The sequence below is a fragment of the Helianthus annuus genome, chromosome 6, assembly GCF_002127325.2.
Source record: "Helianthus annuus cultivar XRQ/B chromosome 6, HanXRQr2.0-SUNRISE, whole genome shotgun sequence".
NCBI classification, from domain to species: domain Eukaryota; kingdom Viridiplantae; phylum Streptophyta; class Magnoliopsida; order Asterales; family Asteraceae; genus Helianthus; species Helianthus annuus.
Window position 1 is genome coordinate 39745195 of NC_035438.2, and position 72089 is coordinate 39817283.

A 72089-nucleotide genomic window follows, 5' to 3' on the forward strand; every position below is an offset into this window, starting at 1 on the left:
GGATTTTCTGGTTTGTGCTTGAATCGGCAGTATCTTCTAATTCCTCTTCTTTGTCATTGTTCTCATAATCGTCTAAATTAATAACCTCACTCTATTTCTATTCAGAGAGTCCCTTGGATCTCTTCCTTTGAGTCTCAAACTTTCGATCCTTAAAAAGGACAAAAATTGAATACAAAAGTTAAAAAAAGATTAAATAAACCTTAAAATTATCTTTTCACTAAATTCACGTTAAAGATTAGCCTTGTATGGACTAAACATTGCACCATAAGAAATAATATCAACACTTTTATCACCATCATTTTGTAATAAAACACACATATAATAGCATAACGAACATGTTAATATGAAAGATATACGCAAAAATAATACTTAAAAACCAGCAAAATCAATACCTTAGAAGCTTGCTCGACAAATGAGTTGTTTAAATTGGCATTTTCATCATGAAACTGAATCTGAAAAAATCAAATAAGTTAACATTCACATAAAAGTAAATAAAAGAAAACAATTATTCACTGCTATGATACAACAGAACTGACCTTAGAGTTTTGAATCTCGCATGCTTGGTTTTTCGCAATAATAGAATTCAGAACTGGACCTATTTTTTAACTTTGTTTAGCAATAGATATAGGGGTGTCCTGCTATGTATTTATAGTAGTAACTATAGAAGTACATTATGGTTTAATTTTAGATTTGACAACCCTTTATTAAGGAAGTTTGTTGTAGTTAGTTTTAAGTTTTTATAAGATATATCTAAGTACAGATATTAGACAGTTTTAATAAAATAAAATGTGACACATAATATCTTCATTTTATGTTACGGTACTTTTAATTCTTTTTATTTTTGTTTGCATAGATAGAGCCCATCTTTGTAGATTAGGCGCATTAGATCACAAGTATTAATTACTTGTACATTAAAGCATTATCGACTTGTACCTTTTAATCCGTACGTCGATATTGAACAAGACAACTACCGAAACGTTGACAAAAATGTGTAGGTCGTCATGCTATCTTTGGAATTTTTTTAAACAATATAGTTTATAAGATATGTCAAAAATACGTAAAAAAAATTTAAGTTTGTTGTGGATGGGTGAATTGTAACTAATTATCTATATTTTTGTTAAAACCTTAGGGATTTAAATGTAATAAGTTTAGTGGCTAAAAATAAATAGTGTTTAAAAGACTAAACTACCCTCATTTTAGGGGTCTTTCTATAAATAAAGTGGGGAAAAATTTCTTATTTTTTGGGTATTTTAAAATACCCCTCCCTCATGCATTATAATATAGTATAGATATAAAAAAATTATATTTTTGTAAAATTTTAAAAACAGTTATTTTATAAAAAATAGAATGTTAAAAGTTTATATCTTTATTAACTTTATATCATAGTAAGTTCAGTATTTTAGTTTAACTTTAAAGTTTATTACTTTATTATTTTTTAATTAAGAAATACAAATTATTAGATTAATTTCCAAGAATAACTGCAATATTTTATAATTTCAGCTTAACTATATCTAACTGCAATATCTATTTATTTCAACTTTAGGGTATTAACTTATATAAGTTCAGTTGACTTGTAAATTTAGGATACTAACTTTATTTTGAACTTTATTAATATGGTCAATAATTGCATTATATTAACACCAAAAATAAAGTTCAAATATAGAATAAACTTTATTCATACGTCTAGATCAAACATAACAGCTGAAAATGAAAAAAAAAACATAAAAATACTTGATAGATTTCATATTAGACTACATGAAATCTGTTCCGCTTCTGAATTAACATCGAGGTATTTTTAATCGGGTTTTCTGGTTTATGCTTGAATCGACAGTATCTTCTAATTCCTCTTCTTTGTCATTGTCATTGTCCTCACAATCGTCTAAATTAATAATCTCACTCTTTTTTCCAATCAGAGAGTCTCTTGGATCGATCTCTTCCTTTGAGTCTCAAACTTCCAATCCCTTAAAAAGGAGAAAAATTGAATACAACAGTTAAAAAAAAGATTAAATAAACCTTAAAATTACCTCTTCACTAATTCACGTTGAAGATTAGACTTGTATGGTCTAAACATTGCACCATAATAAATAATATCAACACTTTTATCACCATCATCCTACAATAAAACACACATATAATAACATAACGAAAATGTTAGTATAAAAGATATACGCAAAATTAATACTTAAAAACCAGCAAAATGAATACCTTAGAAACTTGTTTGACAACTGGGTTGTTTAAATTGGCATGTTCATCATGCAACTGAATCTGAAAAAATCAATTAAGTTAACATTCACATAAAAAGTAAATAAAAGAAAACAATTATTCACTGCTGCGATATAACAGAACTGACCTTAGAATTTTCAATCTCGTATTGCTTGGTTTTTCGCAACAATTGAATTCAGAACTGGATCCATTTTTAACTTTCTTTAGCAATAGATATAGGGGTGTCCTTCTATGTATTTATAGTAGTAACTATAGAAGTGCATTAGGGCTTAATTTTAGATTTACCACCCCTTTATTTAGGAAGTTTGTTGTGGTTAGTTTTAAGTTTTTATAAGATATATCTAAGTATAGATATTAGACAGTTTTAATAAAATAAAATATGACACATAATCAATTCTCAATTAGACAAAAATAATTAGCTATGCAAAGAAACAATGAACAGGTAGAAAAAACTTAAATAGAAAAACAAATTTAGGGCAGTAGTATTATCTATATTTTGTACGAAAAAGTTTAAACTTTATTATTTTGAAAATATTAGTTGGTATTTTCTTCTTTGATCACTTGTACATTAAAGCATTATCGACATGTACCTTTTAATTCGTGCGTCGATATTAAACAAGACAACTACCGAAACGTCGACAAAAATGTGTAGGTCGTCATGCTATCTTTGGATTTTTTTTAAACAGTATAATTTATAAGATATGTCAAGAATACGTAAAAAATTATAAGTTTGTTGTGGAGTGGTGAATTGTAACTAATTATCTATAATTTTGTTAAAACCTCAGGGATTTAAGTGTAATAAGTTTAGGGGGCAAAAAATAAATAGTGTTTAAAAGACCAAACTACCCTCATTTTAGGGGTATTTCTATAAATAAATGGGGTGAAAAGTTCTTATTTTTTGGGTATCTTAAAATACCCCTCACTCATGCATTATAATATAGTATAGATTAAAACACATGGACTCAAAAAGTAATTTACTCTAAACTTTATATTTAATCCTCTTCTTAATTTTAATTATTAATGGTCAATTCCAAGTCATAAAATATTTTATAAAAACCAGGTTAGCACTTTAACTTTTAAAACAGGTAAAATATATAGGATTGACATTTTACCTATGTTGAGTGACTAAAGTGGAAAAAAATAAACTTTAAGTGGTTTAATTGAAACAATTTTAACAATTTTGTTACAATTCTATCCAATTTTCCGGAAAATAAATGAGGCATATTTTTATTTTCATGGCAGTTACATGCAACCATACTCATTATTTTCTGCTTTGGATAAGATAAGTCTACAACAAAAGTCAGTTATGATTTATGAATAATCTTTGAAAGAAAAATCAAATATTTACGGCTTAATTGTTTCAAATTTTTGAATATATAGTCAAACATCTAACAAAATATAGGGATTTGTTAGGATTCTTTTAAAAGTATTGTTTATTACATTTTATTTATTTTTAAAAATTGTTTATTACATTTTTTTTTATTTTTAAAAGATGAAAATCTAGAGTTGACAAAAGTAATCTCTAACCGGCTGCAAAATAAAAAAAATTGGAATTGTTATTCGATCCACATGTTATTAAACCATACACAACCTTGCCCTATAAGGCTATAAATACAAAACCCTTCTGAAACTACCATTCACGGATCCCTCATCAGTTTCTCTTGTAGCAAAACACACGCTTTGGTGTGTGTTTTCATCGTCTTCTTCGTGTTATATAATGATGAGGGTTTTCACTAAAATGTTCTGGGTGATTGCATTGGTGTGTTTGTTTCCATTGTTGGATAATATCAATGGCGGAGGAGGAGGAGTTATGGCTTTTCACAAGGAATATATCCACTATCAACTGACCACTACAAACAACGTCGATCAACTTTACAGAACTGGTTACCACTTTCAACCTAAACAGAATTGGATTAATGGTAAGTTTTCATCTTTTTTGTTCATAACATTATGCCAAAAAAATAACCCTCATTCTTCCTTCTAACAATGATATTTTGATTCATCGTAAAACCATATGTTTTTCTTAATTCGAACACTTTATTTATACTACAAACCAATCAATATAAACTAATACAAACCAATCAGATTATTTTATACTTTTTCTATTGTATTTCTTTTAAGTATAATTCTAAATTTGTAAAAAAAAAATTAAAAAATACATTTAAAGTATATTTAGTTCATGATGAAGCTTCCATGGATCATCTTCCCCTATATTTAATAGGGTCTACCTATTTGCACACCAACATGGCTATTTGTACACCAAACCCTACCAGCGTATAGGTTGTATAGAATTCAGAGCTTGCCCAGCAATCATTGGCACAGACAACCAAGGTTTATATACGCTGTGTATAGAGATATACGCTGTATACACAGCATATATAACGCATCAGAATTTTGTTTTGGTTATTTTGATGTATTTGTGGTATAACTCTATACGCAACGCATGGTGTAACCCTACACGTTGCGTATAGCTCTATATGCAGCATATATAAACCCTAAGTGTAAATAGGCAGCCTTGGTGTGTGAATAGTTTCATCATTTAATATTTGTGTATGTGGATCATCTTCCTCCTAGTGTTTTCAATTTTTTAAATTTGATATGAGAGAGAGAGAGAGGGATTTGAAAAAAGAAAAAAAAAAAGTCAAGCCAACCTTTTAATAGTTTCATCAATGTGTGTTGATGAAAGAATTAGTCTACTGTATTTGAATAATAATATGAAGTTATTAATCAAGTTTCAGGGGCCAGTCCATGCATGTAAGTCGTTTACTGTGGATGATTAGTCAGTTGTTTGTATACAACTTAAGTGAGTTTTATATATATATATTCTGTGTACTTATTTTAAAGTTTAGGATAATTACAATCAAGATCTACATATTATATTGCTAATATAATCTATATATTAGTGTTAATGACCTAATTCTAATTAGTCCCGTGTCTAATTGGATCTGTCACCTTTTAAAGAAAAAAAAGTCAAAGTCAACATTCTTGAAATCACTGCACACCTACACGCAACATATACAATGCAGGAACACGTACCCACGTGCTTATACACGCATACAAACTTTTTTTTTAAATTTAACTTTATTAAAAAACACCTCCGACCCAAATGGGCAAAATGTTATACAAGCACAGACACCCCCAACCCAAACAGGTAACAAATTACAACATGTACAAAGGGTATTTATACCAGTCCTCCCAAATAATATACTTACAGAAGTTCTATTTTTAACTCACGCATAACCCCTAAATTTTAACTCTCCAATGATGTCACCCAGGCTACATTTTTCTTTGATTAAAAATCGTATCGTTTCTGCCTTTAAGAAGGCGAAGAATATCATCTACGGGTTAGGTATTATGGCTTGTTGGTGTACACACATACAAACTAATATTCAAAATTGTTTATTTATTATAGTTATTTAAGAAATTTGTTTAATTTATATTTGATATTACAATTAAATATAGACCGACCTATACCTATAATTTCTTACCCCACGCAGATTTTTTTTAATCTAGTTTATTAGGCTACAGTTTTATCTAAACCATATAACGCACTCAAACTTATCATTATGTAGAGTCATTCAAGTTATTTGACATTTACAGGAATATATTTTTATAAATCAATTTAATTTAGTGCTGATAATGTATCCATCAGTCGTTAGAGCATCAAGATCATATAGGCTGGGTACAGGTTGAAAGGACAACCAGCCGATCCCGTTGACAATTTCATATTCCTTTGAATTTAGTTATAATGTTTTTATCTATTGGTTTATACATGATATTCATTTTCATTTAATCTACTTTGTGATTACTTTTTATCATATTTATTTATATTGTGTTACTGATGGCTTTTCTTTCTTTTTGCATGATGTGGGTAACCTACGTAGACCCGAATGGTGAGTTAATTCTTCTAACTTTCATTAACCATATAGTTTATAAATATTAATTTATCATAGAAAAGTATTTTTTTTTTTTTTTGGTAAAATGGATTTTAATTAGTGATGTTATTTTTTGGCAGCTCCTATGTACTATAAGGGATACTATCACTTATTCTACCAATATAACCCAAAGGGTGCAGTTTGGGGTAATATTGTATGGGCACACTCGGTTTCAAAGGACATGATCAACTGGATTCCCTTAGAACCAGCAATCGTACCATCAAAACCTTTTGATAAATACGGTTGTTGGTCTGGCTCGACCACTATCCTTCCAGGAAACAAACCTGTTATTTTGTACACTGGAATTATTGACCTAAAGCCCGCACCAGGCCACCAAGTTCAAAACTATGCAATACCAGCAAACTATTCAGACCCACTTCTAAGAGAGTGGATCAAGCCTGATGATAATCCAATAGTAAAACCAACTTCAGAGAACGTGTCGTCTTTTCGTGACCCAACAACTGCTTGGTTCAATAATGGTCACTGGAAAATGACCGTAGGCAGTAAGCATAACAAACGAGGTATCGTTTACTTGTACAGGAGCCGAGATTTTGTCAAGTGGACTAAGGCCAAGCATACACTTCATGACAAAAAGGATACGGGTATGTGGGAATGTCCCGACTTTTTCCCTGTATCAACCCAAGGAACGAACGGAGTGGAAACCTCCGCGCTAATGGGAGGAATTAAACATGTGCTTAAGGTTAGCCTTGATGTGACTAGGTTCGAGTATTACACGATTGGGACATATAACACAATGAAGGATAAATATTACCCTGATAGCACTTCTGTTGATGGTTGGGCTGGTTTAAGATATGATTATGGAAATTTTTATGCATCAAAGACTTTCTTTGATCCTGTTCAAAAACGAAGGATTCTATGGGGTTGGGCTAATGAATCTAGCACCACCGCGGAAGATGTCGCAAAGGGTTGGGCTGGAATTCAGGTAAAAAAATTTATATGTTGGATATATAAAATAGATTTGTAATTATCGAAATATAATTTATATTTTATAACCTTGTATATTGGAAATTATATTCTGTAGTTGATTCCACGTATGGTGTGGTTGGACCCTAGTGGAAAGCAATTAGTACAATGGCCAATTCATGAATTGAAAACGTTAAGAGGTGAGAAGGTGCACCGGCGTAATGTGAAGCTCAACAAGGGTGACATTGTTGAGGTCAAAGGAATTACCGCTGCGCAGGTTTGTAAGATATGCATTACTTGTACTACATTTGATTTGGTCATGTTAACTAATGTGATTCCATTTGTAACATTACTGATTTAATGCAGGCGGATGTGGAAGCAAGCTTTAAATTTTCGAGCTTGGATGAAGCTGAGACATTTGATCCTAAATGGTCTAAGTTACCCGCGGAAAATCTTGCGTTGGAGATATGTGGTATCACGGGTACTAAACAAGGGGGCTTGGGTCCATTCGGGTTTTTAACTTTGGCCTCGAACAAATTGGAAGAGCACACTCCTGTATTTTTCAGGATTTTCAAGACCACTGACAACAAGCATAAGATTCTTATGTGTTCCGACGCTAAACCGTAATATATCTTCTTTTAATTTAATTTATATGTAACAATGGTTATTAACTTATTATTGTTTCTAATCTATCATGTCATCATTTGTTTTGTTTTGATACAGTTCCTCATTGAACAAGGGTACGTATAGGCCATCATTTGCGGGCTTCGTGGATGTTGATCTATCCAAAAAGAAGCTATCCCTCAAGAGTTTGATTGATCACTCGGTTGTAGAGAGCTTTGGAGAGGGTGGAAAGACGGTTATAACTTCCAGAGTTTATCCGACGCTAGCAGTGGGCAAACATGCACATTTGTATCTATTTAACAACGGTACTGAGACTGTTACTGTTGATAGATTGGATGCTTGGTCAATGAAGAATCCTCTTCTGATGAATTAAACCAAGTCTAATTAGTGAAAACTTTATTTCCAACCATTTCATGTTGTGTTATTTTATTGGGGATTAGTTACATTCTTATGAATTTATCAACTTATATTCTGATTGTATTTAACTTTTCTCCTTTTCCAAGTTCTTTTTTTTAATTTGTTGGTTGCTTGTTAGATATGATCATCAATAAACAATGGTTAACTTGTGTGGTAATATGTAGGTTGGTTGCTTGTCAGATATCATCAATAAACAATGGTTAACTTGTGTGGTAATTAATAAGTATTTATTGGATTGACTAAACTTGTTGCTGATATATTCAAATAAAAAATTATCACTGTTTCGAGTCTCGACAACCCAATACAATTTTTACTATTTCATTTAAATTGATTATTAATAAGATATTACTTGAAAATCGATTTTTCCGTAACTGAACTCCACTCTCGTAGGGTTTTGACATAGCCCTTCGTTCTGTTATGGTTTAGAGTGGTATTTATGATATTGTTAACCTGCACTTTGACATAGCCCTTCGTTCTAGTATGGTTTAGAGTGGTATGGTATTGTTAACCTGCACGTACTAACTGCATGTTAGGTTTAATTTAATCGTTTTAAGATGATATGCTTAAATTATTATACTTTATTATAGGCTGGATCTATCCAGACACCTTCTCCGCCTATTATCACACTTTTTGTGCCCTAGACGCCTCGTATAGCTCTATACGAGGCGTATATGCACTGAATTCAAGGTGGTCTCAGAGGGTGTCGGGCACGACGTTTAAGGAACCCTATACGAAGGGTACAGCCCTATACGAGGCGTCTAAAATTGGTTTTTTTTTTGCTGAAATGAGGGGTGTTTTGGTGGGTTTTGGTATGGTTTTTTGGATAGTTTTGAAGATGTGTTTATTTGTTGAAAATTTTTATGGTTTTAAAAAAAGTTTTTTTTTTGTTTTTTACACTATAAAAAGTTTTTGTTTTTTAAAAATCAACTATTTTAAAAATCGGCTCTTTAAATATATTATATCGATTAAATATTATATTGTTTTTAACATTTTGCTTTTTTAAATATTATTCTTTCGATTAACATTTTATCTCTTTCAAATATTGTTTCCGTATTATATTCAAGGGATATATTGTTTCCGTATTATATTCAAAACATATTTTGTTTCCGTATTACATAAATTTAAGACAACAATCATTAAGTAACCGAATAACTGAAAACAAACATAAATATGACATATATAAGATAACTTTTTACATCCAAAACAAAAATATATAAGATAAGTTTGTACATCCATAATAAAAATAAAAACAACAACAGGTCTATGCATCCAAATCCGAATCCGAATCCTGATGCTGCTGCTGCAGCTGGTGCTGCTGATGTGGTGCTCGAACCGGTGGAAGCGGTATCGGGGGTAATCCCTCTCTCTCTCGTCTATCCTGCTCCGCCCGTACCAGCCAACCTACCAAATCGTTGAGCCTGTCAAGCTCGGCTCGTACATCCGGATGTAGCGCAGCTCCGGGGGCATGACCTGGAATAATGTGTCGTGGAAACTGAGGTGCCCCGGCAGGTGGCGGTGGCTGTGGCACCGCTGCACCGTCTACATCCTCCGGAGGGTCCTCCACGGGCACTGCATCAGCAGGATCTGCAGGAGGATGAACGGGCTCGAAATGCTCTGGTAGGGCCTCCTCTGTCCATACGCCCCCCTCGCGGTTTTTAAACCGCGGGCCAACGGCGAACCTCTTGATTACCTTCATCCCCCACAGCGTCTGAAAACCCATCCGCGTCGGCATGACTGGCGGCGTCCGTAGATGTGGGTCCTGGTGTGGTACGAGGCCCAATGAACGGGCAATGACGGTCACGTACGCCCCGCCATACAAAAATCCGCGCTCCTGTCGGTGATGGGCGGAGGCGTAGTACTGGGCTAGACCGTGTGCTAGCGCGCACGGCCTCCTATACAACAAACAATAAAGGAAAAAAAAGATCTGTGGTCGTACACCACTCACGGCTGTAGCCGCGCGCTGAAATAGAAGTAGCGAACAAATGGTGCAGATACCTGCAGATAGTGTTAGCGAAATACAAAAAACAGAGATTAATAAACAGTGCATATAATCACAATAATTGCAATAATAAACGTACATACCTGTATAGTGGGTCCCTAACAAACAACACCCTCCCCTTCGACTTCTCGTGCTCCCAATGATCCGCCCCCGCAATCACCTGCCAAAACCCTACAAGAGTGGGTTTTTCAACCACCACTAGCCCCGCTGTGTAAATCTCAGTCTCGATCTCCTCCTGCATGTATAAACCACAATGCACCGCAAACTCTGCTAGCGTCATCGAATGCATAACGCCAGCAAGCCTGAAAGAAACCTCAGGCGGAGGAGGAGCACCTGGGTGCGGGAGCGGCACTGGGACCCCAGGAGGGTAAAATGTGAATGACGAAAGGAACTCGACCAGCAGCTCCCTGTAGGTCGGCGTGTGCGCCAAATCAAAAAGACGATGCCACGGCGAATCGACAGGTATAAACCGATGCACTCTCGGCGTCTCAGCTATCCCGTCCATCGCATCCCAGTCGATCGCTGCATGCGATCCAATGTACATCCTCCTAAGCTTCTGGCAATGACGGGCGGCCTTGGTGCCGTCGGGAAACTCTAGATATGGATGCCCCTGCAGCGTATCCACAGGCGGTCGCCGTCTCCGTCGTGGACCCTGCTGAACCGGCTCTACGTGAATGTCATCGCCCGGAATCAGATCGTCCTCCATAATCAATCTGCAAATAAATACCGTATACGTATAAAAACAATAATAAATAAATAAATAAGTAAATAAGTAATTAATAAATAATAATAATAACATTAATAATAATAATAATATTTAATAACAATAATAATAATAATAATGTTTATAATAATAATAATTAATAAATAATAATAATATTAACAATAATTAATAATAATAACAATAATAATAATAATAATATAATAATAATTAATAAATAATAATAATAACAATAATAATAATAATAATATTAATATGTATAATATAATAATTAATAAACAATAATAACAATAATAATAATAATAATAATAATATAATTAATAAATAATAATAATAATAATAATATTTATAATATAATAATTAATAAACAATAATAATAATAATAACAATAATAATAACAATAATAATAATAATAACAATAATAATAATAATAATAATAATAATAAAAAGAATAATAATAACAATAATAATAACATTACAAAAAAAAATCAGAGCCTCGTTGGACCGAGTTAATTGATAGGTAGCATTTCGTAAGGTTTTGGAGTTCGAGTAATAAGACGTTTTAAGATATGATTAAGAATCTCGTGTATATGAGTTGAGTGAAAATAGATTGCAGAATAAGAAGTACGTTTGATAAAACAATGTATTTTGAAATCGGTATGAGTGGGTATTTTGAATAATGATAAACAATTTGGGTATAAAATATGTTCGAGTTTGCATAATAAGATATTTTGAAGAGGCGTTTTGGTAGCGATCACCTAGGTAAGGGAATCACCCCTAACTCGTTGGTGATGTCGTTTTTTTTTTTTTAAGAAAAAAAAGGGGAGTGGAGTTAGTCGTCAAGGTAAGGAAATCACTCCAATCTTAATGATATGTCTCCACTCGTCGTTACAAGGAATATGAAATTATATTATATGAAATCATGCATATATATAAATGTATGGAAAAGGTTCAATATGTTGTGTGCATGAAAAGAGAATATCGAAAGTATACTCAAGTTTGAAAGATTGCATCGTATAAAATAAATATTAGAAACACATGTTGATCAAAATTTGGATGGTTCCAAAACGGAACTTTGACTAACCAAAGTGGTCGAAAAGTCTTTCGAATTTGAGGAGCATGCTTTGGCCTAATAGGTAAAATACTCTCGCCGACAAGTCGGTTAACGGTATTTACCCTTCCGGTTACTACATGTCCTAAATCAATTGAAATTTCGAGACTTGGCGGGATTAATGAAAATCAAGGAGTGGAACTAGTCGACAAGGTGCGGGTTTCACCCCTAACTTGGCGATTTAGTATCCTAAGTGTGGTTGGTACTCGTCGAGTCAAAAGTTAATTTTGACGCTTTGACGAGGGTCCACTAGAATTTGAAATTTGAACTTCTCCATCAAGGTGAGGATTTCACTCCTAACTTGATGGTGAATTTCGTGTAAAAAGAAAAGGAAAGTGGATGGATTGAGAGTTGTTCACCAAATTATGGGTTTCACGCCTATTTTGGTGAACTCGTCTCGTTTGTGTAATATGTGTGTTGTCGGATTTAGAACAATCGAGTAAAACGCGCGAGGAAAAGTGTATATTAAAGATTAAACAAACAAGTATAACATGTCAAGAATATCACAATAAAAGTGAAATGATGAAGCGAATATTAACGCATAAAAAGTATGTCAAGAACGCACATAAAGGATAAAATGATGAAACAAGTATTAACACATAATAAAAACAAGTATAGCATGTTAAGTGTTAACACATAAGTGACACATATGCTTACAAGATCAAAAGAGAATAAATAAAAGCAAATAAGATAGCATGCTAGTAATTTCAAGTAAAACATACGAATAAAACTCTAGAACTATAGACTAGGTTAAAGCATTCCTACTTTTCCTAATTCCCTATAGTTATGGCTCTGATACCAATCTGTCACACCCCAACCAATGGCGGAAACATCGGGATGAGACGAAGTGTGAAGATTGCTAGAGTCATCATAACGCTATTTGTGACAATATTTAATAAACCGATTTCATTTCATAATTCTTTTGTCAACATTACAAAGAAATCAAATAACATCAATTTCAAAGGAAATACAATACAACATAATCAACATTGATACAACGATTAAACCTAAACGTCTATATGTGTATCTAGGCATCAACGCTACTTCATTTCATAGCATCATCGTCCTCAACCTGTAACATGTTTAAAATAAAGTTCAATGCAAAAGCAAAGGCGAGTATACAAGTTTGATACGTACATAGCAAAAGATAAGTTTGAACAATTCCTCATAGCAAGCATGTGATTCAAGATAAACATTTAAACATGGCATGTGTCTAACATATCAAACCAAGAAAATGCAATATGCTCATGACATAACTGATGATAAAGGGCGGGTCGTTAATCCTATAGCGCTACATATGTCACGGTTTGGCTCGTACGAAGTTAATGATAAGTTCAACACATAAGAATCACCCAAGTTTAAAGTATCAAGCCATCACGTATACAAGCATGTTATAGGAATGTTCATGTGTTTAAGCAAAATGTTCATGTGTAAGTTTGTTGATAGATAAAACATGTTACACCCCAAAAGTGATAAAAGTAAAAGGGGAATACGAGTATACTCACAAAGTTTGCATATGTTTTCCGATTATCCAATGTGACAAAGTTGCCGAGGTTGGAAGGTTGAATGCGTAAGGGTTTAAGTTCAAGCATGTTTAGAGTCGAGATTTGGAATGAAAGTGACATGAAAATATTATATCAAAATATTCATCTTCACACATAACACTTGTATGACACTTGGTAACCTCATGGGTTATAATGATTTTATGAGTTGAACACCCATAAGAATCATAACAAGGTTTAGGTCCTTAGATGATAACCTACTACTTTGACAAATGAATATGATTTCAACATCAAAGATTCGAGTGTACATAGATAGTATGTAGGTCGTATATTATACACATATTATTAAGTCCAAATGTTCAAGTATTCAAGTAAGAGGTAGAAGATTACATCTTCATTTAGGTACCTCAAGTTGAGTCATGGGTGTCATGGATGGGGTAGGAAGACAAGGCTTCCATTTAGGTACCCCTTTGATGTTCACCACTACACTTGATGTAAAAACAACCAAGGAGGGTCATGAACTAAGGTCTTTACATGTATGTAAAGTAAACTAACTAATAGAAATCATCAAATCATGTGAGGATTGTATGTTTGGACAACCCAAGTTGTTCCATAATCACTCATGTATCAAAGACTATGTTTGACATGATTTGTGGGTTGAAACCCTAGACAAAACACCAAGTTTATGAGGTTTAATCCTCTGATTTCAAATGTCTCAACCTTGTTTTTAAGCTTAACCAACCATGGGATAAGTTGTAAGCATTAGGACATAGGCATGAGATGTGTTAGACACAAGTTGCATAGGTTTAAACAAGTTTTGAAGAACATAAAAATCAAACAAAAAGTTTATGGACTATTTCAGGGCATTTCCAGGTCTGATTTCTCCAAGGAGAAGTCTAGGAATCGAACCCCATGATTATCCAAGCAAGTAGGAAAAAGAATCAAGTGAATCGGATAAGAATTGAGTGAGTTATGCTCATTTTCGTGAAGGGGTGTCAATCTGCTCGAACCTTTGCTTTCAGCTACGGTTTGGAGGATGTTTTGAGAGTTTTTAGTGTTGCAAAAGTGGTAGGGAGGCTGGTTATAAGTGGTATTTATAGGGGGAAGGATTAGGGTTTCAATGGGTTGGGCTTTGGAAGTGTTTAGAAGGGGTTACACCTTGAAACTAGCCCACAAAACCCAACTATATGGGGCTGAATTTTGCTGAATTGGGGCTGCCATATTTCTTTATTTTTTTATTTTTTTAAAACATTATAATGAGTAATTTTGTTAATTAAGTTGTGTAATAATATGCAACAATGTTTCCCCTAACTTGTAACAAGGTGAAATATGAAATAAAACATGATTTAACTAGGTAAAAAGTGTAATGTACAAGTATGTAACATGTTTGTAAGTGACAAGTATATGTCACATATTAGATGATTAACCGTTGTATAAATAAGCATATTATTAGGGGTTTTTAGGTATCAACAATTTGAGGACAAGCATGGACATGCATCGTGAATAAGTATCGTATAAGTATGAATTACAAATAAGGATTCGATGTACAATGAATTCGAACGTATGAACATGTATGAATATGTAGATGGTGAATTTAAAGAAATACGAATTTTATTTATGATCCAAGTCTCGGATTTTACAACGAAAAGACGACTACAATAATACAAGATTTCCAAAAATAGCATTACAATGCGAGCTTTCTAATTATGGAAAGTATGAAAAAGCAGGGCGTTACAAAAATGGTCATTTAATAAAACTTTTTTAATAATTAAAAAAGAAAAAGGTGATAAAGTTGCCGCCTCAGTTGTACTACTCGTACAGAACTGTACGTGTCGTCTAGGCTTCTAAATTACCTTTGAGCCCCTGTTAAAGGGCTATACTGGGGACTTTCAGGGGTAAAATAGTAATTAACATAAAACATTTTCAAAATTCAAATTTAAAGTAAAAGAATTGTTACCGCTCAAATAGACGACCCGTACTGGTCTATACGAAGCGTCCATTTTCAAAAAATTCAAAATTGAAATTCAGATATTCAAAATTTAAATTTTCATAAACCCGCTCAAATAGACGACCCGTACAGGTCTATACGAGGCGTCTGGATTAAGTAAAATTACTTTTTAGCCCCTGAAATAAGCCTAGATTGGGGGCATATCAGGGGCTAAATGGTCTTTTGGTCAACCTTATACGACCCGTCTAGCTCTATACGAGGCGTCTACTTGTATTTTTTTTATTAAAATTTTATTAACCTGTTTTAATGAATTCTAATTATAGAATAATGATAGAAATTATAATAAAAATTATAGAATTTGTAGAAAATTATAGAAAAATACTATTAATTACAAAAAAGATACTATTAATTACAAAAAAAAAATAGTATTAATTACAAAAAAAATACTATTAATTACAAAAAAATACTATTAATTACAAAAAAATACTATTAATTACAAAAAAAATACTATTAATTACAAAAATCATTCTTCCGTATAACTATCTATGTAATTAAGACTGGGGTTTGATCTTGGCCGAGGATTCATTATCGATGTATACCATTCTAGACGTGGCAAGTACATATCTTCCCATTGTTCTGTATGGGGTCTTCGGTGGGTCAACCTAGCCCGTGTGCTGGTGGCATAGGATAATCCCCTTCCAGTTTAACATGTATGAAGTGGTTCTCGTTAACATGTGTAAGCGTTATGAATAATGGTTGTTGATTAGCCGGAGGACTTAGTATTGGGAAGTAAGTGGAACTCGCACCCATGGTTGTCGTTAACAGGTGCACCCCGATACCGTACGTTTGTGCAATAAGAAGTCCTGCAAAGGGGAAGTCCATCCAGTGATTCTCCCCACAACCGGCCACTGAATCCCAAATTAGGCCCTGAGATGCGTGTAAAAATAACCTTCAGCCCATGCTTCAAATATTGGGAACCAGATCGATTCGTTCTGATCCATTTCTTGGACAAGGTCCCTTCGAATAAGCCCCCATGAACTCTTATCCATCCCTAAGCCCACAGCCACAGACCGAAACCCACAATGACCGTCCGGCATCACATCTCGTATGCACGAGACGTACGGATGGAACACTGGCGGAATGGCAGACTTAAACCGTTCGATGATTCCCACGTACTCGTCCCCAATGATTAAAGGAAAACCGTGATCATCTCGTGTCTCTTTCTTCTTAGAACTCTTTGAACGGCTTAGGCTCGCTTTGGGTTTTTGGGACCTTATAACCGACTGTTGTGAGGCCTGAGACGGAGCGTACGAGCTGTGGCGAGGTTTATCGTACTTACTTTGTCGTGAACCTTCAAAGCACGTGTTTGCATCACCGAAGGAGCTTCTCCTCAATTCTTCATCTATACGAGAGGCCTCGTCCAACCTTTCTTGTACCTGCTTTGTTGTTGGTCGGCCACGAGTATTTTGTTGGACAACCGGTGGTTTCTTGGTATAATAATAATAATAATAATAATAATAATAATAATAATAATAATAATAATAATATAATAATAATAATAATAATAACAATAAAATATTAATAATAAAATAGTAATTTATACCGTCTTTTTTAAGTACGGACTGTCCAGAATGGGAGGTGCTTCACCACTATATCTACCATACCCACCATAACCACCATATCCTCCAATGTCCGAATTGTTTTGATATCCACCATCACCGTCTCCTCCGTATCCACCGTGTCCCCCGTATCCACCGTATCCACCGTATCCACCGTCTCCTCCGTATCCACCGTCTCCTCCGTATCCACGGTCTCCTCCATATCCACCGTCTCCACCGTATCCACCATCTCCTCGGTATCCACCGTCTCCTCCGTATCCACCGTCTCCTCGGTATCCACCGTCTCCTCCGTATCCACCGTCTCCTCCGTATCCACCGTCTCCTCCGTATCCACCGTCTCCTCCGTATCCACCGTCTCCTCCGTATCCACTAGCATGGTATGAGTCATCTACGGGGGCTGTTTCATCAACAGGAGGATGTTTGTTCAAATCTAGAAACGGGCTATTTTGTTTTCCTTGTATACTAGACACAACCTCCTCTTGCTCATTAGAATCGGGAACGCCAGACTCCTCCAAAATAGACAACCGTATCATCATTAGTAAATAATAAACTAAAACAACAAGTAATTAAAACATTTAAGCTAATAACTGTTACCGGAACGCTTTCGTGCCCCCACTTTTCGCTAGAATACTGCCCGAAGATATAGTTGTCGTCCCAATATGATGACATTTCAACACTCCGGGATGATAAGAACGCAAATACAAACAACAAGAGTATTTCGAATAAATACAATAAGAAACAGAATGTGTGAATGTGAGTGTTTGTTGAATGCTCGGGTGTGGACCAAGAATGCACTGTAGGTTGCATTTTATGTGAGCTAAAGACGCCTCGTATAGCTCTTTACTCCCCGTATGCCTTTAAGTCATGTCAGACATAGTCTCATCATAGTCAAATCGGTCAGCCCAAGACGCCTCGTATAGGTCTATACGAGGCGTCTAAGTACCCTCGTATTGACCCCTCGTACAGGGCTAGACTCCCCGTCTGATGTGGCTGATGTGACGTTGTACGAGGTGCAGAAGCTGGTCAGGAAAAGCAACCCTATACGCCTCGTATAAGGCTATACGAGGCGTCTAGAAGGGTGTGGAAATAGGGAATAAGGTGTGTGAATATGTAGACCCTTATTATATTAAGAGTTGTTTGGCAACATTGTGCTGAGCGATTAAGACCAAACATAGACTGTTTTAGATTTCTTTTATTTGTAACTAATTATTTTTTTATCTTTTGACATTTTCGTTTGAGTCAATTTATATTTCCTTTGAATCCAAATGGAAACTTTTATTTGAATGCCAATTATTGATACCAAAATTCAGGATGAAATTATTTAACTAGCTAATAACTAATTTAGAATGTTGTTCCAGTTAGCTATAAATTTTTGTAACCATGCAATCAATCAAGATATTATTTCTACTATTGTAAAAAGTTTCATAAGGTGAATGACTTAATGAAATAATTGTGAAACTTAATTGGTTGTTATTTAGTGACTTTTATCTTCACAGTTTCCTCCTTTAAACCTGAGAAAGAAATCACTACATAGTAACCAAATTTTATGCCAATGATCTCTAGATTAAATGGTGGAGGGCTTGCATTTTTCTTGAGAGATGCAGGTTCGACTCCCATTTGGTGCAGGGTGAGGCATTGGTGGGCAATGATAGGAGACCCAGGGAAACCTAGGTTGGATCCTTGAGCCAAACGGGTTTTACCGGTAATTTCACCGTCGTGCCTACGGGTGGGTGGGTTACCGGGTTTTCCCCGGAATTGGTGGTGGACTCGGGTTACTCTCGGAGTACTGCGTTTGTCCAGTGGGTGCCCCGAGAGTGCTCGGGATTGAGTTTGTTGGCCGTTCAAAAAAAGTAACCAAATTTTATATGTGTTCCATTTAAGTCATTAAGTTTGAAATAAGTAACATGTGTAAATACTTACACTAATAATTGAACAACATTAAAACTTTAGTGGTTTTGGTGATTAGAGAAAAGAGTGATTTTTATGAAACGTTATATGAAGTTATTTATTATTTGGTTAAATATTTCTGTAAATATCTCTTAATACAATGAACTAGCTAGAACGGGTACAAGACAACATTTTAAGGCTTTGTAGACGTCTATTTAACCCGAAAAAAAGTGTTCACTTAGGATTTGGCGATATCGATGATTCAATTGTGCAACGCAATATGGGAAGGACCGACTTCATATCCTACACTAGTACTAGCAGTGACCAAAGACATGGTACCTGGAGTATCTTTACAGTTTACAGATTTTATAGCTGGTCCATTCAGAATCCTAATATAATGAAGTAAACTAAGTTTAGAGAAGAAAATAACTTAACTAGATCATGTTTCTTTTATTGGGCTTTATTCTTTATAAACTTGTTTTCAGATAGTCTTTACTTAACTTCCTTTTCTGACATGTTTATTTAGATCTCCTTGATTGATCATTGCATATCAGAGTATATCATCATATACAACTGCACTAGAAGAACTAACATCAGTTAACCTCGGACACAACGATTAACCTTCATTAAAAAAAACAAAACCGTGTTAACTCCACATTCATACATCCCCTAATAAAGAATTACAAAAACACATTGCAAAAATTGAGTGCAAAACTGTTTATGCCCAAATCGCCATCACTGACATGCCTCCAGCACCTAGAATTACTGCAAAATATGAAATTGTTTGAAGTTTCATATCATTTTGAAGCTTTTCCCCCATGAAATCTGATGCCAGCAAATCCACCAGTGCCATGTAATTCAGCAGCCCTGCAGACACCGCATTTAGAATTCCAACCACCACCAATGCTGTTGGACTATTTTCCTGGTACACATTAGACAGGCCTATCCCAAGTGCTATTCCAAATGGAGTTGTCACCGAGAAGAAAAATACCATGATCGCCTTCATTTTCCTCTCGTAGTCCGCCTATAATCATCAATTTATATCAAATGTTGCACAAAAGATTTTGTTTCAATTCAAATATTAATGCAATGCAATAGGAGAAATGAATATTTTTTTGGAGGCTTAGGTGTATTAGAGATTTTAGAAGCGTTTCTAGGTTGCACCAGCGGGCTTTAACCTAATTTGACAAAGGCGTGAGACTAGTAATCTCTTAAAAGTATACCAGCGGACTTTAATGAATTGTCGAATCAACTTTACTTTCGCATGACACGCCTTTGTTAGATTAAGTTAAAGTTCGCTGGTACAATAATAACCAGACTACCTAGAAACACTTTGTTAAATCCCTAGACCACCAAAAAGAAGTCAGAAATGAAAACTCTACCTGAAGAATGCAACCACCAAGGCCTATTCCTTCAAAGAATTGATGAAAGCATAGAGCCGCCACAAGAGGTCTTATTGTGCATACATTGTCCGATGCACCCATCGATAGTCCGATCACAACCGAATGTACAACTATGCCTAGCTCCAATACCTGCATTTGAATCTAACATAAGTCATTTTGACCAGAACCCTATAATAGTATAATTGGTTGGTTTAACTTTAAATACCTGAGCAACCACCCGGTACCGCCTCAACTGTGAAGCCGGATTATCATTCCCAGATGAACCATGACCATGGCAATGACCCAATGTTTTCAATTCCGGATCCTGATTTTTGTCTACCAGATTGGGTGTTTTACACTTCTTGTACCAGCTCATGGCATACGAATCAACCATTAATGTAAAAACCGCCGAAAACATCGCGATAAACGTGGTGAATGGGAACTTACTCCATGGTTTTTCAGGCAAACATTTGGATGTCAAACAATCAAACGAGTCAGGTAACACATGCATGTACCCGGTTGCAAGTATCACACCCGAAGCAAACGCTTTAATCAACACAAAGAGTTTTGTATCGGGTTGTAAAGCGGGTACCGACCGCGATAGTATCGGTAACAAGACGCCCATCATACTTGTGACAAGAATTGCAACAATGGCAATGAGTTTAAGATTTAAAGATCTAGTTTTATTGTGGCATGGACCGTGGGTGGACTTCTGGCATTCTTGTGGGAGGTTGTTGGGTGGTTGTCCGGCGCCGTGAGACAGTGGTGCGACGGTGGAGAGCAGGAGGAGAGAGAGGATGAGGAAGTAGAGTTTGGCCATTGTTGGTACGGAACCCTACGATGGATGGGTTAAGGTTTAGTGTAGGGTTTTGTTGAATGTTTGATATATTTAAGGAGGAATAAAAGATTTGGGGTTGTGTAAATGACTATATTGTCCTTGTGTTTGATTGTTTTACTGGTAGTTGGAAAGGGTAGATTGGGAAAGTGTCAAGATTTGGCAAGGCGTGAGCATGGCTTTGGTGAGACTGTTTGTGGCTGCTGATATGTCATTTACGGGAACTGATTTGGCGTTTAATAGTCCGACGTGGAAATGAAAATTGGTTTGTTGTCAAATAATTATGCTACTCGGTGGTATGGTTGATGGAGGATGGGCCTCCACGTCAGCGCCACATAGGATGGGGCAAAAAGGATGGACTTAAGAAAATGGGAGTTGGGCCTAAAATATATATGTATATGTTGTATGTATATGTGTGTGTGAGTAGAAGAGGCACAAAATTTTGTCCTTATGCACCCGTCCTCAATGTCCCACCCCTGACGTCCACGACGCCAACGAGCCACCCGGAATGGTGTTTGGGGGTGACGACGGGCCAGTAGAGAAGCCCACTTTACCCGCTTTGGACTATTTTTCTGAAAGCCCAATTACGTATAAGCCCACAAGATAGAGCTGTCTTGTCCATTAAGGTTTCTCTTCTTTTGTAACGGGCGGGAAACAGCTAGCAAAAGGAACAGAACTCATTTAATGCTCGATAAGAAAAGGATCTCGTCTGAATTACTGTACTTCTCCGGCTGGGCATTAATTAAGGGGGGCATCTCACCGTTGGGGGGCCAGACACGTGTCTGCACCCCCCGAGAACTACCAGAAACCGTTAGATCACGTGTGGGAGATCTCTGATGAGATGAGAACTGGCTATTATATAAGAGAAGGCATAAAGGAGCCAAGGAAGGTATCATCTCCGGCACCCTCTCATTTACTACACTCTCATTTACTCACCTCTCATTAACTTCCGACCAACATTCCCCCATAATTAATACACACACACATATTAATTAGATTCACACCAAAGAGGAAACCTTCCGGTGATTATACTCATCAGAGGAAACTCCTCTCATTTTCCGGCAAGTTTACTTACTCTCACGCCGGAGCTTGGTCACGGATCCCCCTCCCGGGGTCCTCCGTGGCGAGGCTAACGGTTTGCTCTTTTGTAGTAACGAAGATAACGTCTCTTGACGTCAACGAAGATCCATCTAACGTCATCCGGGAGTTGGGTATTCGACATTGGCGCCATCCGTGGGACATCAGCCTGCTCGGTGTTCCCACATCAAAACTCGACGTCTAAAGAGCAGCTTATCCCATCAAGAACAACATGGCAACCCCACATAACTCACGAGTCACTCAGACGGCACAAAACGATTTGGACAAAGTCACTGTAGAAGATGTTACCCATGAAGAGGGTAACGAGAACCAGGTAGAGAACCCGGAAAATGCAGAGCATATCACTCCTGAATTTGTGGCCATGCACAGGGAGAAGTTAACAAAGTGCCTTGAAGATTTAAAGAGACAGGAAAAGCTCGACAGCCTCAGGGCTAGACTTTCTTTTGACACACCCTCCAGCCAAGAAGGAACGAATCTTCAAAACAAGAACAGCAATGGCAGCTGGAAACATTTATGACTGCCCTGAGGCAGATGTCCTCAGAAGAAAGGGAGGATCTTATCACAGGCCAGAAGTCCAAAGAGAAAGGGAGGGAGAAAGACAACTTTGGTGATAGTGGCTTGGATCAGCCATATCTACCACGAGATTTATCCGAGGTCTCAAAGTTCACACGAAGAGTCGCAGAAGCACCCATGCCCCCCAAGACGAAGTTACCCCCGGACTTTGACCGTTATGATGGAACAAGAGACCCCGAGGACCACCTGCATACCTTCTGGGGAACGGGACAACTAGGAAGATGGCCCATGCCAGTATGGTGCCACATGTTTGTGCAAACTCTGACGGAGGGAGCTCGGCTTTGGTTTGACAGCCTTCCCCGGGGAGAATAGATAGTTATGAAGAGCTAAGCGAGAAGTTCCTCAGAAACTTTGGCCAACAGAGAAAAGTGGTTAAAAATCCGAATGAGATCCTTCACATCAGACAAAGGGATAACGAGCGAATAGACCAATACATGGAGAGGTTTGTCAAGGAAAGCATGAACATTAAAGACGTCCCGGAGATCATGAAGATCAGCAGTTTCATAAACGGGTTGAAGCATGCACAGCTGTGTGAAAAGTTGGGGGAGGAGTTCCCCCACTCATTTGACAATCTTATGGACAGGGTTAGGGCCTTTGTCAGGGGAAAAGACACAGTCAGCAAAGCGAAGGAGACGGATGTCACCCCTCAGAGGGCCACCCCAGCTGCAAGGCCCCCTGATAAAGGTACACCTTATTCCCGAAAACCTGCCTTTGATAGAATGTTACACGACAGAACAAGGCCCTCATACTCCCCATATGGACCCCGAGGGAGGGGTCCCCCTCCTTACTCCGACAGCTTCACCCCTCTCACCAAGACCCCAAGCGAGATACTGGCCACGGAAAGGATAAAGAACTCCTTCCCGAGGCCACCACCCATAAAACCGGGACCGAAAGCACAACCAAACGAGTATTGTGATTTTCACAAAGGTTTTGGGCATAAAACCGATGATTGCATGTACCTAAAAAGGGAAATAGAAACCGCGGTGAAAACAGGGAGGTTAGCCCACTTGGTCAAGGAAATCAAGGAGGGGGGAGGGGATCGCAAGGGAAGAGATGCAAGGGAGCCAGGGAGGGCAGATGTTGATATGATTAGAAGGAGGAACGAATTCGATACCACCCGAAGTGTAAAGGCCAGGATCCTAGGCTCCCCGAACTGCATGAAAGCTCCCATCCTTATGCCGTACCTAGAAGAAAATGAGGTGCAACGACTCCCCCTGAACATCTCAGCCATAATAGCTGGGCACAAGGTGTCTCGAATACATGTGGACGAAGGGTCAGGTGTCGAGGTAATATATGAGCATTATTTCCTCAGATTCGACAGGGATGTAAGAGACAGGTTGGAAGAAGATTCCATCCCCTTAGTAGGATTCAACAACAGTGTGTCACACCCCTTGGGAAAGATCAGGCTCCCATTCACAGTCGGGGTAGGGGATCGAGTCCGAACGATAAATCTGACCTTCACAGTAGTCAGGGCACCCTCAAAGTACAATGCGATCTTAGGAAGACCCGGAATTGGAGACTTGCAGGCACAGGCATCCACCCCCCACGGGGCTTTAGTATTTCAAACACCAAAGGGTCTTGCGTGGGTTAAATCCGCTTATGAAGTAGTCTCTTCCGTATCCAAAGAAGAAGCACCAGAAAAATCCCAGGGGAAGGGAGTAGAGGAATGGGTCCTCTGTGACAGGTTCCCAGAACAAACAGTCAAAGTGGGGAGCCACTTAAGTGACAAATGCAAGAGTGCCCTGAAGGAGTTGCTCCTCCATAACATAGATGTGTTTGCGTTTCAACATGGGGACATGACGGGAGTCCCCCGGAGCCTAACCGAACACCGGCTCAACACTTACACATGGGCGAAGCCGGTAAAGCAGAAAAAGCGGAGCATGGGACCTAATAAAAGAAGGGCTGCTTGTGAAGAGACCCGAAAGCTGCTCAGGGCAGGGATAGTCAGGGAGGTGAAGTACCCGTCCTGGATCGCCAATCCTGTTATGGTGCAGAAGAAGGACGGGGGGTGGAGGATGTGCATCGATTTTCAAGACCTAAACAAAGCATGCCCTAGGGACTGTTATCCCCTCCCGGAGATAGACACCCAAGTGGACTCTTTGTCCCAATACCCCCTGAAGTGCTTCCTGGACGCCTATAAGGGGTACCACCAAATCCATATGTCAATAGAAGACGAGGAAAAAACCGCCTTCATCACAGATGAAGGAACATTCTGCTATACCAAGATGCCCTTCGGCCTCAAGAATGCTGGGGCCACATATCAGAGGTTCATGAACACCTTGTTTAAGGAGCAACGAGGAAGGAACTTAGAAGTGTACGTCGACGATATTGTTATCAAAAGCTTGACGGAGATGGCCATGGTAGATGACATAGCCGAAACTCTCAACACTATGCAAGATGTGAACATGAAGCTAAACCCCGGAAAGTGCTGTTTCGGGGTAGAGGAAGGGAGTTTCCTGGGAGTAGTGGTCACCAAAGGAGGAATCAAAGCTAACCCGGAAAAAACCCAGGCTGTAGCCGAAATGCGATCTTCCAGGTCCCTGAAGGATATCCAGCAGCTAAACGGGAGACTCATAGCGTTAAACTGTTTTTTGTCTAAAGTAGCTGACAAGACCCTTCCCTTCATGAAAGTGTTGAAAGACCGCCTCCAGACAAACAAGTTCAACTGGACCACAGAGGCTGAGACTGCCTTCCAAGAAATGAAAGCTTACATCTGCAAGCTCCCGACGTTGGCCACCCCGGTACCCGGGGACCCGTTGCTCCTGTATCTATCCGCCTCGAAAACGACCATAAGTGCGGTTATGATGGTAGAACGGGAGGGGAGACAGATCCCCATATATTTCATCAGCAGAACGCTTAAGGGGCCCGAGGAACGATACATGCCCCTGGAGAAACTCGCATTAGCTCTTGTCTTCGCGTCCCGAAGACTCCGGAGGTATTTCCAAGGGCACAAGGTTACCTTGATGACCGATCAACCCCTTCAGAAGGTACTCAGGAGCCGGAGCTGTCAGGACGGTTGGCTAAATGGGCTGTGGAGTTAGGGGAACACTCTCTGGAGTTTAAGCCTAGGACGGCCATGAAGGGACAGATACTGGCCGACTTCTTGGCAGAGGTCCCTGAGGACGAAGAGAAGGAACTGTTAAAATGGGAATCCTTAGAGAAAGAAGAAAGAGAGAAGGAAGACGAGGCGGTGTGGAAGTTACTCACCGACGGAGCATCCAGTGAAGAAGGGAGTGGGGCAGGAATCACACTGGTAAGCCCCGAGGGGGTCGAGCTGACGTATGCCATAAGGTTGGATTTCGAGAACACCAACAATACTGCAGAGTATGAGGCCCTCCTAGCGGGGATGAGGCTGTCACAAAAAATGAAAGCAAGACACGTAGAGGCTAGCACTGATTCACAACTGGTAGTGAAACAATACCAAGGAGAATATGAAGCCAAAGATGGCACCATGGCCCAATACGTGGCGAAAGTAAGAGAGATGGCTAAGGCATTCAAAACTTTCAAACTGGAGTATATCCCCCGTGGAAGAAACAGGAAATATGATGCCCTCAGTAAGCTGGCCTCGGTAGCATTCGGCCATCTCGCGAAAGAAATCAAGGTGGAGGTCCTGACATCTCCTTCCCTTAACGCAAAGGAGGTTGCTGCGATTGAGGGTACTCATGAAACATGGATGACACCAATCATTAAGTTCCTCCGGGACAGAATTCTACCCGAGGGGGAATGGGCAGCCAGAAAGATAAGGGTCAGAGCCCTGCAATATGAACTAATCGAGGGGGAGCTATATCGAAGATCATATCTGGGCTCGTCCCTGAAGTGTGTTGACATGGAAGAGGCTGAATATGTGGTTAGAGAAATGCACGAGGGGATTTGCGGAATGCACTCGGGGCCAAGGACGATAGTGAGAAAGGCAATGAATGCAGGATTTTACTGGCCACGAATGTATGAAACAGCATCTGAGGAAATCAATAAATGTGATAACTGCCAAGTACATGCACCAATGACCCACCGGCACAAACACCCCATGGTACCGGTATCAACATCCTGGCAATTCCAAAAATGGGCCATCGACATAATTGGGCCTTTCCCGGAGGGCCCGGGTGGGTCAAATACGTGGTGGTAGCCATCGACTATTTCACCAAATGGATCGAAGCGAAGCCCCTGGCAAAGATTACTGGAGAACAGATGAGGAGGTTCGTATTGGATAACATCATATGCAGGTATGGGGTCCCAAAGGAGCTGGTGAGCGATAACGGGGTCCAATTTGCCGGAAGGCCTTTCAAACCATGGTGCGAGCAGATGCGGATTCAACAAGTGTTTACCCCCATCACCCATGCACAGAGTAACGGATTGGTGGAGAGAGCTAACCAAAGCGTCATCAAGGGAATGAAAGGAAGGCTTGGAAGAAAACAAAAAGGTTGGCTGGAAGAACTTCCATTTGTGCTATGGGCATACAGAACCACTCCCAAAAGCTGCAATGGGGAGACCCCGTTCAGCCTTACCTACGGGACGGAAGCTGTCATCCCCGCCGAGATAGGATCCCCGACTGCCCGGATGAAGCTTCGAGATGAAGAAAACGAACAGGACCTTAGAATGAACTTGAACTTGTTGGAAGAAAGAAGGGAGATAGCAGCAGTCAGGGAAGCCAAATACAAAAAGCTACTAGAAAGTTATTACAACACCAGGATGAAGAAGCTCAACCTCGTCCCGGGGGATCTAGTCCTTAGAGCCAATGAAGCCAGCTTACAAGAAAACACTGGAAAGTTAGGCCCTAACTGGGAGGGGCCCTACCGAGTCACGTGGGCAAATGGCAAGGGAACTTGCAAATTGGAAACGCTTGAAGGCAAGGAGGTCCCCAGGACCTGGAATCTCATGCAGCTTAGGAAGTATTACGTGTAAGGGGTTCACCCCCAAAGAAAACGGCCAAGAGCCACTTTTGTAACAACTAATTGTTAGTCTGGGGATCCCCCAAAGACAGACCTTTTGTAACAATCTACGACGGGAAGTGTAAACCCCCTAAAGGTTAAATGAAGAACGGACGGAACACGTCCCCTTTTGAAAAAACAATGGACATTGTACCTAGGCAGACGTGCCCAGGAACACCATTAAATCTAAACTAGAACAAACGAACACACGTGTACAAGGCATCCAAAACATGCCAAAAGATCGGCCGTGGGGCTGATAAGGGTCTAGCTAACCCAAAACGGACATAACAAGTTAAAAACATAATGCCACATTATAAACTTGTCCACCGATTGGCCTCGAACAGACAATCATAGTTTAACAAACAAACAAAAAATACAAATACACTCTTACATACAAGACCACGAAAGGGAATCCGCTTTATTAATACAAAGTACATATACAAGAAAGGCCTCAATAACTTTGGCAAGAATAAGCAACACGCAAAATTACAAATACAACAAGATAAAATAAAGACACGACTCCTCGCCAAACGGTCTAAAAATCTCTGGGGAAGCACCAAACTGATCTTCGGCAAGAACCCCTGCAAGACAAACAACCACGGCAAGAAACAGGCAGCAAAGCAAAGAAGCAATATACAATCATAACCCATACGATTAAAAGTTGAGGTGGTCCCCGACACAAAGGACCCCTCCCAAGCAGTCAAGCAAAACGCAAAAGTATCCTAGGGCAAGTAAAAGTTATTACAACCATATCGAAGTGTATTAAGTGTTTGGAATTCATTGGGGATCACCCCCGGAAAGAGATGGTGGAGACGAAGGACCGGCAGAGGAGAACAGGGCTTTCAATTCATCAATAGAGATCAAGGGATGCTCCAGGATTTTCCCAAGGATGGCCGGGGTTTTACGCCCAAACTCCTCATTCAGCTTGGACAACCTCTTCTTTGCTTTAGAATTGTAAAGAGGAGTCTCCTTTCTGCCCAGGCCTTGAGCAGAATAGGCATAGCCATCCTTTAATCCCGACTGGTAGCCAACATCCCTGTATGCCATGTACACCTCCTCCAAGCCACTCTTGAAGTCCTCCGACTGAGCAACAGCAGCAAGAAAAGCCCCAAAGCCCTCGGTAATCAGCCAATTCTTCTCCCCCGCCAATCGTTGGTTGTCATCGGAAGTTATCCATAATCTGCATACATGGTATTAAGTTGCTCCTGGGAAACAGAGCCAACTTCCTTCAAATGCTTCAGCTCAGCAGCAAGCTCCTCCTTCTTTTCAACCAACGCCGCCATCTCCCGCTCCCAAGCCCGTTCTTTCCTCTCAAGCATAGCTCCAGCCCCCTAGATAAAAGATCAGTAAGTATAAAAAAAGGGGGGGAAGACTATGTACCTTCTCCTCCTGCAGCTTCCTTTCGGCATCAACCACTTGGCACCTAAGCCCAGCAGCAACTGACTGGGAAGACTTAAGCTCAGCCTTAAGCCCTTCATTTGCCCTCCTCAGATCGTCGATTCTCTGCATCATCCCAGCACCCCTAAAGAAGCTTTCACACAGGGACATGCTGTATTGATCCTCGAAGAGATCGTCCCTCAGAGCAGAGTTTACAAATTTATATGAAGGAGGGACGGCATGGTTCAGAAAATCCCTGGCAGCTTCAGGAGTCCCTATCACGGAGGAGCTAGTCACCTTCCATTTTGGAACATAAACAGCAGGGATGGCATCGGCAAACAAAGGGGCAAGAGGAGATCGATGAGCAAGACCTTCGAGGAGGGTGGTTTTACTGGTCCCAGTAGCACGGGACGGCGAAAGCTCGAAAGCCGAGGAAAAAAGAGCTACGCCCACCTCAGAGGTCTTATCCCAAACACGGGGAGAAGAGGGACCAGTAGGAATCTCAATGGGCTCCCGGGAACTCCCCTGAGAAGTAAGAAAAAGAACATCAGAGGCAAGGCAAAGAACAGAAAAAATAAAATAAAAGATAAAGCCTACCGGCAAAGGAGCACTTACTAGGCTCGAAGACCTCAAGTGCTTGGACAGGGAACCTTTGACCCCAGCAGGGGGGAGATCAGAAGCAGCTTTCGATGAAGGAGGAGGTTTTTGACCACTGGCACTCTGAAGTCTTTGACGGATGTTACGGGGAGTAGGGGCTGGCTGAGGACTGGCAGATCTTCTCTTACGAACTAGCTGGATTTCCACATCTTCATCATCGCTTTGGCCAGAAGGATGAACAGGAGGAAAGTCAGGAGAACTTTCCTCCTCATCAGAGGGATTCTCTTCATCACCACCCACTGCAGTAGAGCCCCCGGCCTGAGTGGATCCCCCAGTAACCTGCACCTCCGCATTCAACCTAGGATCAATCTCGTTGTCAACCACATACTTAACATCTTTGGAATCACCCTGATGTAGCCTCCACAAAGTTATCTCTACACAAAATAAAGGGACACTAAAGATGACTGCATGACCTCTAAAAACATAAAAAAGGGAGTAACCATAAGTGACAAATCAGGAACAAAGAAGTACCCTTTTTGCCGAAGAAAGCCCTCGGACGAACCGGATAGGAGGGGCTCAACCCTCCCATGGCAAGCATCCCTTCAGAAAAAGTAAATGCCCTCGTCGGATTCTCGCACATCCATTTCCACTGAACGGTTTCGGCTGCAGACAGAGTAGGAACAACGTCTTCAATTGCGGCATCAAGATCCTTCGGCAGAGGGGACTCCGGCAACATAGCAGCAGAAACAAAGATGAATCTGCTCTTCCAGTCGTTTGGATAAGTGGAGCTGGGCATGAAACTATAACAGGGCTTCGAGACATTGTTCTGTCATTTCGCAAAGGTAAACCAATCTCCGTCTGAAATAAGCCTGTAGAACATGCAAAACAGAGGAATAGAGGGCTCCCCCGAGATAGCTGCACAGGATAATTCAAAATGAACCACCCTCATGAACCCTAAAGGATGAATCTGAGAAAAATGGACACCAAAGTGACGGAGCAGAGAGACTTTGAAAGTGGAAAGAGGGTACCGAACCCCACAGGAGGAGAAGGCCAGTGTATAGATGGGTATCTTGTCCGGTGTGCATTCCGCTGGCTCATTAGGGCCAGGCAAAGAAGGAGAAAATTGTTCAGGGATGTTGTACGCTTCAACGAAGGATTTCAGATCCTTTGCTGACAATATGGATCTTATCGATGAAAGGCCGCTACGACTCATGATCGGAGAAGAAGCTATGATTCAGAGAAAGGGCTACGAGGAAGAAGAGGAATTGAAGTGTTTGAATGAGAAACCGGAAAGGGGGACAGGGTATTTAAAAAGATACAACTGACATGCAGGTAACCGTCATGTCAAGGGTCTCTTCAAAATTCAAAAAAGGGGCACGTGTTACTAGGGGATTAACTCCCGCTATAGGTGCTCGGCGACGTGATGATTAATGGGGACGATAGACTATAACTGACTTGGAGAGGGCCCACAGAAAGAAAACCATCCTTTTAAGCGGTTGTGACTCAGCCTCGGATCATGAGCCTCGGGTCTCAGAACCAGGGACTAAAGATGACTTGACGACGGGCCAGTGGGGAAGCCCACTTTACCCGCTTTGGACTATTTTTCTGAAAGCCCAATTACGTGTAAGCCCACAAGATAGAGCTGTCTTGTCCATTAAGGTTTCTCTTCTTTTGTAACGGGCGGGAAACAGCTAGCAAAAGGAACAGAACTCATTTAATGCTCGATAAGAAAAGGATCTCGTCTGAATTACTGTACTTCTCCGGCTGGGCATTAATTAAGGGGGGCATCTCACCGTTGGGGGCCAGACACGTGTCTGCACCCCCCTAGAACTACCAGAAACCGTTAGATCACGTGTGGGAGATCTCTGATGAGATAAGAACTGGCTATTATATAAGAGAAGTCATAAAGGAGCCAAGGAAGGTATCATCTCCGGCACCCTCTCATTTACTACACTCTCATTTACTCACCTCTCATTAACTTCCGACCAACATTCCCCCATAATTAATACACACACATATTAATGAGATTCACACCAAAGAGGAAACCTTCCGGTGATTATACTCATCGGAGGAAACTTCTCTCATTTTCCGGCAAGTTTACTTACTCTCATGCCGGAGCTTGGTCACGGATCCCCCTCCCGGGGTCCTCCGTGGCGAGGCTAACGGTTTGCTCTTTTGTAGTAATGAAGATAAAGGCTCTTGACGTCAACGAAGATCCATCTAACGTCATCCGGGAGTTGGGTATTCGACAGGGGGCGTCGCCGGACCTGGACGACCCCACATAGAGTGGCCTTATAGATTCAAGCACATTCATTTCCCAGCAATATTTATTTCCTCACATGAATAATTACATACAATTTATATACATTTATCTACACCTGAATGGGACATCGGATTATAAATATTGACGACGGGGGTAGCCCAAGGATAAACAAAATGATTAATATGCAAAGAGCTTAAAAGGTTGAAAGGTTCATCGGATGAAAAGCTGTAAAATGAGGAAATCGAGAAACAGTAATCAGTCATGTCTAGAGACTCGTCCCACCAACTCATGCTCACCAACTCACAAAGTCAGAGCAGGTCTGCACAGGCACACTCTATTAACCAGGGGTCCAAAGCCTTCAACCCCAAAAGGGGAAACCCTCCATTGCAAACAGGTTTCACTAGTCTTGTTTATGCCATTTCAGGAGATGTCTTCTCCTATAAGAAGACAGCTCATGTTCACTTCCAAGACATTCCGAAAAGGAAGAGATTCCTTAATCTCTAGTCATTCAAAGAGTTCTTTGTCACATCCAAACAACTCCTCATCACTTTCATTCTATTTGCTTTCTTTTCTGGATTCGAGCTGGCCTCGGAGAAAGAACCTCAAAGCAAATAACGAGAACATACTAGTGAACCTCCTTCCACGTTTTGCAAACGTGGAGGGACCCCGCGACCTGCGTTAGGCAAAACTGAACCCTTCAGCCTTTTTGCCTAACCAGCTTAGCTACCATCCTTGGTCCCGTGTTTGTTGCATCAACAAGTTGGCGCCCACCGTGGGGCTACGCCGCTGTTTCTCCTTGAAAGAGACCTGGTAAGTGTAGCTCCTTTCATTCAAAACCACCATGTCAGAAAGTGGATCTCCGGGAGAGGTAAACCAGATCCCTAACACCTCTACCCCGGGAAGCGGTCAAGCTCACACAACAATAACAACGCCTTTTTCAACTCCGGGGAGTACACCCGAGTTCCTTACCTTCAACACACCAACCCCATCCAGATCTGGAGCTCCGTCTCCCAACGTCGGTGTGTCAGACACTCCGGCACATGTTGAACTTACCCCCGAGGGGGTCGCTAATAACTTCCTTGAGCTAAGATCACTTCTTAACCAACATGTGAACAGAGAAAGGGAAAAAGGGGTAAGGATTCGTCTAGATTACGACGAACCTGAGCCAACGTTGTCTCCTGGGCCACCTCTACCACCCTTTGCTACAAGAGGTGAGGCTGGTCCCAGCAACCCTTCAAACCCTCACCCTTATCTATCCACTGTGACAAACCCCACTGTTCATCCTATTCTCTCTTCCCAACCAACTGCTAGTGGTACTCCTCTGGGACACGAGTTAACACTCGACCAACTCCTACAGTCCCCGGTGACCAGTTGTCCCACTTCTCTAACTACCACATGGGAGCAAGCCCTGTCCGTGCTCCCTTTAGCACGAAGTGCTGTTGCTAGCACCCCTCTCGGGGTAAGTTGCTCAGTTGGTCCGGGAAGCCTTCAAGGTTTCAATTTCATACCCAACATGATGTCTCAGATGATGGCCAACTTCCCCTGGCAACACTTTATCAATCAAGTGCTTGCCACTCAGGGAAACCATGGCAATAACAACAACTTAGGTACGAGACCTGAAGAAGACTTGGCTAAACCCTACAAGCCAAGTAACCTTTCATGCTTTTCAAGACAGATAGCTGATTATGATTTTCAGTCTAAAATCAAAATGCCAGCTCACATCAGAACGTATGATGGGACGGAAGATCCCGAAGATCATCTTCAGATCTTCACTGGTGCTGCTCGAATAGAAAAATGGACAAATGATGAATGCTTCCTAATGTTCATGCAGACTCTTATTGGGTCCGCCAGAATCTGGTTCAACGACCTACCTGCTCAAAGCATTCGAAGCTTCGATGATCTCAGCAGAGGTTTTCTGGCAAACTTCTCCCAACAAAGGAGGTACGTTAAAGACGCAACAGTAATCTTCCAGATAAAACAACGCGATGATGAAAGCCTACGGGCATTCATTGAACGATACAAGAAAGAAGGGCTAACCTATGTGGGGGCTGATGAGAAAATGAGAGTGGCCGGTTTTATGAACGCCATAACCTCCAAGTATCTCACACGAGATTTCAACAAATCTCTGCCCAAAACCTTGGAAGAAGCCCTTGAAAGAGCCGAGGCTCACATTCGGGGAGAGGAAGCTGTGGATATCAAAGAACAAAGAAAAAGGGGTCCTGGCTGGCGAAGCAGTAGCCCAGCCAGAAAGAGAGGAAACTTTAAATCTTACGACAGACGCTCAAAGGGTTCGGACCCTCGAAGGGTTTAAGGGCGAAACCCTTCAAGCAGAGATAAAGGCATGAGTTTCACTCCCCTCACCAAAACCCCTCAAGAAATCCTGGCAACGGAAGAAGTCAAACAAAACTTTAGACCTCCCAGACCTCTTCCCAAGAGTCGAAAAAATGAGAACTCCACTCAGTTCTGTGAATTCCATGAAGAAAAGGGACATCACACTAATGACTGCTTCCAACTAAAAAAGAGAATTGAAGAGGCTGTTAAGTCAGGAGAACTCGCCCATTTGGTAAAAGGGGTTCGAGACAAGATGGCTGAAGGCAAAGGAAAGGAAGTAAACATGGTGTATTCTGATGAAAAGGTCCCTCACAAGAAGCGACGGTTGGAAGATTGGGAGCTTCAGTGTGTCTGCTTCCCCCCAACAAGGAAGGACCCCCTTCCTGGTCCCCTCGTGGTTGAAGCCACCGTGGGCACCTTACAAACGTGTAAAGCATACATAGACACGGGAGCAGCCACTGAAATTATGTTTGAGAAATTTTTCAACCAATTAAGCGATGAGGAACGTTCAAGGCTTCAACCCTCCGGGACCTCCATAAAAGGTATCGCCGATGTAACCCTGAAGCCTTTGGGGCAAATAACCCTTGATGTCTGTCTAAAGGAGGGATCAAAGGAAAGAACCCGATCACTAACCTTCGTGATCATCAACATCCCTTCCAACTATGACGTAATCATAGGGAGGCCCGGACAATGTGCATTCTACATGGCAGTGTCCGTTGGCCATGGCACTGTCAAATTTCCCACTGAAAGAGGAATTGCAACCCTTCAACCCTCTCAGGAAGCTTATCTAATCGAAGGGGAAAGTTCGAATGGTGAGAAGGACAAGCAAGGGTTAGTCATCAACCCTAAATACCCTGAGCAACGAATAAGGGTCAACCCCAACCTTTCTCAAGAGACCCTTTCATACCTTGAAAAGCTGCTGAAACATCACAGCGATGTATTCGCCTGGTCTCCCGAAGATATGACTGGGATCCCTCGAAACATTGCTGAACACGAGTTAAGGATACCACCCAATGTAAAGCCGGTGGTTCAAAAGAAAATAAGTTTGGCACCCGAGAGAAGCCTGGCAGCTTGCCAAGAGGTTGAAAAGCTTGTATCAGCTGGCATTCTCCGAGAGGTTAAGTACCAATCATGGATTGCAAATCCTGTTATGGTCAGAAAACCCGACAACTCTTGGAGAATGCGTATAGATTTTAAAGATCTTAACAAGGCTTGTCCCAAGGATTGCTACCCGCTCCCAGAAATTGATCTCAAGGTTGATTCTCTCACAGGGTATCCGTTTAAATGTTTCCTCGATGCATACAAAGGTTACCACCAAATCCTCATGAAGAAGGAGGATGAAGAAAAGACAGCTTTCCACACAGACAAGGGCATTTTTTGTTACCAAAAGATGCCTTTTGGCCTCAAGAATGCGGGTGCCACCTACCAACGACTCGTCGATAAGGCCTTTGAAAACCAAATTGGTAGAAACATGGAGGCATATGTCGATGACCTGGTGATCAAAAGCAAAACGGAATACCAAATGCTTGACGATATCCAAGAAACCTTCAAAAACCTTAGAAAGATCAACATGAAGCTTAACCCGGAAAAATGCTCGTTTGGATTTGATGAAGGAAAATTCCTGGGCCACATCGTTGGAAAGCAAAGTATCAAAGCCAACCCTAACAAGGTAAAAGCTGTCCTTGAAGCTAAACCACCAAGAACCAAGAAGGAGGTTGAAAGCTTGAACGGGAAGCTTGCAGCCTTGAAGCGTTTTACCTCAAAACTGGCCGAAAGATCTTTACCATTCTACAAAACGCTCAAGAACTGCTCAGATAAAAAAGATTTCAGATGGACCGATGAAGCTGAAGAAGCTTTCAATCAAATGAAACAGCATTTAGCTTCCCTACCTGATATCGCAGCACCAGAAACCGGGGAGCTCATATCGGTGTACCTTTCAGTTGCCGACGAAGCCATCAGTGCAGTTCTCACTATTGAAAGAGACAAGGCTCAGGTACCCGTTTATTTTTTCAGCAAGACTCTAAAACTAGCTGAAACCAAATATCCTCCCCTTGAAAAACTCGCTCTAGCCCTGGTCCAAACAGCCAGAAGGCTTAGAAGATACTTCCAAGCACATCCTATACAAGTGGTCACTGACCAACCTGTCAAGAATGTGCTTGAAAAACCTGAGAACTCAGGAAGGTTGGCAAAATGGGTAGTGGAACTAGGTGAACATAACATCACCTACGTCCCACGAAAAGCCATCAAAGCTCAGGTCCTGGCTGATTTCCTAGTCGAAGTCCCAAGCCAAACAATTGAAGAAGTAAATACCACAACCGCTGAACCCTCCAACCCTGAAGCCTGGAAATTATTCACCGACGGGGCTTCAAGCGTTGAAGGGTCAGGAGCTGGTTTAGTCCTAATCAACCCTGAAGGGCTAGAATTCACGTATGCTCTCCGTTTTAATTTTCAGACCACCAACAACGAGGCTGAATACGAAGCACTGATCGCCGGTCTACGGCTGGCCAAAGAAATGAAAGTCAAAAAGCTCGAAGTGTTCACTGATTCACTACTAGTATCAAGCCAAGTTAATGACAGCTATGTCGCCAAGGAGCCCAACATGAGAAAATACAAAGAAAAATCTAAGGAGTTAATGAACACCTTCCAGGCATGCAACATCAAACAGATTCCAAGATCCCAAAACAAAAAAGCCGATGCCTTGAGCAAATTGGCATCTCTCACATTCGCCCACCTCACGAAAAAGGTGTTGGTTGAAGTGTTGAAGGCCCGGTCGATTGATGAATTGGAAGTGCAAGATGTGGTCACCGAGGAAGATCCAAATTGGATGACTCCTATCAAAAAATTCCTTCAAGACAATGAACTGCCTAATGATCAAACGGAAGCTGAAAGGGTAAAGATCAAAGCAAGACAATATGTGTTGCAAGGAGAAACTCTCTATAAAAAAGGTTACCTTGCACCATTGCTAAGGTGTGTAGGCCCTGAACAAAGCAAGTATTTGGTTAAGGAAGTGCATGAAGGAATATACGGAGCTCATTTTGGAGCTAGGTCGGTGGTTGCAAAGCTCATGAACCTGGGATATTTCTGGCCTTCAATGCATCGTGACACCGTCGAGCAATTGAAGAAATGTGATGCCTGTCAAATCCACTCCCCAATACCAAAAAGTCCCAAACATGATTTGGTCCCTATAACCTCAGCATGGCCATTCCATAAATGGGGAATGGACATTGTTGGACCATTCCCTCCAAGCAAAGGGGGAGTAAAATTCCTGTTGGTAGCAATTGACTACTTCAGCAAATGGCCAGAGGTTAAACCCCTTGCCAATAGACTTTGTTTGGGAGAATATCATATGCCGCTATGGGCTGCCAGGGGTAATTGTCACCGATAATGGGAAACAATTCGCTGAGAAACCCTTCAGCCTTTGGTGCAAGGAGTACAGGATCAACCAAATCTTCAGCTCAGTGGCTTACCCGCAGTCAAACGGTCAGGTTGAAAGGACCAACAGAAGCATAGTGGAAGGCATCAAAACAAGATTGGGGAGGTATGAAAGTAATTGGCTGGAAGAATTGCCTAGCATTCTATGGGCAATCAGAACAACAGAAAAAGCAAGTCACAGAAAGACACCTTACAGCTTGGTATTTGGATCCAAAGTCGTAATCCCTGCTGAAATAGGAGTTGTAACCCAACGAATTGTCAACATGGATCCCGAGGTAAACACACAAGAGACCATGTTGAACTTACAACTCCTAGAGGAGGCCCGGGATCAAGCAGCAATACAAGAAGCCAAATACAAGCAAAGGATGGAAAGCTACTACAACAAGAAGGTCAAGAACGAACGATTCAAGCCAGGGGATCTAGTCCTCAGAAACAACGAAGCAAGCAAAAAAGAAAATCAAGGGAAACTAGGCCCGAAATGGGAAGGTCCATACACCATCCTCGAAGCACACAAAGGAGGGTCCTACAAGCTGGGAGATCTAGAAGGCAAAAGGCTCCCAAGGCACTGGAATGGAAAAACCTTGAGAAAGTTCTATGTTTAGAAAGTTTGGTTTGTATCAAAACAAAAACCTTTTGTAAAAGCAGATATTGCTTGAATGAATGAAGTCATTTTATCAAACTTGTCTTTCTATCCTAATATCAGGTTGAGAACCTAGCAAAAAACTCCATGGCAAGGGCCATGTAAGGGGATGAGCTCCCAGGCCATATCGCTCAATAGGTTCAAGGGTTGAATGGACCTATATAAGGGGTGAGTTCCTAGATCAATACAACTCCATGAGATTTGTTAAGAAAAAACAAGAATGTCTCATAGACAGGTTTGAACAGCCTACACCAATCGTTCCTTAAGTCTAAAAAATGTACTCAATAAATAGACTTACGAAATCAAACAAATTACAACGAAACAAAGAAAAGGATAGATACTACGTCTTGATGATAAACACTAAGGTAAAGTGACTGCAGCACTGAACCCTTTAAAGTGTAAAAAACATAAAGACAAAGTAAACAAAGACAAGACAAGAAAATAAAAATAAGGGACAAAAGATAAACGAACTTATCATGCAAACCAAACCAAAAGCTACCCAAATTTCAAGCCAACAGGAAACAAGCTTGAAAAGTTAAAGGCTTCAACCCATTAACAACTACACAAAAAGCCTGAAGGGTTGAAACCTCACAAGGCAAACCAAGCAAATGGAGCAAACAAAAATAACACCAACAACAACCATCATATCATAGTTAGGAAGGCCATAAAAGACCTTCAGAAGATAGTCAAAGCAAGCCCTAGTGACTTGCAAATAAAACTAGTGTTCAATGGCCATACAGGCCTAACCAACCACAGGAACCTTAAGGGTTCCCAAAAACCTAACATTGTTTAAAACATTACAGACATTAAAGTGTTTGCTAAGAAAGCTACAAATAAATATCAGTTAACAGAAGGCTTGGAACCTTCAGCCTTAGACTTCTTGGCTTTCTTAGTCTTCTTCATCTTAGCACCTTCTTCACCACCAACCGCAGAGGTCTCTAAACCAGCATCCTTTGAAGCCTCAGGCAAACTCGAGAGGGTATCATCACTATCCCCAGAGTAGGACCTCTTCCTTGACAAGGAACCCAAAACCTCAGCACAAACTTTCTCATTCAACCCCTCAGGCTTCGATTCCTGTAAAACAGACAAAGGCTTACCAAAGCAAGATGATACTTCATGAATAAAGGGGTAAGTTAGCCTTTCCATCTGCTCAACAGAAGCCTTGAAAATATCAGAAGCCTCGGGGCGAAACATGGGTGACTTCTCCAAGGGTTGTCCAGACTCATGAAGTTTGTAGCCAGCAGTAAGGCCTTGATGCTTCCCCAAGTTCAAAAGCTTGGTGTAAACATCACCAAGGGCAGAGTTAAATTCCTTGGAATGCAAAAGATAAGTCACAACCTGCTGGAAACCATGCTCGATCAACCATTGATTGTCCGCAGTCACTTGACCAAATGAAGCTTTCAACCCTTCCTTTTCTTCACGAAAAGCCTGCTGCTGGACAGCTAAGGCCTCTCGATCAGCCTTCAACTTCAACAAGTTAGCTTCAAAGCTCTTCCTCAGGTCACCCATCTCAATATCATGCATCTTTTTCAAACCATCAACCTCCTTCTTCCACGCTGCTTCCTTCTCTGCAAACCCAGCTATTTCCTTCTTCGTTGAGGCTAGGGAGGATTTCATCTTATCCTTCTTCTTAGAGAAATCCTCATACTCCCGCATCCTTTGGCGAAACCGAGTAATCCCTTGGGGAAGCATGGCAGCAAGGTTACAGGTGGTTAAAACCATGCGAGATAACATAAAGTCATCGTCCATCTCAGCAATGGTTTCACGAACAGAGGGAGGAGCAAGATGGCTAAGAGCATCCTCACAAACGGCAGCATCCTTGAAGGTATCATCATTCTTCACTTGCCAAGCAGGCACATAAACACCTTCAGGGTCCAACCCTTCAGCGTCCCTGCTTGAAGATTCTTGAACAGGAACAACCTTCTTGCCTCGAACCTTCTTGCCATGAACAACCAACTCCTTGTCCTGTTCAACACCCGCTTCAACCTGATCCTCCGAAACTTCAATATCATCAGTCAAATCCACCGGCTCAGTGGAAGTGGATTGAGGACCAGCTTTCAGCAAACGACGAGAAGATCGGCGACTCGAAGACTTGGGGGCAGTAGACTTGGTAAAACCCTTAACGTTGGCAACACTAACATAACCCGTGCCCTCAAACCTTTGCTCGGAAGTCCTAACCACAACATTCTCACCCGGAACAGACGGGGCATCCTCAAATACAACGTCGGACGTGTCGTCACTCTTGATGAAGTCCAAAGCAGACATAACTGGTAAAAACAAAACAAAAGAAAATAAGGCATAAGCAAAGTAAAATAAGAAAAGGCATAAGGGAAAAAATGCATACCAACGCCATTTCTCATTAACACCGGATCCCGATCGGCTTTTCCCCAAATATTACTAACCCCTAAAAGCACTAACAAATGTTCGGGAAAGGGACGAACCCTCGAAGGGCACCCCCGAATGGCTGAAAGAAAAGCATCATTCAACTCTGACTCAGAAGGCTCCGGATCATTGAGAACAGCATCCGGACGCCTCCACACCATTTTGAAAGGAATGATAGAGTCAGAAACCCAGAAAAACCGATCCTTCCAGGACCCAAGCGTTGTAACCATGGATGAAATAAGACAAGTATCAACCTTTGATGTCTCAAAGGTGAACCAATCACCATTTTTGGCTAAACGAAAAAATCTCCGAAAAAGCAACAAAGAGGGATCATACCCAAGAGCACGACACAACATTTCGAAATGCAAAACCCTAGCCATCCCCTTCGGATGAACTTGCCCAAAAGAAACGCGATAATACTCAAGCAAGTTCAAAACGAAAAACGAAAAAGGGTAACGAAGATTAGACCACTGAAAGTGACGACAATACAAAGCAATCGAACCAGGATTTGGTTTGTCAACAGAGACATCGCAAGCAGGGGCAGTTGGATTAAATTTCTTATCAATACCATATTCAAGACAAAACAGGTCTACTTCCTCTTGTGTCATTCGAGAGAATGACCTCGCTAAATCCTTAAGGGCACCCATGATTGAACAAAGTAAAAACGAAAATGGAGAAGGGAAACTAACCTGAGGAAGGAAACTGTGAATGATTGTAAGTAAAATGAAGAAATTTTACAACTTTAAAATAAATATGAGAGTAAAGTAGGGGTAATAAAGGTAAATAAATGGTTCCTGCAAAACCGCCGCCTGACACATGTCAATCAAATCAACTGTCAAATCGTTTCAAATTCAAAATTCAAAAAAGTAACTGCCTCAAACCTTTCAAGCCTCCAAGCAACGAACCCTTGAAGCCTTTAAAAGAAATGCATAAAAGTCAGAAGTCTTTGAGCATACTACCCCAAAAACCTCTGACTTGGGGGGCTGACGATGGGGGTAGCCCAAGGATAAACAAAATGATTAATATGCAAAGAGCTTAAAAGGTTGAAAGGTTCATCGGATGAAAAGCTGTAAAATGAGGAAATCGAGAAACAGTAATCAGTCATGTCTAGAGACTCGTCCCACCAACTCATGCTCACCAACTCACAAAGTCAGAGCAGGTCTGCACAGGCACACTCTATTAACCAGGGGTCCAAAGCCTTCAACCCCAAAAGGGGAAACCCTCCATTGCAAACAGGTTTCACTAGTCTTGTTTATGCCATTTCAGGAGATGTCTTCTCCTATAAGAAGACAGCTCATGTTCACTTCCAAGACATTCCGAAAAGGCAGAGATTCCTTAATCTCTAGTCATTCAAAGAGTTCTTTGTCACCTCCAAACAACTCCTCATCACTTTCATTCTATTTGCTTTCTTTTCTGGATTCGAGCTGGCCTCGGAGAAAGAACCTCAAAGCAAATAACGAGAACATACTAGTGAACCTCCTTCCACGTTTTGCAAACGTGGAGGGACCCCGCGACCTGCGTTAGGCAAAACTGAACCCTTCAGCCTTTTTGCCTAACCAGCTTAGCTACCATCCTTGGTCCCGTGTTTGTTGCATCAACAAATATGGTGTTTAATCGGAAGTTTATTGGAACTCCGTATGAGTTATTATCATACCTTTTTGGAAAACTTAACATAAATAAACTGAACAAGCTTGTTTTTTCTTGGTTTTGGTTTACATCAAACAGATATCTTATCAGTGAGATATCGACAATTGTATATGTTTGTAGCACACCATACACTAGTGCACACTTCTAACACACTTATTCTAAGATCTATATGCCACACTTGCGTACCATCTTTATATATTGGTGCATAACTTTAACATATCAATGCACAACATAACTAGTGTGCATGTGCCTTACGATAACAAAATTTTTAAAACATTCTACACTTTTAACACACTCATTCTAGGATCAATCAGATGTGTTTTCAACATTGATATAGACATAGAGCGACGCATAGGGTTTTGACACAAACACGCTCACACCCAAAACTTTGGAGAGTTGTTTCAAATCGTAGGACAGAGTAAAACGAATGAAAGAACATAGCGACGGTAAGCTAATTTCACTAGAAAACTTGGTCCCCTATACTTTTCATCTTTGGTAAATTTTCCCTTTTACAAATCGTTCTAAATTTGTGAGTTAAAACGACGCAACGTGTGTGTGGTTCAATGTTTTTATGTTTTGTTCAAAATTTTGAGAGTTAACACGGCTCAACGTGCATGTGTGGTTCAATGTTTTTACGTCTATTTTTTTCCATTTAACAGGTTGGTCACATTGCGCTGGTCCTAGATCGACTCAGTGTTGGCGATCGCTGGCGGTGGTGTGTCATTGATGTTAATTTGGCAAGGTTTTAGGCCCCGCCGCAACGCCGGGATGCTTAATTCTAGTTGTACACTAATTTATATAAATTTTGTTGTGTTTTCAATGACTAGGAATATGGGTGCAAACGAGCCGAGCCCGAGCTCGACAAGGCTCGAGCTCGTTTAACAAATGAAAGCTCAAGCTCGAGCTCGGCTCGAAGGTAATTTTTCAAGCTCGGCTAGGGCTCGGGCTCGACTCGTTTAGTATTTATTAATTAATTTATATTAATTATAATTATTATTATACATATAATTTAGTTATTTTTTATATTTATATAAATGGTAATTATTATTATATAAATATATGTTTAATGTATTAATAAAAAATTTATAAATAGAAAGCTCGTTTAGGCTCTTGAGCCGGCTCGAGCTAGATAAGCGAAGCTCAGGCTCGGGCTCGTTTACTAAACGAGATTGTTTTTAAGCTCGGGCTCGAGCTCGAGCTCGTTTAAGCTCGGCTCGTTCGAGCTTTTTTCGAGCTGAGCTCGAGTAGCTCACGAGTAGCTCGGCTCGTTTGCACCTCTAACTAGGAACAACTTTAATATGAAAATGAACATATTGTGAGCATTTATATTTTGTTCGTCAAATTTATAAAGTTTCGTGAAATTAGCTTACCGTCACTATGTTCTTTCATTAGTTTTAGTCTGCCCTACGATTCAAAACAGTTCTTCAAAGTTCTATTATGCAGCTTTGAAAAATGAAAACCTTAGAATAGCATAATCACTAATCCCAATCCTTGTTAAAACTTTGTTTTCAAATATTTTACCCATACTCATTTGTTACAAGTTTGGTCCCAAGTGGGATAGTGGATGATTGTTTGTTTAACTGATTTTTTCAATGACAATTATCCCATAGATCATGAGAGAATTGCAAAGCTTAGCTCTACAATATGAGGAGATTTATTGAGCACAAGTCCCACCACCTTTGCTCTCTTTTTAGGTTGGATGGTATAACATGAAGCCTCTAGAGGGTAAATTGCGGCACATTAGCGCCACCTGTGTCGGGGGCTTCATTACGCCAAACCAGCCAATCAAAACCATGTGTTGTCACTCTATATGTTAAAACCTTCGAATAGCCAAGTTTCTCATTCTAATCACAGCTTAATTTTAGATGTTAAATGACATCCACGTTTCAAAACTAGCTCAAAACATTAAAACAAAATAGAAAACTCGACACCACATCAGATAGCACAAAAAAACACATAAAAACCAGTATTGCTTCTTGAAAAAAACAAACAATTTATCCATAGGTACTTAACAACAAAATATGATAAAAATAGATGCATGCAGAACTTCTAAAATTAACCAAACAAGTTGCTTGTCTAAGTCTTCACTTAATCTTCTTCTTTGGCCTTAGCTGCAACCACAAGAAAGATAAAAAACAATTAAAAAAACATTTCCAATTTAGCATATCAAAAGAAAAAAGAAAAATCTTGCAGCGCTTGGTAATAAAAGGAGGCGCCAGATTTCATACAATGCAATAAACACCTAGCGACTTAGACGCGCTATATTAAATCAAGTGTGCATTTATTAGAAATAAAAAAACTTTCAAGAATATTTTATTACTTGGTTGCTGTGGCCACATTTCTTCTTCCTGCAGTTTACTGCCCTTGGGTGCAGACGAGCATAACACCTAACCAAAAACAATTCACCAAGCAAAAATCAATTATTAGAACTGATAACAAATACATGTTACAATAAACTAAGAAAAACTGAAAGTTAAGAAGTTACATCAGCAAGGTGTTGATAAATCAACATATAATTTTTTGGGAATAAAAAAAATAATTTGAGCCCAGTAAGTGCAATGTCATAAACCATGTAAAGAACTCACTTGCGGCAAATGGTCTTGTCTTGATTGTACTTCCTAGCCAATGCCATCAAAGAGGGTTCAATGATTCCTCCCCTTAACCTCAAAACCAAATGAAGAGTAGATTCTGAACAAACAACATTATTAAGTGTAAGAAAACATTACAACAAAATGAAAAATTGATTCTGAACAAACAACATAAAACTATAACATAAACATTTAAAATAAACCAAACGAGAGTCCATTCGCAGCAACAAAAAACAGCATTTAATCTAATTCACTTAAAGCAGCAACTTACATGCAACTTTAGAAAAACCAGTATCCCAAAATTTTATAAGAAAAACAAAAACTGATTTAACTAGAGTGTCAAAAGCTAACAACAAGATCATATTATAATCATGATACTACGTGGCTATGCAGTATGGTGATGGTCCATTCTTGGAAGATGATCCGCCACGTAAGCGCCACGTAGATCGGGTGTAAGGATGGGGCAAAGAGGGTGGAGCTAAGGAAATGGGGGGATGGGCCTAATAATATATAGATATAGATATATATATATATGTATATATATATGTATATATATATGTATATATTGTATGTATATATGTATATATTGTATGTATATATGTATATATTGTATGTATATATGTATATATGTATGTATATATATATATATGTATATATTGTATGTATAGGTGTGTGAGAGGGGGAAGCCCGTCTCCAACGTCCGCAGGCCGACGTTCAGGACGCCGCGGATGAGGGGGGGGAATGGGGGGGACAGCGGCGACGAAGCAGGACAGGGCTGGGACGAAGCCCATACCGTCCAGCCTAACACTGTGGTGAGAAGCAACTAGTAAACAAATACAACACTTTAAATCGCCAAATAATGTTCAAACAATTTCTAAATTTAAAATAAAATCAAGTAATTATTTCAATCAACTGCAAAATTAATATTAATGATAAAAAATAATTCCAAATAATAGTTATATCACCAATAGCTACAATATAAATCTTATAATCTTAAACAACATTTCCAGAGTTACTAACCTAGAGCACAATTAACAAAAAAATACACAACTTCCTCATCAATTAAGAAACAAAAATTATAAATAAAAAACAAACCTTTCTGGATGTTGTAATCAGCAAGAGTTCTGCCATCTTCAAGCTGCTTTCCGGCGAAGATCAACCGCTGCTGATCCGGTGGAATACCTACACAACACAAAATGTGAAAATCATTGTAGATGCAGTTACAGATGAATAATCAAACATATGTGTTTAGATGAGTATGATACCTTCCTTGTCCTGAATCTTGGCCTTGACATTGTCAATGGTGTCGCTGCTCTCAACCTCGAGGGTTATGGTCTTACCGGTTAGGGTTTTCACGAAGATCTGCATCTTTGTTTCTGGCTGAGGCAGGTGGAAGTTTGGGTGGGTGTAAGAGAGTTTTTATATTCTGGCTTTATGATTAGGGTTTTGAGTGGAGTTAACTTTGGCCCATTTTAGCTTTCAGGCCCAACTTCATTATGATTTCTTTTAGCAAGTTTACCTTTTGGGTTGAGTAAAATATATTTAACTAGTTTCATAGTTTTATAACTAACTAGTAGTAAAATCCGTGTGCAAACATGGGTGGTTTTTAAAAAACCATACATAACACATTTTAATAGAAAGTATAGATAGGTATATAAATATTGTATCAAAACGTGTTATCTATTATAGCTCATAGACAACTATAAACATAAATCATTAGTTAATATATCAGTTACATACATCTATTTCTATTCTCGTATCCAAAAAATGGAGTACCCACCTATTGACAATGTAAACTGCTTATAGACATAAATACATATAAAAGATATCTAACAAACTTAATAGAATTTGAATACAACTTAAGTTTCAACAAACATTAATTACAAACATACGATCACCTGCCTCAACAACTTTCACCAAAGCTCAAGACATAAGTACATATAAAAGATGTCTAACAAACTTAATAGAATTTGAATATAACTTAAGTTTCAACAAACATTAACTACGAACACACGATCACCTGCCTCAACAACTTTCACCAAAGCTCAATCAAGGTTGATCAGACCTTTGACTTCCAAAGTTCTTTGACTTCAACAGATGATAGGTCTTCAACAGACTTTAGACTTCAGCAGATCTTTGTGTATACCAGTCTTTATAGCTCAGCAGACTTTAGAAATCATCAGATGTTGGTTGCCACTGTCATTGGAGGGAAAATAGTTCAAAGCACTGTTATTAAGATCAGTTGTTGCAGAACCAGTTTTGGCTTTGTATCATCTGTTCTTCAAGGAAGGATTACATGAGCCAACAATCTCCCCCTAGAACAAATGATGCCAAAACTCTTCATTGTTCTGATCTTTATTCTCTCATCAACAGTTACCGGATTTGCCCTTTGAATTAGAGCTCAAAATCCAAGGAATCTGTGTCATCTTCATCCCTTTCTAGTTGAAGGTTCATTAAATCTTGAAGGTCATCTGCATTCTGACCATATGCAGCCTCCCTTGACAGCTTTTCAACTCTACCATCAGACCTGAACAGAGTCAATACGTGGGTATCTTTGTCAGACTTCCATTTTAGTATTTTTAGGTCTAATGGGTTTCTAGGGAGAAGTTTTATTTGAGATGAGTTTGGGGATTGTGGTCTGCTTACCAACTTTTTGAGTGTTTCAAACACTTGAGCTTGAAGTTGTAGAGAAGCTTCATCCAATCCAAATTGTAGTTGATTGTAGTTGACACTTGAGTTTGAAGTTGCAACCCGATTGGTTCTGATCGGTACATTTTAGTTACACTCTAGTTTATTTTAATTATAATAAAAATGTACCGATATTGTTATAAAAGATACCACTTTGATATGTTTTATTATTTGGTAGGTTATTAAGAAAATAAGTTATTTTGATGAATATATAATATAATAAAAAGAAATAAATATAACAAAAACTTAGAATTCTAAAAAAACCAAATGTATATTTATTAAGTACAATTTATGATCTGATGGTTGTGGGGGTTACGAATAAACAAAGAAATATAGAAAATAACATTGGACATTAAATTTAGTTATTATTGAAATTAATTGTTTGAACGCATTTGGTTATTATTCGTTTGTACAGGAGGAATCGAAATAAAGAATATCAAAATTATTTATATAATTTGAGGTCTTGGGCTACACGATCACATGCGGGTTCAAATGAGTAAATGGATATTGAAAGTTATTAAATGGACCCACAAAGAAAGAAGGCCAGGTGGCCGTTTGTTGACTAAAAAAAAGAAAAAAAAACCGTCAACAGTAAAGAAGAACGGAAGTTACAATTTTGAGGGCATTAGGTTGTTCTTGTCACTTGCACAGGGATCAAGAAGCACAAGGAGAAAATATGAGAATTGCTTTGAAGATAATGCGCGGCTAGTCTCGTCGGATTCACCCAGGTGTAGATTGTTGTAAGATTTTCTAGGGTTTATGTATTTGTTCTTGATTCAACTTTGTGACAAATTTTGAAACCACTGACAATAGTTTACATTTGTTTCGTATTCTTAAATTGTCGAACGATGTTAAAAGTTATGACTTTACGAAATGGTTATGTGTAGTTATGCATTGTCGTGGTTAGGTTTTACTTGTGTTGATTACAAAGTGCATTCTTGTCCGTTTTTCGAAACGTTGATAGTTATTGGCACCTAAGTCACGGTACACTAAATCCGTTAATCATTATGCAATTGAGTTGAATTAAAACATGTAGGAACCCTAGGACTTACAATTATCGAACCGGGTGTGAACCTTATTCCCAATCCTTGTTTTCAATTAAGTAATTTAGTTTTGCAATCTTAGTTAGTGAACAAGTGTTTTAGATAATACCCATTGTCGGTTCACTCCGATTTATTTTCAAACTAATTAAACAAATAAAATTAGCACTCTTCATAATCACTTTGTACATTATTTGTAAATAGTATAACTAATCGAACGGGTCGTGCAATACTGACCACCTGCTCTTCGTGGATTCGATACCCGACTTACCCTAGCTACCTAGGTTTAATTGGGTTTTTTACTGATCGGGACGACACGGTCACGTCAAAATGGCGTCGTTGTCGGGGAGGTAGTGCGCTTAGTATTTCATTGCTTGTTCGATTATAGTTTAGTTTTTCTTTCTTGTATATTCGTGTTTTTACTTTGGGTGGTCGAGCTTGTTTGTGCAGGTACATGTTTTGCAGGTATCATCTTTCAATATGAATTGGGTAGATGATGATCCGTGTGAGTGTTGCGGAAGCGGAGAGCACTATTTAGAGGATTGCTCTGTTTTCTACAAAAAAGTTCAAGCCAACAAGGAACGGGAAGACTACCTCAGCGGATTGTTTGAATATAGGAGGGCGGATTATGAAGATTTCAATGGTCCATCCTCATATTATCCATGCGGTAATCCACCACCACCACATTATCAAGAATACTACTATGAACCCAAATCACCATATTTCTCAAGTTACTGGGAGGAGGAGTATGATGATTATTATAATGAATACCCTCAACCGATATACAAGAAACCCCAAGATTCGATGCATTCCAAGCTTGATGCTCTTATGAACATGGTGAAAGAATATCACCAGGATATCAAAGATATGAAGAAAGCGAATGAAGTAAGAGATAAAGCCCATGAAGCATTGGTGGTGCAAGTTGGTCAATTAGCGGAGGAATTAGCCCAACTTAAAAGAGACCAAGAGGTTTGGGCCAATAGTGATGTGGTGGAAGAGGTTATCGATCTTCCCGAGCAAGAAAATGAATGTTTGAACCGAGCGGAAGACATCACACCGCGAGACGAGTCGGATCCGAAAGAAGCTCACATTCATATTCATCCTTCTCCCAAACTTATCACTCCAACCAACAAAATTGGGGATGCGGGTTCGGGCATAAGGATTCGAAACGTGGCGTTGCAAGACATTAGCCATGTTGTTAAGAGACGACCCCGAAGTTGTACATTGCGTATGCGGAACATAATAAAAAGAGTATGGATTCGGCATGCTAATTACCGAGCGTATGTTGGAAACTCGGTAGGCAAATGTGCACTTCGACCGCCATGAGAGGTAAATCAGGTATAATTGTTGTAGAGTTTGTATTATTATCGTTTTTTTATTTTCTTTGTTAAATGAACTTTGTGGGTGTGTTCCCTATATAACCCTCACGAGACCTCTCGTCCTCCCGAACTATCGGGAGGTTTAAAAGGGCTTGTTGCATAAGCTAAATGCAACCGTGATTCCTACGAAAGTGAGTTAGGTTTGTTGTTGTAAATTATTTTTTTTCCACTAATCAAAGCAATTAATAGATTACTTGGTAAATGTTTTTGTGAAATGGTAAAATGAACAATCTTATGGATTTTAATTGTTGTGAGAAGCTTGCTTCTACACATATTTGAGGTTTGTAGGTACCTTCATGCTTTGCTTTGGCAACCATTTCGCTTGGAAACAAGGACTATCATGAAATGTGAAGAAATCAGGTGTATCTATTTCTAATTCTCTAAGCTTTGATTTTTATATATATTTTTTTAATAGTGGATTGTAATTGTATATTATTGGGGTGAGGTCATTGTGGTGTGGTTAAGTCTTGTGCATCCCTGTTACGCTTAAAAAGTTTTCAAAAGTTAAATTTAAATCATACCCTTCATTCAAAACACTACACATTGAGTACAATGTCAATCTCAAGTGTGGGGATGTGGGGAAATTGGAAATTTTGAAAACTTTTGCCTTTAAGTCGACTTGATCGTGTTTGAAGACCGAATTTCTCAAAGTAAATCATCAACGAGTTCCAAACCAAACCACATGTATAGTCATGGTCATGTTCCATGTGATTGTAGTAGAAAAGGTAATTCTAGCAATTTTTTTTTAGAAAAAGGAAAAGGAATGCCTAGCTATAGCTAACAAGCTTTTGGTAAAATAAATGCATGCTTCACATCGGTAACCTTTCTCCCCTACTTGGTGAGATTTTGAGCCTACTTTAAAAAAAAATCATTATCATATACATATATTTTTCATTTGTTTGAGAGTAGGCCATATGTTAGCTCTATGTTAGAACTTGTATGATTTGATACACACCGAGGCCATGGACTAGACATTCGCACATAGATGATAAAGGCAATTTAGGACCACCTTTTTGTTTTGACACCCTTATGTAGTTTTACCAACTTATCCACAAACCACCCATTAGAAGCCAAACTTGAACCCTTTTCCATTCGTTTGTTAATCCATATCATTACCCAAGTTAAACCTTAACCTCGTTTGAAAACTGTATAGAGAAGATCCATTTGTTTATAGTTGTTGCAAAAAAAAAAGGAAAAGGAAAAGAAGAAAAAAACAAAAAAGAGAAAGAAAGAAAAGCCAACAAACGGGTCGAACGACCACAATCGAGGCTAAAAAATATATATATATGAATAAGTGAGATACGGGTCAAAATTACCCAATATCTTTTAGTTTATTTGTTTAGAAGAAAATAAGGATTCTTTGACGGTTCGTGTTCACCATTTTTCATTTTAGTCACTTTTTAGCCAAAAATTCCTAACCTTCGCCTAAGCCAAAAACCCGTAAGTCCTTTTAATATGTGCGATGTCTATGTGTTGTAGTGGAGGTGTGATTGTCATTCAAGCTTATAATTATAGAATAATATAGTTGGTCTTTGAGTGCTTATTACTAGTGTATTACATGCTAGTTCAGAAATGAAACCGCGAGGAGTGATCAATTGTGAGGGGTGTGTTGCATGAGAATAAAAACCAAAGCACGTTAGATTTGGTTAGGCGTTTCCTTGTTATCTAAAGAGTACCATTTTGGTTTGCTATAGAATAACCAATAAACTATGACCAACATTGTGAATGGGGTATGACTTTGGACCTTAACTAAGGAATGGTAAGTGTTTTGGTCAAAAATTACCGAAGCAATTAAGTGATCAAATTAGTTAAGTGAGGTAGTGTGCTAAAAAGTGTGTTGAAAATATGCTGGTTATGTTGTTTGGAAAAACAGTGTTCAGGATACGGCTCAGGATATTGAGCTGTATCTACGATCAAACAATGAGCAGAAAGTAAAGGGGTTGACACGAGATGTACGAGGAAAGCCCTTGATCAATCTAGATCGCCGGCATAAAACCTCGGGAGCTGACAATCGCAGCTGCCTAGTTCTTCTATTGCTTCAAATATCAGGATACAGTGCAGGATATTGACCAGATCGCTAAGTGTTACAATGCTTTATGTGAGAGTACAAGTTGCGAGAGAACAAGTGTGTAAGTGTAGTGGGTGTAGCCGTGATGTCCTATTCGATCTGGTATACCCGTCTATTTATAGTAATGAAATAGAAACTATAATTCCTATAAACATGGAATACTCCGAATATTCCATTATGAACGTTGTAGACCGAGTAATGCGGCTTCAACGGCTTCATGTGAACGACTTGGACCGAGTCTCCCGTAGAAAAGGTCTTCATGAACGTTGGGCAACTAGACGCGTACTCCTGCACACAACCCGTTAGTAATCCTGAGGATACCATTTAGGATGTTACCAATATCCTAAATGAGCATCCCGGATATGAGCATTTATCATACAATCAAAATATAAATCAAGATATTTCCCAGGATATGGGCTCAGAATTTCACCCATAACAATTGTCCCCAAAAATGTTACCGTTAAGTATCCTGATACTAACGGTTACATTTTTTCACGAACAACGAGGTAATTAAGAGATAAGACCTTGATGTGACTAGTTGTAACCGCGCAGCCTATAACTACTCATTTCACCCCTATAACTTCTCATCCTTATCATCATTTAACCTTTACCGAAGAGAAAAAGGTAAACATTTCTCTCTCAGCTTCATCTTTCATTCTTCCCAATATTCCGGTAACAATATGGCAAGGCAGACAAGATCCAGCTCCGGCGATTCTGCTCCCACGTTTATCCACCAAAATATTCTCCAGGATCCGGAGAAAGAAATATGCACCTTTGATAGTGCATACTTGTCAGCCCTTAAAACCTCCGGCATCTTCCCAAAAGGGACGGTGTTCCGGCCGTTTGATCGGGAAATCCGATCAGATATGGTTTCCGACGAGTGGTTGTGCTTCAATGCCTTTCCTTTTACCTTAGGGTTGCAATTTCCTTTCTCGGACTTCATCACCGAGTTCTTTAACGTCACCAAAATCTGCTTCAGTCAGACAATGCCAATGCTTTGGCGAGTCTTGTCTGTTCTTGATCAAATCAATAACAACCATATCCCTGATATTTCTGTTCATGACCTTCCTTTAGCATACCGACTTAGGTGCCACGGCTCCTGTCGATTCTTGTTTTACTCTACTTCCAGTGACCCATTAATCCTCCGAGCCACCAGGAATGAAGAGGAATGGAAATCCAAATTCTTTTTTGTAAAAAGAGATTCAATCCCTGGTGGAGCGGATTACCCGGTGAAATGGTTGAAGAAGGGTAGGACCTAGGTTTTTAGGAAAATCCTGTCTTATATCCTGCTATATATTTTGGACTGACTTTGTCGTTTTCTTGTACGCAGCTGATTTTAGGAAGCTAGCACCTCCCCTTGCAGATTCACAAAAAAGGATTGACGCTATCAGACTCCTTCCTGAAGCTGAAAGAAGTTTTAACCCGTCTCCACCGTCTCCAAGTCCTCTTTCCAGTGTAAACATGTCTGGTAAGGATCCTGTTCAATATCCTGCATACACGTTCTTATTTGAAATATCTTAGGAAAGAATTTTTACTCCCTGTTGTGCAGACTCCAGCAAAGTTCCGATCCTCCTTGACCTTGACGAGCTTGACAGTTATCCTACTCCTGTTGTGGTCAAGAAAGAGACACCTGCTGCTACCAGCTCCAAGCCACTGCCGGCCCCCAAGGCTAACCCTAGGACCCGTGCTTCCACAGCAAAGAAGAGGAAGGGCTCTGAAATCAGTGCCCCTGGCTCCGAGGGGTTCTCCTACGATGAACTCAGTTTTTCTGACTCCTTAGAGCCAATGACATCCTTCCTCAACAAGGTAATATCTTGCTACATATCCTGCATATATATCTTGACAGGATATACTGATTAATATATTCTAACCCATACCTGAATTTAATGTGCAGGGTCTTCAGCATCTGCTCCACCTGTATAATGATGCCTGCGGTACTGTCGCACTCCACGAAGCCAGAATCAAGCAGCTTGAAAGCACTGTTGCTGACCAAGGTGCCATTGCTGAAGCAAAGTCCCGGCACTACGAGAGCTTGATGAAGAAGGTCACTCAAGAGGCTGAGCTCAAACTTGCCACCGCAGAAATGGACCACGAGCAGGCCATGGTTTCTTTCCGGGAAGGGATCATGGCCTCTGCCATCGTCTCCTTGCTACAAGCCCGCATCAAGATGGCCTACGAGGCCAAAGAGACATGCCTCGTGTGTCCAGCTTGGCCGGTTGACTCTTGGGTGGCCAAACTGAAGGAGCTTGGAGGAAAAGCTGTGCCACTTCCTGTAGAAGCCGGTGAGTCCTCTAAGTCAGCAGAGGTGGTGGATCAGGCTGGAGACAAGAAGGATGCTGGAGCGGATGCTGGTGAGGATGATGGGCAGGATGCTGGTTAGGATGCTGGGAAGCCGGGGAAGGCTGGAGAGGATGCCGCTGTGTGAGGGCATCTGAGTGGGCGATGATGGATATTGATGCTTAGGCCGGAGCCCACTTTTTTAGATTCTATGGTTGATGTTTCGAACAATTTACTTTTCTTGTTTGTTGAACAATTTTAATTTCCTGCACGTAGACAATATGATGGCCAAAGGTGGAGGGATCCTGAGTTTCAGGACGAAGCCCTTGGTCATCAGTTAGTATGGTTTATTTTGAACGCTTTTAACAAGTGAAGGTGGAGGTATCTTGGGTTCCAAGACGAAGCCTTCATTTATTAAGTAAATATGTTGGAAAACTAACCCTGCTTTTGGTGGATGGGTCTCGGTTTGAGACGAAGCCAAGAGCATAATCTTTTGCTATGTTAATAATATAACCCTTTTTTGGCTTTATTCCTTCCATTACATGAATTTTACTTATGAAAATTGTTTTGTTTGAGAACTCTTGGAAATATTATGGGAACATCATCTAAGAATATCCTGATAAGTATTTTAAGAGATATCCTGGTCAGGATATCACCATATAACTTAGAAAACTTAAGTCTTTTGAGAAAAGGAGAGATCATACCAAAGACTCTTGGAGAGTCTAATCTTCCACCTTAGGAATGTCCCCAGTGCACAGTTATAATCTTGGATCCAACCTTTGAGTAATATAATATATGTCCCCTGCATGTGACACAGGAATGCAAATGTACTCAAGTTCTGGCTCGAATAAATTCCAAACACCTCGAGGCAAAAACCTTGTTACCCTGAAATGAATCCTCAACATACTGGGGTAAACCCTTAATATCCTGGGGATAAACCCTGAGTTTCATGCGCTACAGGCGGGAGTGTATAAACTCCAAGACTTAGAAAGGTGAAAACCTTTAAACCTTAGAGAGTATGAAAATACCCTTTCGTGAGAGAGGGTGATCAATCCTCATATACCTTTAGGATTCAGGATATAGCCAATAGTAACGAAATTGTCAGCCACTTTTACATGGACTGGTCCCGCCACCTTGAACTATCCCTGAATAACTTGCGCTCCAGGCGGGGTGTTCAAACCCAATTCGGGAGAAAGGTGAATACCTTTAAACCTGTGAAGGGATCAGTATCCCTTAACCGTGAGAGAGGGGGCCAATCCTCTAATCTTCCGAGTTATCCTGAGTACATATCCTGGAGCTGTATCCTGAAACATATCTTGCAAAACAATTGTAAACTAAGGTGGGTGTTAGCTTGGCTAACACCCCTCCGATGCTTAAGTCAGTATTGGGTTACAAAGAACAAATTAAACCAAACATATTTTTAAAAAAGGTAGAATTCATACCATCCTGAGTTAGAAATTAAACTCTAAACTCACTTGAAATAGAGCTTTAGGTGTATAGCATTCCAAGACCTCGGTAGCATATCCCCTTCCATATTCTTGAGTCTGTATGCTCCTTTCCCTGCTTCTGATTCAACTTCGTATGGTCCTTCCCATTTTGGAGCTAACTTGCCATCGGCAGGATTGGTAGTATTCTGAAAAGCCTTTCTTAACACCCAATCTCCAACCTTAAATCTTCTGATCCTAATGTTCTTGTTATATGCCCTGGATATCCTCTGTTGATATGCTGCCATTCGTAGCCTTGCCGCATCTCTCTTCTCATCTATAGTGTCTAAATCCTGACTCAAAGCTTCAGGATTCTGCTCAGGATCACTTAGGGTAGATCTTGCAGTGGGTATCGTCATCTCTGTCGGAATCATTGCTTCTGCTCCAAATACCAAGGAAAATGGGGTTTGGCCTGTTGCATTCTTTACTGTTGTCCTATCAGCCCATAAAACAAAGGGTAATTCTTCTGCCCATCTTCCTTTTTTGGCACCAAGTCTTTTCTTTAAGTTATTGACAATTATCTTGTTTGAGGATTCTGCTTGTCCATTCGCTTGAGGATGTACTGGAGTAGATGTTACCATTTTGATTCCCCAATTCTTGCAAAAGTCAGTAGTTCTCTTGCTTATAAACTGAGAACCATTGTCACAGATTATTTCGGCTGGTATTCCGAATCTGGTCAGGATATTCCTCTTTATGAAGGATACTACTTCTTGGTCTCTAACTTGAACAAATGCTTCCGCTTCGACCCACTTAGAGAAATAGTCCGTCATTGCTAGCATAAAAACTTTTCCTCCCGGAGCTTTTGGTAGCTTTCCCACTATATCCATACCCCACTTCATAAATGGCCAAGGGGAAACAATAGGATACAATGGTTCAGCAGGTTGATGCAGTATGTTACTATGTCTTTGACATGCGTCACATCTTCGAGCATATTCTGCGGCATCTTTCCTCATTGTTGGCCAATAATATCCTGTCCTTAGTACTTTCGAAAATAATGACCTGCCCCCAGTATGGTTACCACAATCCCCTTCATGTATATCCTGAAGTACTTCTTTGGCTTCAGGATCCTCCAAGCATCTCAAATATGGTCCTGCAAGAGATTTCTTGTATAAAATATTATTTATAATAGTGAATCGTGATACCTTCATCCTAAATGCCTTAGGATTTTCATCTTCGGGGATATGTCCTTCCTTGAGATATCTCATAATTAGAGTTGTCCAGGATTTAGGATCCTCTTCAGGATACACCACTTCAGGATTTTGAATACTTGCTACTTCCTTATGCTGAGGATCCGTTGCAGGATACAGGATATGTAATATCGGTATTGGGATTCCTTCTGGTATCCTGATTGATGATCCCAAGTTTGCCAATGCGTCTGCTTCGGCATTATCCTCTCTTGGTACCTGTTCAAGTGTAAAAATATCGAAATATCCTGCTAATCTTTTAAGAATACCGAGGTATTCAATTAGTTTCTCACCTTTGACTGCATAGGATCCATTAAAATGATTAGTAATTAACAAGGAATCAACATATACTTGCAAATTCTTGATATTCATATTCTTAGCCAATTCTAATCCTGCAATTAAAGCTTCATATTCTGCCTCATTGTTAGTAGTAGGGAATTCACATCTAATAGCCTGGGGTATTATGTCCCCATGTGGCGATTTTAGTAGTATACCTAAACCTACACCCCTTACATTAGATGCACCATCAGTATATAATATCCAGGATTCTAAATTTTCTCCTAATTGTTGTACTTCTAGGTCTACTTCATTTTGAATATCACTACTGAAATCAGCCACAAAGTCTGCTAGAGCCTGAGACTTTATTGCATTTCTAGGTTCATATATTAAATCATAGGCACTTAATTTTACCGACCACTTAGCCATTCTACCCGACATCTCCGATTTTCTAAGCACATTCTTAATAGGATAATTAGTTTTAACATGAATCCTATGCGTTTCAAAATAATGTCTAAGCTTTGTTGATGCCATTACTAGGGCCAATATTAGCTTTTCTAGGTGAGAATATCTAGTTTCAGCATTTAATAAACTTTTGCTAACATAATAAACAGGATACTGCTGACCTTCGTGATCCTTTACGAGTACTGCACTTACTGCATTTCCTGATACTGCTAGATACAGGGATAGTGGTTCACCATCCTCAGGCTTCATCAATAGATGCGCGGTTGAGAGATACTGCTTCAAATCCTGCAGGGCTGCTTCATGCTTCTCGCCCCATTCAAACTTCTTATTCTTTTTCAGGATATCATAGAATTCTTTACACTTTTCCGAGGATCTTGAAATAAACCTATTCAAGGCTGCCACTCGTCCCGTTAATCGTTGAACATCCTTCATATTCGAGGGTGATTTATATCCAAGATAGCTTTGATCTGCTCCGGGCTTGCCTCTATCCCTCTTTTTGTCACCATGTATCCTAAAAACTTTCCTGCCCCCACTCCAAAATGGCACTTCGCAGGATTAAGTTTCATATTATATTGGTCCAGGATATCGAATGCTCCTTTAATATCCTGAAGATGATCCTCAGCTTTCTTGGATTTGACCACCATATCGTCAATGTACACCTCCATGGTGTCCCCCAGTTTGTCTTTAAACATCATGTTCACCAATCTCTGGTATGTTGCACCTGCATTTTTTAAACCGAAAGGCATAGCAGTATAACAGCAAATACTTGTTGGTGTCATGAAAGCAGTATCCTCCTGGTCTAAAGGTTCCATTTGAATCTGCTGGAATCCTGAGGATACATCCATGAAGGTTAACATTTCGTGACCGGCAGTGGCGTCCACCATCGAGTCTATATGAGGCAGAGGGAATGGGTCTTTTGGACAAGCTTTGTTCAGGTCTGTGTAGTCTAAACAGACTCTCCACTTCCCATTCTTCTTTTGAACCACTACCACGTTTGCTAGCCATCTAGGGAATTTGACTTCTCTAATCATCCTGGACTTCAATAATCTTTCAACTTCCTCTTGGATAATTGCATTCCGCTCAGGGGCGAATTTCCTTCTCTTTTGTTGTATAGGCTTGAATGACCTGTCAATTCCAAGCTTGTGAGTAATAATGTCTTTTGATATACCTGTCATATCCTCATGCTTCCATGCGAATGTAGACATCCTGCATTTCAGAAAGTTAGTTAATTGTTCTTCAATATCCTGAGGAATATTGGTTCCTACGAGCACCGAGATATCAGGATTATCCTGGTCCAGGATTACTCTTTTAACATCCTGCTCCGAAGTCTCCATGATATCCTGGGCCCGCATCTTTAATTGCTATGCTGGACTTGGTTTGGCCGAGGATTTCATTGAGGATGAATAACATTCTTTCGCTTCTTGCTGATCACTATCGATTTTGACAACTCCCCAAGGGGTAGGAATCTTAATGCATTGGTGATATGTTGATGGAACGGCCTTCATATCATGAATCCACGGTCTTCCGAGGATGATGTTATAACAGGATAGAGAATCCATCACACAGAAACGTTGCATCTTGTTGACTCCTTCAACGTATACTGGCAACTTTATCTCTCCCACTGTGTTTCTAGCCTCCCCGTTGAACCCAACAAGCATGGTAGACTTTGAAGTGATATCCATTGGAGACTCATTCATTCTCTTCAGAGTTTCTAGTTGGATTATGTTGACGGAGCTGCCATTATCAACCAGTATCCTGCGTACAAAATGGTTAGCCACATATAAGGTTATTACCAGAGCATCATGGTGAGGATCCTGGACAGTATCCCTGTCATCTGCATCAAAAGTGATCACTTTGTCAGTTGTGAGGGTAGTCATCCTGACAGGTTTGTCTCCCCTTTCGGCCTTAGCTTCTTTTGCGTGTCTCTTTGCCGCCGAATACGAAGTCCCACAAATGTTGGATCCTCCCGAAATGAAGTTAATTATCTTGGCATCCGCGGGAGGTGATGCTGCTCGCTCAGGATCCTTCTCAGTATCCTGAGCTTTATTCTTCTTTCTTCCCAAGAGATCTTTCAGATATCCCTTGCTTAGAAGATAGCTTATTTCTTTTCTTAGAGCAATGCAATCTTCAGTTACATGTCCGAAATCTTCGTGGAAAGCACACCATTTTGACTTATCTTTCCAATCAGCCTTTTGTTGATTCTTTCGAGGCCACCTAGCCTTATCTCCCAAACCCTGCATAGCATACATTAGTTCAGGTATATTAACAGAAAAACAATATTCAGATAATTTAGGATATTCTTCAGGATCCTCGTCTTCAACAGCATTCACTCTCTTGTTATCATTTCTGCCATATGGCTTGGAGCGATATGGCTTATATGAGGATTCCGATTTCCTGTTAGTCGATTCGTATGTTGAGGATGCATTCATCCTTTCTTGCATTTTCTTGTCATCCTCCAATCGAATATATCTCAGAGCCCTGTTACGAGCTTCGTCAAGATTCCTGCAGGGATTCATTACAAGATCCTGATAGAACTGAGAGTCCTTTTGCAACCCCATCTTAAAGGCTTGCACAGCCGTTGCAACATCAAGATGTGGGATATCCAAGGATTTTCGACTGAATTTGTTCACATAATCCCTCAAGGATTCCTGAGGTCCTTGAGTTATCCTGTAAAGATCACTGGTTAGTTTTTCAAAACTCCGACTGCAAGAAAATTGGCTATTAAATAAATTCACTAAGTGGGCAAATGATGTAATCGAATGTGGAGGAACATTTAACAGCCATTTCAAGGCTGATCCTGTTAAGGTAGAACCGAAACCCTTGCACAGGCAAGCTTCCTTGAGATCCGGAGGGATAGGGTTGATCTCCATCCTTTCCCTATACTGGGCAATATGCTCTTCAGGATCCGTGGTTCCGTCGTAAAGCTTCATGTTCGGAGTCTGAAATCTTTTTGGGATTTCAGCATCACATATAGGATGCACGAACCGAGATATCCTGTGGCTATCCTAGGATACTTCAGGAATTGGTTGCACCACCCCAGGTACACTGGATATCATATCCTTTAATTTCTGAAGCTCCCTGGATAATTCTGACGTTACAGTTGTATCCTGCAAAGATCCAACACTGTTAGTGGCAATAGCATTATTATTATTAGACACGTTACCAGTCGGAGGATTCTGCCCATATCCCGAAACATATCCTGAGCTCCTCACGGTTGACATCCTAACCGAGGAGGGTATCTCAGGAGTAGGATTCTGAGGGAGGCTGGGCACAATATTCCCCCTATTATCCTCAGTATACACGGCTGAACTAAAGTTCAAAGCTCTGGGCTGTAATGGAGTGACGATATTCTCAGCAGGTCTGCTCGAGCCGGACTTCAGGAGTTGTATCTCCCTTAACAGCATCTGGTTTGTTTCCTATTGCTGCCTCATTTGTTCCTGCACACTTCCAAATAAAGTAAGAATTTCATCATTAGAAGCTAGAACAGGAGCAGATTCCTGAACACTGCGGGTAGGGATAATATCCTGAGGTCGTGAAGAGGCTATCGTCCTTGGAGGAGGTGGTGGAAGCACCGAACCAGTAGTGGCAGAAGTCATAGCAGACACAGTAGAGGAACTCATGTTTGATCTTGAGGCCATTATGGACAAAGTGGCAAAAAGTTTTGAAAATAGAAAACTGATTAGCGATTTCACAAAAATTTTTAGTAAAGAGAGCACCACTTGCCCCACGGTGAGCGCCAAATTGTTTTGGTCAAAAATTACCGAAGCAATTAAGTGATCAAATTAGTTAAGTGAGGTAGTGTGCTAAAAAGTGTGTTGAAAATATGCTGGTTATGTTGTTTGGAAAAACAGTGTTCAGGATACGGCTCAGGATATTGAGCTGTATCTACGATCAAACAATGAGCAGAAAGTAAAGGGGTTGACACGAGATGTACGAGGAAAGCCCTTGATCAATCTAGATCGCCGGCATAAAACCTCGGGAGCTGACAATTGCAGCTGCCTAGTTCTTCTATTGCTTCAAATATCAGGATACAGTGCAGGATATTGACCAGATCGCTAAGTGTTACAATGCTTTATGTGAGAGTACAAGTTGCGAGAGAACAAGTGTGTAAGTGTAGTGGGTGTAGCCGTGATGTCCTATTCGATCTGGTATACCCGTCTATTTATAGTAATGAAATAGAAACTATAATTCCTATAAACATGGAATACTCCGAATATTCCATTATGAACGTTGTAGACCGAGTAATGCGGCTTCAACGGCTTCATGTGAACGACTTGGACCGAGTCTCCCGTAGAAAAGGTCTTCATGAACGTTGGGCAACTAGACGCGTACTCCTGCACACAACCCGTTAGTAATCCTGAGGATACCATTTAGGATGTTACCAATATCCTAAATGAGCATCCCGGATATGAGCAGTTATCATACAATCAAAATATAAATCAAGATATTTCCCAGGATATGGGCTCAGAATTTCACCCATAACAGTAAGGAATTTGTGAAGTGTGTTTGTCAAATAATGGTTGGATAATAGTGAAAGCGTTTGCTTGAGGGCAAGCAAAAGATAAGCGTGGGGATGTGATCGGTACATTTTAGTTACACTCTAGTTTATTTTAATTATAATAAAAATGTGCCGATATTGTTATAAAAGATACCACTTTGATATGTTTTATTATTTGGTAGGTTATTAAGAAAATAAGTTATTTTGATGATTATATAATATAATAAAAAGAAATAAATATAATAAAAACTTAGAATTCTAAAAAAACCAAATGTATATTTATTAACTACTGTTTTGGTCAAAAATTACCTAAGCAATTTAATGATCAAATTAGTTAAGTGAGGTAGTGTGCTAGAAAGTGTTGTAGAAAATGTGCCTGTTAAATTGTTTATAAAAACAGTATTCGGGATACGGCTCAGGATATCGAGCTGTATTATCGATCAAACAATGAGCAGAAAGTAAAGTAAATGACACGAGATGTACGAGGAAAGCCCTTGATCAATCTAGATCGCCGGCATAAAACCTCGGGAGCTGACAATCGCAGCTGCCTTGTTCTTCTATTGCTTCAAATATCAGGATACAGTGCAGGATGTGATGCGGATCAACTAAGTGTTACAATGAGATTTGAATACAAGTGTTTGTGTGTAGTGGTTGCTAGCAGCTAGAGAGCAAAAGTGTACGGAAGTATTGGTGAAAGAGTGTGTGCCTTAAACTTGATCCGCCACATCTATTTATAGTAAAGATAAACCAACAAACTATCCTAAACTTGCGGGATCCACCGGATATTCCCCCATTGAACGTTGTAGACCTGGTCTTTCGGGCTCAACGTCTCTTCTTCAATAAATTCGTCCGAGTCTTAAGGAGAAGAAGTCCTTTCGACCGTTGGTAAGTCTTAGTCTTCAACCTGCACGTGGTTAATTAACAAATCTCATGATATTACCCAAGATGTCAGTAATATCCTCTTCCAGCATCCTGGTCACAAGCGAACAAACAAAGGCAGGTTATTGGTCAGGATATGTATGCTTAGAAAATGACCCATAACAATTGTCCCCAAATATATCTGTTGGTGTACCAATCCAACGGATATATTTCGAAAATCTTGTCTCGCAAACCGAGGCACTTATGATGAAATGACGTTTGAGGTGACCTTGTGCAACTTCCCACACTTCTTTTACACTTCACCCCCTATATCTAGCCTATAATTAGCCGAAATATCTCTCATTACTTTCATTCTTCTCCAAGCAATTTTCAGGTACCCATCCTCTCTCTCACCTTCTTCTTTCTTTGAATTCCTTATTATTTGCTTGATATTCCTCATGGCATCGCGAACAAGATCTCGCCCGAACGATCCGATCCCAACCCTCGTGAGCCAAAATCTCATCCGAGAACCAGAAAAAGAGATCTGCTCTTTTAACAATGCCAATATCGCCGCTTTGAAGGACTCCGACGCTTTTCCCACCGGAACTGTCATTCGCCCTTTCGATCGGGAAGTCCGCTCAGACGCGTCATCAAATGAGTGGGTCTGCTTCTTCGCCTACCCCTTTTCTTTAGGACTCCGGTATCCATTTCCACCCTTCATTTCTCGTTTCTTCGAGCTCACCGGTCTCAGTTACGCCCAAACCATGCCAATGGTCTGGCGGGTTTTGATGGTGCTTGACCAAATCAAATCTCGCCATTGCCCTAACTTGTGCATTGAAGACCTTCCCATAGCATACCGATTGAGATCTCATGGAAATAGTCGTTTTCTCTTGTTTTCCACTTCCAAAAATCCCCTAATACTTAAAGCCACCAAGAACGAAGATCAGTGGCAACGAAAGTTCTTTTTCGTAAAGAGGGACTCCATCGACGGGGGTCTTGACCTGCCAATTAGTTGGCTAACCAAGGGTAGGATCTAGGGTTTTAGGAGCACCCCCAAATATATTCTTAACTATATTCTGACTGATATCCTATTTTTCATGCAGCGAATTTCAGAGACCTAGCACCCCCAAGTGCAGAATCACAGTCCAGGATCAAAGAGATTTACCGTCTTCCTGCCTCCGAAAGAACCTTCTCCCTGTCTCTCACAAGCTCAAGTCAGAAATCCAGTTCAGAAATGTCTGGTAAGTATAGATGAGCAATTTGACTATAAGACATAAATGACATAAATTAAACATTTCTCCCTTGACACAGTGCCGGTCATCAACCTCGAAGGCTTCCAACTTGATGAGTTGGACAGTTATTCCAGCCTTGCACCCATCAAACAAGAAATCAACCCAAAGCCAACCAACACACCAAAGCCCGGCAGTTCAAAGACCACCACCGTTCCCAAAGCTCCTCCAGCGTCCAGGACCCGGGCCTCCAGCTCCCGGAAGAGGAAGGAAGCAGATCATCCTCCTACTCCCCATGTATTCCCATATGAGGATCACGGGTTCGTGGATTCCAGCAAATTCATGACAGGTTTCCTTAACCAGGTTAGTATCCCGGCTTATATCCTGCATCATATGCTGATTATAAATGTTAGTTTAGGCTGATATCTGTTTACCTACCTTACAGGGCCTCGAACGCCTGGTATTTCTTTACGAGGACGCATGTGGCTCGAACGTCATGTTGGAGAGCCAACTGAAGAAGGTTGAGGCTACCACCGCTGACCAAGCAGCAATCGCCACCGCAAAATCGGAGCATTATGAAGCCAAGTACAAGGCCATGACTCAAGACCATCAGTCCACCGTCCAGAAGATCACCCAAGAAGCTCAAGCCAAGTACGACGCAGCCCAGGTTCAACATGAGCAGGATATGGCCTCATACCGGGAGAGCCTTAAGAACTCAGTTGTCATCTCCCTCCTCCAGGCCAGGCTAAAAATGGCATATGAGGCCAAGGCGTTGGGCTTTGAATGCCCTTCCTGGAACATCAAGGTCTGGGAGATGAAACTGAAGGATCTTGGTGGCAACCCCGTGGAGCCCCCCTCAAAACCTGCTGCAGAGGAATCGACTAAGGTGACCGAGAAGGTAGGTGATGCTGGTGCTACGAAGGATGCTGGTGGAGATGCTGCTGATAAGGCTGGGATGAATGCTGGAGAGGATGCTGCCGGAGAGGACATGATGGAAGAGGGAGCTACCCCTTGAAAGCAGCGAAGTGGGCGATGATGGATGTTTATGCCTAGGCCGGAGCCCACTTTTTAAATTTAATGGTTGTAATTGTCTGAACAATTTACTTTTCCTGCTTTTGAACAATTCACATTTCCTGCACTTAGACAATATGATGACCAAAGGTGGAGGGATCCTGAGTTTCAGGACGAAGCCCTTGGTTATCAGTTAGTATAGTTATTTTGAACAATATAACAGTTGAAGGCGGATGGGTCTCGGTTTGAGACGAAACCTTCAATTTGTTAAGTAAATCTAGGTAAGAACTTATTGTGCTTTTGGTGGATGGGCCTCGGTTTGAGGTGAAACCAAAAGCACAACTTTTGACCTGTTAATAATATAACTATCTTTTGACTTATTTTCTGTTACTTTGCATTACTTAGTGTAACCCTTAGCTTCAAAAAATTTCATACTGTTATCTTATAAAATATCCTGATCAGTATGCTCAGTAATATATCGTAAAACTCTTTATTAGATAGAATTTACAAACATCGCTTCACTTTGTAGAAAGTTTTCAATAAACAACCAGTTTTTAAATGATCACAGTTCCAAACTACCATTAGTTTCAAACACCTTAATCAAATATTCTGAAAAAGACTTTGAGAATATATCAGGATACTTGCCCTTTCTATAAAACATAATGTCACTAAAAACCTAAACGATGTTTACAAAGGAAAGATCATACCAGAAATAGGATATAAACCTATCACCAAACTTCAATCCCTTTGCCATTCTTCCCATAAAGATGTCCCCTGTGCAAGGTACTTAGTGCATTAGTTCCAAATCCTATCTTTTTAGCTTTTGCACCACCACCTTAATGGGAATGTCCCCTGTGTACAATGCCTTCAAATACTTTAGAAATCTTCTGAATGTCAGTTTCCATTGTTTAGGCAATTTTTTATGTCCAAGGGCAAAACCCAAAGGTGTACTGGAGATAAAATCCTTATATCCTGGGGAAAATCCCAAATTTTCATGCGCTACAGGCGGGAGTGTATAAACTCCAAGACTTAGAAAGGTGAAAACCTTTAAACCTTAGAGAGTATGAAAATACCCTTTCGTGAGAGAGGGTGATCAATCCTCATATACCTTTAGGATTCAGGATATAGCCAACAGTGACGAAATTGTCAGCCACTTTTACATGGACTGGTCCCGCCACCTTGAACTATCCCTGAATAACTTACGCTCCTGGCGGGGTGTTTAAACCCAATTCGGAAGAAAGGTGAATACCTTTAAACCTGTGAAGGGATCAGTATCCCTTAAACGTGAGAGAGGGGGCCAATCCTCTAATCTTTCGAGTTATCCTGAGCACATATCCTGGAGCTACATCCTGAAACATATCTTGCAAAACAATTGTAAACTAAGGTGGGTGTTAGCTTGGCTAACACCCCTCCGATGCTTAAGTCAGTATTGGGTTACAAAGAATAAATTAAACCAAACATGTTTTTAAAAAAGGTAGAATTCATACCATCCTGAGTTAGAAATTAAATTCTAAACTCACTTGAAATAGAGCTTGAGGTGTATAGCATTCCAGGACCTTGGTAGCATATCCCCCTCCATATTCTTGAGTCTGTATGCTCCTTTTCCTGCTTCTGATTCAACCTCGTATGGTCCTTCCCATTTTGGGGCTAGCTTGCCATCGGCAGGATTAGTAGTATTCTGAAAAGCCTTTCTTAGCACCCAATCTCCAACCTTAAACCTTCTGGTCCTAATGTTCTTGTTATATGCCCTGGATATTCTCTGTTGATATGTTGCCATCCTTAGCCTTGCCGCATCTCTTTTTTCATCTATAGTGTCTAAATCTTGACACAAGGCTTCAGGATTCTGCTCAGGATCACTTAGGGTAGATCTTACAGTGGGCATTGTCATTTCTGTCGGGATTACTGCCTCTGCTCCAAATACTAAGGAAAATGGAGTTTGCCCAGTAGCATTCTTCACAGTTGTCCTGTCAGCCCATAGGACAAATGGTAATTCTTCTGCCCATCTTCCCTTCTTAGCCCCAAGTCTCTTTTTCAAATTGTTGACAATTATCTTGTTTGAGGATTCTGCCTGCCCATTCGCTTGAGGGTGTACTGGAGTGGACGTTATCATTTTGATCCCCCAACTCTTGCAGAAATCAGTGGTCCTCTTGCTTATAAACTGGGACCCATTATCACAGATGATTTCAGCTGGTACCCCAAACCTGGTCAGGATATTCCTTTTTATGAAGGATACTACTTCTTGGTCTCTAACTTGGACAAACGCTTCAGCTTCAACCCATTTAGAGAAATAATCCGTCATAGCTAGCATAAAGACTTTTCCTCCCGGGGCCTTTGGTAATTTTCCTAATATATCCATGCCCCATTTCATAAATGGCCAAGGGGAAACAATAGGATATAACGGTTCAGCGGGCTGATGCAATATGTTACTATGTCTTTGACATGCATCACATCTTCGAGCATATTCTGCGGCATCTTTTCTCATTGTTGGCCAATAATATCCTGTCCTTAATACTTTCGAAAATAATGACCTGCCCCCAGTATGGTTACCAAAATCCCCTTCATGTATATCCCGAAGTACTTCTTTGGCTTCAGTATCCTCCAGGCATCTCAAGTATGGTCCTGCAAGAGATTTCTTATATAAAATATCATTTATAATAGTGAATCGTGATACCTTCATCCTAAATGCCTTAGGATTTTCATCTTCGGGGATATGTCCTTCCTTGAGATATCTCATAATTGGAGTTGCCCAGGATTTAGGATCCCCTTCAGGATACACCACTCCAGGATCTTGAATACTTGCTACTTCCTTATGCTGAGGATCCGTTGCAGGATAGAGGATATGTAATATCGGTATCGGGGTCCTTTCTGGTATCCTGATTGATGATCCCAAGTTTGCCAATGCGTCTGCTTCGGCGTTATCCTCTCTTGGTACCTGTTCAAGTGTAAAAATATCGAAATATCCTGCTAATTTTATAAGAATACCGAGGTATTCAATTAGTTTCTCACCCTTGACTGCATAGGATCCATTAAAATGATTAGTAATTAACAAGGAATCAACATATACTCGCAAATTCTTGATATTCATATTCTTAGCCAATTCTAATCCTACAATTAAAGCTTCATATTCTGCCTCATTGTTAGTAGCAGGGAATTCACATCTAACAACCTGGGGTATTATGTCCCCCTGTGGAGATTTTAGTAGTATACCTAAACCTACACCCCTTACATTAGATGCACCATCAGTATATAATGTCCAAGATTCTAAGTTCTCTCCTAGTTGTTGCACTTCTAGGTCTACTTCATTTTGAATATCACTACTGAAATCAGCCACAAAGTCTGCTAGAGCCTGAGACTTTATTGCATTTCTAGGTTCATATATTAAATCATAGGCACTTAATTTTACCGACCACTTAGCCATTCTACCCGACATCTCCGGTTTCCTAAGCACATTCTTAACAGGATAATTAGTTTTAACATGAATCCTATGTGTTTCAAAATAATGTCTAAGCTTTGTTGATGCCACTACTAGAGCCAATATTAGCTTTTCTAGGTGAGAATATCTAGTTTCAGCATTTAACAAACTTTTGCTAACATAATAAACAGGATACTGCTGACCTTCATGATCCTTTACGAGTACTGCACTTACTGCATTCCCTGATACTGCAAGATACAGGGATAATGGTTCACCATCTTCAGGCTTCATCAATAGAGGCGCGGTTGAGAGATACTGCTTCAAATCCTGTAGGGCTGCTTCATGCTTCTCGCCCCATTCAAATTTCTTATTCTTCTTCAGGATATCATAGAATTCTTTACACTTTTCCGAGGATCTTGAAATAAACCTATTCAAGGCTGCCACTCGTCCCGTTAGCCGCTGAACATCCTTCATATTCGAGGGTGACTTTATATTCAAGATAGCTTTAATCTGCTCCGGGCTCGCCTCTATCCCTCTTTTTGTCACCACGTATCCAAGAAACTTTCCTGCCCCCACTCCGAAATGGCATTTAGCAGGATTCAGCTTCATGTTGTATTGATCCAGGATATCAAACGCTCCCTTGATATCCTGGAGGTGATCCTCGACCTTTTTAGATTTCACCACCATATCATCGATATACACTTCCATGGTGTCCCCCAGTTTGTCTTTGAACATCATGTTCACCAATCTCTGGTATGTGGCACCTGCATTTTTTAAACCAAAGGGCATAGCAGTATAACAGTAAATACCTGTTGGTGTCATGAAAGCAGTATCCTCCTGGTCTGAAGGTTCCATTTGAATCTGCTGGAATCCTGAGGATGCATCCATGAAGGTTAACATTTCATGGCCGGCAGTGGCATCCACCATCGAGTCTATATGAGGCAGAGGGAATGGGTCTTTTGGACAAGCTTTGTTCAGGTATGTGTAGTCTACACAAACTCTCCACTTCCCATTCTTCTTTTGAACCACTACCACATTTGCTAGCCATCTAGGGAATTTGACTTCTCTAATCATTCTAGACTTCAATAATCTTTCAACTTCCTCTTGGATAATTGCATTCCGTTCAGGGGCGAATTTCCTTCTCTTTTGTTGTATAGGCTTGTATGACCTGTCAATTCCAAGCTTGTGAGTAATAATGTCTTTTGATATACCTGTCATATCCTCATGCTTCCATGCGAATGTAGACATCCGGCATTTCAGAAAGTTAGTTAATTGTTCTTCAATATCCTGAGGGATATTGGTTCCTACGAGCACCGAGATATCAGGATTATCTTGGTCCAGGATAACTTTTTTCACATCCTGCTCCGAAATTTCCACGATATCCTGAGCCCGCATCTTTAATTGCTATGCTGGACTTGGTTTGGCCGAGGATTTCATTGAGGATGAGTAACATTCTTTCGCTTCTTGCTGATCACTATCGATTTTGACAACTCCCCAAGGGGTAGGAATCTTAATGCATTGGTGGTATGTTGATGGAACGACCTTCATATCATGAATCCACGGTCTCCCAAGGATGATGTTATAGCAGGATAGAGAATCCATCACACAGAAACGTTGCATCTGGTTGACTCCTTCGACATACACGGGCAACTTTATCTCTCCCATTGTGTTCCTAGCTTCTCCACTGAAACCAACGAGCACAGTAGACTTCGAAGTGATATCCATCGGAGACACATTCATTCTCTTCAGAGTCTCCAGTTGGATTATGTTGACGGAACTGCCATTATCAACCAGTATCCTGCGTACAAAATGGTTAGCCACATATAACGTTATTACCAGAGCATCATGGTGAGGATCCTGGACAGTATCCCTGTCATCAGCGTCAAACGTGATCATTTTGTCGGTTGTGAGGGTAGTCATCTTGACAGGTTTGTCTCCCCTCTCAGCCTTAGCTTCTTTTGCATGTCTCTTTGCCGCTGAATACGAAGTCCCACAAATATCGGATCCTCCCAAAATAAAGTTGATTATTTTGGCATCCGGGGGAGGTGAGGCTGCTCGTTCAGGATCCTTTTCAGTATCTTGTCCTTTATTCTTTTTTCTTCCCAAGAGATCTTTTAGATATCCTTTGCTCAGAAGATAACTTATTTCCTTCCTCAAAGCAATGCAATCCTCCGTAATATGTCTGAAATCCTCATGGAAGGCACACCATTTGGTTTTATCCTTCCAATCAGCTTTTTGTTGATTCTTCCGAGGCCACCTGGCTTTATCTCCTAGACCCTGCATAGCATACATTAGCTCAGGTATATTAACAGAAAAACAATATTCAGATAATTCAGGATATTCTTCAGGATCCTCGTCTTCAACGGCGTTCACTCTCTTGTTATCATTTCTGCCATATGGCTTGGAGCGATATGGCTTATATGAGGATTCTGATTTCCTGTTAGTCGATTCGTATGTTGAGGATGCATTCATCTTTTCTTGCATTTTTTTGTCATCCTCTAATCGAATATATCTTAGAGCCCTGTTACGAGCTTTGTCAAGATTCCTGCAGGGATTCATTACAAGATCCTGATAAAACTGAGAGTCCTTTTGCAACCCCATCTTAAAGGCTTGCACAGCTATTGCAACATCAAGATGTGGGATATCCAAGGATTCTCGACTGAATTTGTTCACATATTCCCTCAAGGATTCCTGAGGTCCTTGAGTTATCCTGTAAAGATCACTGGTTAGTTTTTCAAAACTCCGACTGCAAGAAAATTGACTATTAAATAAATTGACTAAGTGGGCAAATGATGTAATCGAATGCGGAGGAACATTTAACAGCCATTTTAAGGCTGATCCTGTCAGAGTAGAACCGAAACCCACAGGCACGCTTCCTTGAGATCTGGAGGGATAGGGTTGATCTCCATCCTTTCCCTATACTGGGCAATATGCTCTTCAGGATCCGTAGTTCCGTCGTAAAGCTTCATGTTCGGAGTCTGAAATCTTTTTGGGATTTCAGCATCACATATAGGATGCACGAACCGAGATATCCTGTGGCTATCCTGGGATACTTCAGGAATTGGCTGCACCACCCCAGGTACACTGGATATCATATCCTTTAATTTCTGAAGCTCCCTGGATAATTCTGACGTTACAGTTGTATCCTGCAAAGATCCAACACTGTTAGTGGTAATAGCATTATTATTATTAGACACGTTACCAGTCGGAGGATTCTGCCCATATCCCGAAACATATCCT

At 40.3% G+C, this 72089-nt stretch overlaps 3 protein-coding genes across 3 annotated transcripts; 1 reads left to right on the forward strand and 2 right to left on the reverse strand.

Annotated features, from left to right (window-relative positions):
* The first annotated feature begins 3799 nt into the window (after nucleotides 1-3799).
* LOC110865270 (beta-fructofuranosidase, insoluble isoenzyme 1) lies at nucleotides 3800-8244 on the forward strand. Its single transcript, XM_022114507.2, has 6 exons — nucleotides 3800-4142; nucleotides 6108-6116; nucleotides 6239-7101; nucleotides 7201-7359; nucleotides 7449-7705; nucleotides 7806-8244. Exons 1-6 carry the CDS (start codon nucleotides 3941-3943, stop codon nucleotides 8077-8079), a joined length of 1764 nt encoding a protein of 587 aa, XP_021970199.1. The 5' UTR covers nucleotides 3800-3940; the 3' UTR covers nucleotides 8080-8244.
* An 11314-nt stretch (nucleotides 8245-19558) lies between these two features.
* On the reverse strand, nucleotides 19559-21141 carry LOC110863929 (fe(2+) transport protein 1). Its single transcript, XM_022113140.2, has 3 exons — nucleotides 20519-21141; nucleotides 20293-20442; nucleotides 19559-19934 (listed from the first exon to the last, which is right to left on the reverse strand). The coding sequence occupies exons 1-3, from the start codon at nucleotides 21110-21112 to the stop codon at nucleotides 19629-19631; spliced, it is 1050 nt and encodes a 349-aa protein (XP_021968832.1). The 5' UTR covers nucleotides 21113-21141; the 3' UTR covers nucleotides 19559-19628.
* Nucleotides 21142-44332: 23191 nt separating this feature from the next.
* Nucleotides 44333-46405, reverse strand: LOC110865268 (ubiquitin-60S ribosomal protein L40). The gene is made up of 5 exons (XM_022114506.2): nucleotides 46246-46405; nucleotides 46076-46162; nucleotides 44978-45080; nucleotides 44713-44779; nucleotides 44333-44503 (listed from the first exon to the last, which is right to left on the reverse strand). The coding sequence occupies exons 1-5, from the start codon at nucleotides 46346-46348 to the stop codon at nucleotides 44477-44479; spliced, it is 387 nt and encodes a 128-aa protein (XP_021970198.1). The 5' UTR covers nucleotides 46349-46405; the 3' UTR covers nucleotides 44333-44476.
* Nucleotides 46406-72089: the final 25684 nt, after the last annotated feature.

Excerpts from the sequence above, each read along its gene's own strand:
- LOC110865268 (XM_022114506.2), bottom strand. The coding sequence starts at position 46,348 with ATGCAGATCTTCGTGAAAACCCTAACCGGTAAGACCATAACCCTCGAG. Across the intron at positions 46,163-46,245 it reads CAAGATTCAGGACAAGGAAG|GTATTCCACCGGATCAGCAG; the intron begins GTATCATACTCA and ends TGTGTTGTGTAG. Across the intron at positions 45,081-46,075 it reads TGATTACAACATCCAGAAAG|AATCTACTCTTCATTTGGTT; the intron begins GTTTGTTTTTTA and ends TTGTTTGTTCAG.
- LOC110865270 (XM_022114507.2), top strand. The coding sequence starts at position 3,941 with ATGATGAGGGTTTTCACTAAAATGTTCTGGGTGATTGCATTGGTGTGT. Across the intron at positions 7,360-7,448 it reads AAGGAATTACCGCTGCGCAG|GCGGATGTGGAAGCAAGCTT; the intron begins GTTTGTAAGATA and ends GATTTAATGCAG. Across the intron at positions 7,706-7,805 it reads ATGTGTTCCGACGCTAAACC|TTCCTCATTGAACAAGGGTA; the intron begins GTAATATATCTT and ends GTTTTGATACAG.
- LOC110863929 (XM_022113140.2), bottom strand. The coding sequence starts at position 21,112 with ATGGCCAAACTCTACTTCCTCATCCTCTCTCTCCTCCTGCTCTCCACC. Across the intron at positions 20,443-20,518 it reads GGTACCGGGTGGTTGCTCAG|GTATTGGAGCTAGGCATAGT; the intron begins GTATTTAAAGTT and ends ATTCAAATGCAG. Across the intron at positions 19,935-20,292 it reads TTGGTGGTTGCATTCTTCAG|GCGGACTACGAGAGGAAAAT; the intron begins GTAGAGTTTTCA and ends TGATGATTATAG.